The 72,089-nt window shown below is 39.9% G+C and overlaps 1 protein-coding gene, 1 non-coding gene and 1 pseudogene across 4 annotated transcripts; 2 read left to right on the top strand and 1 right to left on the bottom strand.

The window, feature by feature from the left end:
- Nucleotides 1–21,436: 21,436 nt before the first annotated feature.
- LOC140849806 (U4 spliceosomal RNA) lies at nucleotides 21,437–21,518 on the bottom strand (annotated as a pseudogene).
- Nucleotides 21,519–40,469: 18,951 nt separating this feature from the next.
- Nucleotides 40,470–40,603, top strand: LOC118969289 (U4 spliceosomal RNA). Its single transcript, XR_005057248.1, has one exon. It is a non-coding gene; the product is annotated as a U4 spliceosomal RNA (small nuclear RNA).
- A 910-nt stretch (nucleotides 40,604–41,513) lies between these two features.
- On the top strand, nucleotides 41,514–50,276 carry CCNG2 (cyclin G2). Of its 3 annotated transcripts, XM_037003328.2 has the most exons (9): nucleotides 41,532–42,016; nucleotides 42,580–42,887; nucleotides 42,979–43,116; nucleotides 43,750–43,887; nucleotides 44,929–45,179; nucleotides 45,371–45,449; nucleotides 45,534–45,632; nucleotides 47,528–47,733; nucleotides 48,846–50,276. In XM_037003328.2, exons 3-9 carry the CDS (start codon nucleotides 42,979–42,981, stop codon nucleotides 48,967–48,969), a joined length of 1,035 nt encoding a protein of 344 aa, XP_036859223.2. In that variant the 5' UTR covers nucleotides 41,532–42,016; nucleotides 42,580–42,887; the 3' UTR covers nucleotides 48,970–50,276. The 3 variants fall into 3 exon arrangements, with proteins under 3 accessions (XP_036859224.2, XP_036859223.2, XP_017525461.3); XM_037003329.2 differs by lacking the exons at nucleotides 42,580–42,887; nucleotides 47,528–47,733 and adding an exon at nucleotides 47,797–47,854 and having other exon boundaries at nucleotides 41,514–42,016; XM_017669972.3 differs by lacking the exon at nucleotides 42,580–42,887 and having other exon boundaries at nucleotides 41,535–42,016.
- The last annotated feature ends 21,813 nt before the right edge of the window (nucleotides 50,277–72,089 follow it).

The following is a 72,089-nucleotide window of genomic DNA, read 5'->3' as shown; positions in this document are numbered from 1 at the left end:
TCTTTTTCCAGTTTCAGTAATTGTGACTTTAGACTATTCATTTGGGATTGTTCTTCTTTAAATAGGCCTTGATTACTGTATACTTTCCTCTTAGAACTGCCTTCACTGCATCCCACAGACGTTGGGGCATTGTGCTGTTGTTGTCATTTGTCTCCATGTATTGCTTGATCTCTGTTTTAATTTGGTCATTGATCCATTGATTATTTAGGGGCATGTTGTTAAGCCCCCGTGTGTTTGTGAGCCTTTTTGTTTTCTTTGTACAATTTATTTCTAGGTTTATACCTTTGTGATCTGAGAAGTTGGTTGTAGAATTTCAAACTTTTTAAAATTTACTGAGGCTCTTTTTGTGGCCTTGTATGTGGTCTATTCTGGAAAATGTTCCATGTGCACTTGAGAAGAATGTGTATCCTGCTGCTTTTGGGTGTAGAGTTCTGTTGATGTCTGTTTGGTCCATCTGTTCTATTGTGTTGTTCAGTGCCTCTGTGTCCTTACTTATTTTCTGTCTGGTGGATCTGTCCTTTGGAGTGAGTGGTGTGTTGAAGTCTCCTAAAATTAATGCATTGCATTCTATTTCCTCCTTTAATTCTGTTAGTGTTTTTTTCAGATATGTCAGTGCTCCTGTGGTGAGTGCATATGTATTTGTAATGGTTATATCCTGTTGTTGGACTGACCCCTTTATCATTATGTAATGTCCTTCTTTATCTCTTGTGACTGTCTTTGGTTTGAAGTCTATTTTCTCTCATACAAGTACTGCAACACCTACTTTTTTCCCCTATTGTTTGCATGAAATATTTTTTTTCCATCCCTTCACTTTTAGTCTGTGTATGTCTTTGGGTTTGAGGTGAGTCTCTTGTAAGCAGCATATACATGGGTCTTGTTTTTTTATCCATTCTATTACTCTGTGTCTTTTGATTGGTGCATTCTGTCCATTTACATTTAAGATGATTATTGATAGATATGTGCTTATTGCCATTGCAGGCTTTGGATTTTTGGTTAGCAAATGTTCAAGGGTGGCTTCTTTACTATCCAACTGTCTAACTTTAACTTTCTCATTATGCTATTTTAAACACAGTCTGATAATTCTTTATTTCTCTCCCTTCATATTCTTCTTCCTCCACTCTTTATATGTTAGGTGTTTTATTCTGTACTCTTTTGTGTTTCCTTTGACTGCTTTTGTGGATAACTTATTTTGTTTTCTGCCTTTAGTTAATATTTGGTTCGTTTGCTTTCTTTGATGTGATTTTATTTTCTCTGGTGACATCTATTTAGCCTTAGGAAAACTTCCATCTAGCAATCCCTTTAAAATACCCTGTAGAGGTAGTCTGTGGGTGCTAAATTCCCTCAACTTTTGCTTATCTCGAAATTGTTTAATCCCTCCTTCACATTTAAATGATAATCTTGCTGGATACAGTATCCTTGGTTCAAGGCCCTTCTTTTTCATTGCATTAAATATATCATGCCATTCTCTTCTGGCCTGTAAGGTTTCTGCTGAGAAGTCTGATGATAGCCTCATGGTTTTTCCTTTGTAGATGATATTTTTTCTCTCTCTGGCTGCCTTTAATACCCTGTCCTTGTCTTTCATCTTTGTCATTTTAATTATTATATCTTGGTGTTGTTCTCCTTGGGTCCCTTGTGTTGGGAGATCTCTTGGCTTCCATGGTCTGAGAGACTATTTCCTTCACCAGCTTGGAGACGTTTTCAGCAATTATTTCTTCAAAGACACTTTCTATCCCCTTTTCTCTCTCTTCTTCTTCTGGTACCCCTATTATGTGAATATTGTTCCATTTGGATTGGTCACACAGTTCTCTTAATATTCTTTCATTCCTAGAGATCCATTCATCTCTCTCTGCCTCAGCTTCTCTGTATTCCTTTTCTCTGATTTCTGTTCCATTAACAGTCTCTTGCACCTTGTCCAGTCTGATCTTAAGTCCTATTGATTGTTTCATTTCTGTTATCTTCTCTAGACTTCATCCCTTAGCTTTTGCATATTTCTCTGCAGGTCCATCAGCATGATTATGACTTTTATTTTGAATTCTTTTTCAGGAATATTGGTTATATCTATCTCATCAGGCCCTCTCTCCTGCATTGTTTGAGTGATTTTTGACTGGACCAGGTTCTTCTGCCTTTTCATTGCAATAGAAGTGATCACTGGCAGGTGGCACATGTGCCAGCTGGGAGAACAAAGTTCCTTCCTGCTTGCTGGTTGCCTTGCCCTTCTCCACTGCCTGTGCCAGTTACCTGCACACAAGGTGCAGTCTCTGGGTTAATTCCCTGAGCTGCCATGGGTGGGGTATCCCTCAGGATAGCGTAGGGCTCTGCCAGGTGTCACAGGCTTGCCGGGTGTGTTCTCCTGCTTCATGCCTTCCAGACTTTGTGCCAGCTTCTTCTGTGTGTGCTGGGCAGCTGTGTGCTCATGGCAGCCTCTGGGTCTGGCCTGGTTAGCTGTGCACCTGGAGAAGACTCTATGTGGTTGCTGTGGGCGGGGCTGCTCCCCAGCTGTTCTGCAGAAGTGGCAGGTCAGCTGGTTTGCTTGCAGCACTGGAGAGGGGAAATGAATGGCAGGCTGCTTATTGCTCTAAGGGGTTTTGGAGCTGTGTCGCCACCCAGAAGGTTAAGGCGCCTGAAGTTCCTTAAGATTTCCAGCCTGCTGGGCTGAGTATGCCAGGACGATTTTGCCCACCTGTTATACACTTTTCCTTTTAAGATGTTAAAGCACCTGCTTTTCTTTCGTCCCAGGGGAACCGGCTGTGGGGACCCACTCGCAGTCGCTGTCTCAGATTTTACTTTTCCCTTTCTCTAATATCCAGTACACCGTGCAATGTGTGTCTGCGCTCCCGGTGCAGATTACTAGGGCTGGTTATTTAGCAGTCCTGTGCTTCCACTCCCTCCCCACTCTGATTCTTTTCCTCCTGCTAGTGAGCTGGGGTTGGGGGAGTGATCAGGTCCCTCTGGGTCGCGGCTTTGTATCTTTCTCTTTTTGTGAGATGCTGAGTTCTCACAGATGTAGATGTAGCCTGGCTGTTGTACAGTATCTTCTGGTCTCTTTTAGGAATAGTTGTATTTGCTGTATTTTCAAAAATATATATGGTTTTGGGAGGATATTTCCGCCACCCTACCCACTCCACCATCTTGAGTGCCTGTCCTCAACTTGTTTAAGGTATCTCTATACCCATTCCTCAGGATTATCCCTGAAAGTAACATATCTAAGATGGGTTAGAGGCTGAGAAAAGAGAGGATTTAGATAGTGGGTGTGATAAATGGAAGGGTACTAAATTTTTCAATGAGTAAGATTCCCATGCTTGAGAAGGGAGAATCCAGTAGGAATCAATTTTCCTTTCCCCAAACCTGTTTGCCATCTGGCCTTGCTATGGTATGATAGATGGGGTAGTAGAGTTTTCCCTCTGACCCTGCCACTGTATAATGATGGGGACTGTTCAGTTTCACCCATGAGCATCGATTTCTAAAAATGAGAATCTGATTTCTACCTCGTCTTTGAGGTGAGAATAGATAGCAATGCAGGACTTTTTTGAAATGCTTAAGATTTTTTCCTTAGAGGTCTATGAACATTGTTTCCTTTCTTCCAAAGTAACCTATGCCTCTTTATCTCTGACTCCTCCACCCTAGCCCTCTGTAACTCAGGGGTGATGGAGGGAGGCAGAATATTTTCCCAGCCTGGGGCAAAATACCTTTGAAATTGATATCAGTCAAAGGGAGAAATAAAGTGGGAGAAATGCTTTTATTGCTTACAAGCAGTCAGTCCACTTCTGCTCGACCATGTTTCTTGTTACCTGGCTGCAAAAAGAGACCCCACTAAACCTCTCCAGTCCAGATATGCACTCGAGTCTCCCCCTGGTAATTACCTATTGATATGGAGATGGACTACTTCTCTCCACCCCTTGGAAACACCTATTGATATGGAGATGCACTAAGGCCAAGTGAGAGATTCTGGAAATACTGCAATTTTATCCCCACCCTCTCTCCCACTTCACGCATTTATTTACACTCACAGTGAAGACATACACACATGTAGAGTAAGCTTCAGAAATTCCCTGAATCGGTTTCCAAAGCTTCTCTTCTTCCCCTCTCATGTCCAACTTTCCTCAGCTTTGGTGGGACCAGATCATTCATTATTCATGAGGTAAATACCAGGTATAATTTGTGGTTATAAAAGCCTTTATTAATTCATAATTTAATCTAGATGTAATTTATGAGTAAACATTTTGTTTAGGCTATTAATTCCATTATAGTATTTGAATTTCTGTATCATATGCAGTAAGATCTTTGCACTCTCCTCATTCCCCAATTTTCTATGAATTAATGTGTTCAGTCCCATAGTTTCAATACCATGAGGTTTTGGACAACCTATCTCCAGCCCTTCAAAAACTGAGGACTTTCTTGGACATCATTCAGTCCCCACTCTGTAGGCATGCATGACTAGATGACTGTAGACAGGGAGAAAGTGGTCACCAGGCAGTTCCTCTAGGTCTCAGAGGAGGTTGGATGTGTTAAAGAGGCATTCCCAAGAGGCCTGGGGCCCTTGCTATTGAGGGAGCAATATCCTTTTGGTAGCGCCCTCATCATATTCCACAGCTCAGATCCTTCTCTGCCTGTCCTCTCTGTATACACATGCAAATGAGGCCCTTTTGTGCATGTGCATTAAGGTAGATGAGCAAAGATGAGCTCACCTTAGCTTTTCCCTATCCACAGCAGAGTGTGCAAGCCAATTCTGAGGTTCCAGGAATGTGCTCTCTAAACATCAGAACTCTGAGACTCCTATCTCTAGCAGGAAAATGCTTTAGATGGTTCATATTCACAGTGTTTAACATAAATGGTTTAACATAAAAAGTATGAATGATGTAACTAATCTGAAGTAAAACACACCGTTTAAGGGATTTATTCTTCTTCTTTCCCAAAACTGGAGGCTTTGAGAGGTTCAGTGACTTCACTTGGGTATCCAATATGAGAGGTAAGGCTAGGACCTCTTGAGTTCTCAAGCTACTTTCTAACCGCCAGACCACACTTCCTTCCTCTCTTATTGATAACGCAGAGAAAAATATAAAATGTAAGTGCTTGGGGTTATGACAAGGGCATGAGGGAAAACACAAATGTTACTTAGCAAGAGTGCCAAGTAAAAATCTGAATTTAAATGGACCTTTTAAGAAATTGTTTTGTATATTCAATAGGAGGCTCTCAGTATGTAACTTAAATGAATGAAACAGTTTATTAAAAACCTACCATATGCTAGGCACTGTGATGAGTACTGGGATATAAAGCATGCACAAAATGATGTTCTTACTGTTATGTGTTAAAATCATTACTAAAGAAAATGAAGAGTGGTGTGGTGGCCACTGTTGTCCAGCCCAGACCCCCTTTTTGGGCTGGGGCAGACATCCTTCAGCTGCTGTGAGCACTTTGGCTAACAGCTTACAGCTGTGACTCTCATCAGAGACTTGACCTTGGCTAAGTGGAGCTACTTTACTGTAGACTCCTGAGAGGTGATACCCCTCCCTTCTCCAAGGGTTCCTGAGCCAAATCCCACTACACTGATATCAGTCACAAGCCCCAGGCTGTTACCTGTACTTCTGACCTACTGGCTACAGATTGGAGGTCCCAATGAACTCCCCATTAGGTTCAATAAATTTGCTAGAGCAGCTCACACAACTCAGGAAAACCCTTATGTTTACCAGTTTAATAAAGGATACCATAAAGGACACAAGTTAACAACCAGATGAAGAGATACAAAGGGTGGGGTCCCAAATAAAGGAGCTTCTATCCTCATGGAACTTGGGACCTGGCCAGGTGGCACTTGGAAGCATCTGGTTCCCCAAGCGTGGAAGCTCTTTCTCAGACAGGAAAGCAGGATGGAATACAGAGAGAAGGAGAAATGTTCTTCTCTTGGGTTTTTTGTGAGGGCTTCATTATACAGTCATTATTGACTAAATCATTGGCCTTTGGCTGATTCAACATCCAGCCCTTTCACCCTCTCCCCTCCCAGGGGTTGGGAGTTGGGGGCTGAGAGGGCCCACCTTTTAATCACCTGGTCAGTCCCCCTGGCAACCAGCCCCTGCCTTTGGGTGGAGTCCAAGTCTCTCATTCACAAAACAAGACACTCAGCTCACCTTTATGGCTCTGAAGTGTTTTTCAGGAATGAAGACCAAATGTATCTGAGAAACATATTTTGACCATCTAGATGACCAAACATATATTTCTTATAGCTCCTTATATCACAAAGGGTAACCAAGAACTGACTCATTCCTACTTTTTCCTTTTTTTTCCCCAGACTTTACCTGGGACTGTATCCTTGATCAGCTCTTTCCTATCCAGCTTCTTCCCCTCCTTACATGTTTTTCGTAAAGAGCAGTCACCCAAAATATATACATTAGAACCCTTTTCTCAGTTTTTTTAACCCTTTTCTGCTTCTTCAAAACCCAACCTAAGACAACAGGTGTGGCTCTAAGTTGCTGAATAGTTTCCTAGATGAATTGTCTAGGGTAGAATTAGTAATGTTATGTAAGTCTGTAAAAGTTTTAATAGAGATGCTAACATTTTCTACTATTCATAGGATATTTAACATGCTACCCTATTATTTCCCCTATTGACTAAAGGATTTAAACTTAGGAAGTCTAGTTAAGAGTCTGTTTTCTAGCTACTAAGACATACTGTCTCTTTGAGGGGGAGGGGAGTTTGGAGAACCAAAGCCTAAGATCTGGGTATAGATTTTATAGCTGACAGAGTGAGCTGGAAGCTCTTGACAGAATAATTTATTATCTCATCTCATTGGGTACTGCACCATACTTACAGACAGAATTTTAGATTAAGTAGGTCAGTTTCTAAAGTGAATTGCAGCATCTTAAATTAAAAGGAAGCTGAAAGCATGGGTAATACTTATTAAAATTTATGTAAACACCAATATTACCTTTTAAAAAACAGTTCTTACTGGATATTTGTATATTTGCATTTCAAGGGGACAGAAACTGCAGATTTTAGAACACTCTCATCTTTGAAAAGTCTCTTAGGGTTCATTAAAAACTGAATTTTTTGGATCTTTAGGGTGTTAGAAGGTATTGTACAAATGCAGACTCCTTAGGATTTTGCATTTAGTGTCCTTGTTTTAGAATGTTATTTAGCAGCAAAGAACACAGTATGATAGCTACCAAATGAAAACACAGAGCCAGCAGTTACAAATTAGGTTTGGAAAACAAGATTGCCAGTTTGGAATGGAAACAGAAGGAAAGGTCAAGTACCACATTTTAAGAGAAATAGGTTATATTATAAGGAGTACCTTAATGACCTCTTTTCTTAATGTATTTTTTTTCAAATTGGTGAACAAGGTTGTTGCTATCATCAGAACCACTTCTTTAGAATAAGAAATTGTATCTAATAAGCATTTCTCTTCTGCGGAAAGGTTAACAGTACTAGACTATTAAAGCTCTAACACAGATTACTTTTCTAGCTGTTATAATGGAGCAAAAGACTGCAGTGTAAAACAGCTATTACTTGAGTAAAAGAATAGGAAAAGAAAAGGTCTGGAATGTTGGGTATTGCATGAGGGATGGCTGGTTCAGGTTGGGTGACAAAGTGGGCTCTGGGAAGCATAAGGGCACATGGTAGGGGGAAATCCACAAAGGAAGAGAGTTCTCAAAACATATTTTGACATTATTTCCCAGGGGTCAGCAAGCTTTCTCTTTTTAGGGTGGTGGATTTGAAATGTCCTTTCCAAGGTCATGAGATGGAGCTTCATCCATTTGGGATCACTTAAGAGGTGTTTACATGTAAAGCTGAAAGCTTTCTCTCTAAGATCAGGGACAAGGATGCCCAGTCTCCCCACTTTTATTCAACATAGTCCTGGAGGTCCTAGACACAGCAATCATACAACACAGAGAAATAGAAGGCATCCAGATTGGTAGGGAAGTTAAACTGTCACTGTTTGCAGATGACATGATATGTATGTAAATCCCTAAAGAATCCACTCTAAAACTACTAGAACTAATACCTGAATTCAGCAAAGTTGCAGGATATAAAATTAATACACAGAAGTCTGTTGCATTCCTATACACTAATGATGAACTAGCAGAAAGAGAAATCAGGAACACAATTCCATTCACAATTGCATCAAAAATAATAAAATACCTAGGAATAAACCTAACCAAGGAAGCGAAAGACCTATACTCTGAAAACTACAAGACACTCATGAGAGAAATTAAAGAGGACACTAATAAATGGAAATTGATCCCGTGCTCTTGAATAGGAAGATTTAATATTGTCAAAACGGCCATCTTGCCTAAAGCAATCTACAGATTCAATGCAATCACTATCAAAATACTGACAGCATTCTTCAATGAACTGGAACAAATAGTTCTAAAATTCATATGGAGCCACAAAAGACCCTGAATAGCCAAAGCAATTTTGAGAAGGAAGAGTAAAGCAGAGGGGATTACACTTCCCAACTTCAAGCTCTACTACAAAGCCACAGAAATCAAGACAATTTGGTAGTGACACAAGAACAGACCCATAGATCAATGGAACAAAATAGAGAGCCCAGATATAAACCCACACATATATGGCCAATTAATATATGATAAAGGAGCCATGGATATACAATGGGAAAATGATAGCCTCTTCAACAGCTGGTGTTGGCAACACTGGACAGCTACATGTAAGAGAATGAAACTTGATCACTGTCTAACCCCATACACAAAAGTAAACTCAAAATGGATCAAAGATATGAATGTAAGTCATGAAACCATGAAACTCTTAGAAAAAAACATAGGCGGAAATCTCTTGAATATAAACATGAGCAACTTTTTCCTGAACCTCAGGCAAGGGCAACAAAAGCAAAAATGAACAAGTGGAACTATATCAAACTAAAAGATTCTGTACAGCAAAGGACACCATCAGTAGAACAAAAAGGCATCCTACAGTATGTGCGAATATATTTATAAATGACATATCCGATAAGGGTTGACATCCAAAATATATAAAGAGCTCATGTGCCTCAACAACCAAAAAGCAAATAAGCCAATTTAGACATGGGCAGAAGATCTGAACAGACACCTCTCCAAAGAAGAAATTCAGATGGCCAACAGGCACATGTAAAGATGCTCCACATCACTAATCATCAGAGAAATGCAAATTAAATCCACAGTGAGATGACACCTCACACCAGTTAGTATGACGAACATTCAAAAGACAAACAACAACAAATGCTGGCAAGTATGTGGAGAAAGGGGAACCCTCCTACACTGCTGGTAGGAATGTAAATTAGTTCAACCATTGTGGAAAGCAATATGGAGGTTCCTCAAATAGAAATACCATTTGACCCAGGAATTCCACTCCTAGGAATTTACCCTAAGAATACAGAATCCCAGATTAAAAAAGACATATACACCCCTATGTTTATTGCAGCATTTTTCACGTAAAGGATAAAGAAGAGGTGGTACATATACACAATGGAATATTATTCAGCCATAAGAAGAAGACAAATCCTACCATTTGCAACAACATGGATGGAGCTAGAGGGTATTATGCTCAGTGAAATAAGCCAGGCAGAGAAAGACAAGTACCAGCTGATTTCAGTCAGCTATGGAGTATAACAACAAAGCAAAATCTGAAAGAACAAAACAGCAGCAGATTCACAGAACCCAAGAATGAACTAACAGTTACCAAAGGTAAAGGGACTGGGGAGGGTGGATGGGAATGGAGGGAGAAGGGGATTAAGGGGCATTATGATCAGCACACATAATGTAGTGGGGCATGGAGAAGGAAGTATAGCACAGAGAAGCTTACTATGCTGATGGACAGTGACTGTAATGGGGTATATGGTGCAGACTTGATAATAAGGGGAATGTAGTTACCACAATGTTGCTCATGTGAAATCTGAGTATAAGACTGTATATCAATGATACCTTAAAAAAAAAAAGATGTTTGCTAAATTGGTGGAGATACATAGTTCAGTCTTTTTTTATTTGAAGTGTAGTTGATACACAATATTATATTGGTTTCAAGTATACAACACAGTGGTTGAACAGTTACACACATTATTAAATCCTCACCCCCAACTTGTGCAGTTACTGTCAACATAGAAAGACATTACAGAAGCACTGGCTAAGTTCTGCATACTGCACTTCCATCCCTGTGACCGAGTTATATTACGATATAGTTCATATTTTGTAGTAGATATCTTCTGAAATCAGCCAACTAATAATAAACACCCATGTCTCCACTTACTGTTCCAATTTGGTAATCCATAGTGCTAAGACCAACCACTCCCCAATCCCGACATCACTCCACCATCCATTTTTATGTTGTATAAAGTGAATCCTTGACTCTGCCTCTCAGCTGCAATATTTGACCCAAGAATGGACCAATGAGAGCACTTTCTCAATGAATTTGAATTGAAGTGGAGGAGGAGAGGGAAGGGAGAAGGGAAGGCAGCAGGAGATTGATTCAGTTTCCCCATGAGGTAAACTAGTAACTTGAAAACTCAGAAGTTATGGGCAGCCTTACTCTGCCAGACCAACAGGGAAACAGAAAGCCAAAGGGCATGGATAGAAGAACACAGCTGTTAGACAGAGAGAAGCAGGGAGATAGAAGAAATCCACGTGTGGGCTTTCTGAGATTGAGCCTCCCTTGATGCTTCTATGAGATATCCCTGTAGTCTTACAGGAAATTATTATCTCCTTGTTTGCATAGTTTAATTCAACTGGACTTTTTCTTTTTTGTAACTGAAAGAATCCCAACTGGATACACTCTTTTCTCTTATAACCCTAATTTAATTGTTTTTGAAGCCGGGAGGATAAAGCAACATTGTTCAACTTCACAATTCCCTCTGGCTTGTGGCTTCTGTGTTTTAAATATTTTATGGCTTATGGTACATGAAAATTACAATGAATTCCCATACCACCTCATATGTAGGAGCATTGTTTGTACATATGCTCAAATTGAGAAATAAAGTTTAAAATTGAGATAAAGTCAAGGTGTCTAGCATGATGCCTTCCCCAGTAGTTAGTAGTTCATTGGGCTCCATTGGATACAAGGAACAGAGTTTTGTTTTGTTTTGTTTTGTTTTGTTTTTGTGGGGTTTTGGGAAGATATACATAGACAAAATGATTCTCAACTAAGAGCTGAGGTCTGACATGGCAACTCTAAGACCTGGGTTTTCTAGTTAGCCTTTCACTCACCATTCACTAGTAGGAGTTTGTTGACCCTCCATCATCAACGGTGACTTGGCTCCTCTTTGTCTCTGCTTTCTTTGCTTCTGCTTCTAGTGACCATGCTGTGCACTCTGTCTTTAGCCCCCTTTCTCTACCTCATTGTTTTCCTCACTCATTGTGTCTCCTTTGTTATAGCTTCAGCTTATTATAACTTTTGAAGGCCTTTGACCCATTATAGCCCTGACTATTCCATTTCCTATCTGGATGTTTTTCTCTCTCCCAACTTCTGTGCCACCTACATGTGGCTGGTTTGTTTTTTTAATTCACCTTTTAAATTTTAGATAGAAGGCAGCTGATTTCTCTAGTTAATCTCTCTTTCAGAGAAGCTCACACATTAATGTCCTCACAATATCCTGGTCTCCGTGAACCTCCATGGATGTCCTCAGTCCAAAGTCAGAGCTGGGTGGTAGCAGGGATGATGGGTGTCATGACATGAAAGGGCTGTACGGGCTCATGGTAAATCACAGCAGCCTGGAACTACCTCCTCAGGAGGGACTGTGGACATAATTCACATGTTAAATTGAACTTCATTAAGTCTTCTCTTTCTTCCTTTTCTTTCTTTTCTTCCAGCATCATGACCTGGGGAAACATCTTTCCAAAAATGTTTGGTCTCTCTCATTTGTATGATATATATATATATATATATGCAAATTTTCAAGAAGATGACTGTAGCTAGATATTTTTTTCATTTGTCCTGTGCAGCACTTTTCAAAAGGTAATCAGTGGTCTCCTCTCTGGAGTCTTGTGAGGTCAAAATTATTTTTATTATAACACTAAGATGGTATAATCTTCTATACTCCTTCTCTGTGTTGACATGCACACTAATGGCATAAAGCAATGGCAGTTAAAACTGCTGGCATCTCAGTATGACTCAAGGCAGTAGCACCAAATTATACTAGGAGTAATTGTATTTTCTCGCCATCTTGCACTTGTAGTAAAAACCAAACCACACACACACACACACATAGCCAGTTTCCCTTAAGAATGTCCTTGATGGAGCAGTAAATTATTGATTTATTAAATCTTGACACTTGGTTATATGTTTTTTAATATTCTCAGTAAATATGGGAAATATGCATAAAGCACTTCTGCTGAATACCAACAAGCACGATGTTGTCTTGAGTAAAAGCGCCTGTACCATTGCCTTTGCTTGAGATACAAGCTGAACTAGCTGCTTTCCATTTTTACTTGAAGAAATGGCTGACAGAAAATAATAATTCAGACTTGGGCATTTGGCAGACATTTTATAAAAAATGCATGAAGTGGACCTGCCACTAAAAGGAAAATAACCGATAGTTTTTGGCCCATGAGAAAAATTGGTGTAAAAATTAGAATTTTAGGAAGCTTGTATCCACCATAGTGAGCTTGATAGTTTCCCAATACTTAAAAAGATTTTACTGATGAGATTGTTGGTGGTATGAGTGAATATAATTTTTGACATTATATCATGAAATATGTCAACATTTGGAAGATCTGCATAATTCAGTGAAGCAATTCCTTCCTAATGACCAATGTTTTGTTACAAAATCATGCAGGGTAAAAGGTCTACTTAAAATACAAGATAGACCTATGGATTTTATTTTACGACCAAGAGAGCTTAAAAGTTGAACAGTTTCAGATTCTACATTGTAACTAACCTTTAATAAACTGCTACTTTTTGAGTTTTGATGTAGTGTCAAAGAATATCTGCAATTATCTGAAATGGCTATTAAAATAAGCACACTTCCCTTTTCTAATAATATATCTGTGTGAGCCATATTTTCTTCATATACTTAATCAAAACAACATATCCCAACAGAATGAATGTAGGAGATAGGAGAATCTGGTTGTCTTCTCATAATCCAAACATTAAGAGATTTGTCAAAACTTAAAACAATGCTTCCTTTCTCACTAATAGTTTTTGTTTTGGAAAACACAGTTAATGTTTTATTAAAATATTTTTGCTAACAAGTAGTGAGGTTTTTATTGGAATTTTCAGTAGAACTAATAAATGAAACATCTAAAGATTTCTCAGTTCTAATTCCTAATGCTATAAATGTTTACAGATATAATCCACATAAACTAAAATTCTTGAAAGGCCTCAATAATATTTCAGAGGTAAGGCAATGATTTGTTGCAGCTGGCTGGCCCTGGCTCACAAGAGCCAATTGTATGGATTTCTTTCCAGCTCTGTGTTCAATGTCATCATGCTCATGGCTTGAAATTGGCCATGGAGGAAATGTTTCCAAGACAAAAACCAGCAAATTCTACACATCAGAGCCTGTTTGAAAAAGCTGTTTATTAAACATTTATTAGTATATTGCTCTGTGAGGGAATTCTGGGATCAAAATATGGGTGAACCACTGGTCTAGTGGCTGCCTCTGTCTCCTCATGGTCAGCCTCCCATGGGGAAACTTTCCAGAATTATTAATTTATTCGTTCAATTAATGTTCACTGAATGTATCTATTTTCCAGGCACTATAATGGGAAATGGAGATGTCAAGATAAATAATTTAGAAATTTAGAGTTCCCCGTTTAGCAGGGACAGAAGACAGACAAGACAGACAATCACAACAGTCACAAAATTAATGTGATAATTGTTGTGCTAGGGAGGGATGTTTCCAACCTAGAGTAGGGGGTGGGAACAGCTGGGAAAATCCTGGGAAGATGTCGGTATCAGTCAGCATCCAGTCAGGAGATAGAAAACACTCACTAAAATTTAACACCGGGAGTTGTAAACCAGAGTTGTTAACTAGGCAATTGCAGGAAGCAGCTACCATTCCAAGGCTGGTGGAATGAAGAGAAGAGGTTGGAATTATTAAAACTTAGAAGCTTGCCACGGAGAAGACAAATAATGACTCTATAGCATCTTACTATGCTGATGGACGGTGACTACAGTGGGGGGTGGGTGGGGGCTTGATAATATGCGTGAATGTTGAAACCACAACGTTGTTCATGTGAAATCTTCATAAGATTGTATGTATATCATTGATACTTTAATTAAACAAACAAAACCAAAACTTGGAAGCTTGGTTGGGGCTGCATGGAGCTGAAACTCACGTACCAGGCCCTGAGGTAGGTATGCTTGGTTGGTGCTGGTGTCTCTAAGTTTGGAAGAGGAGCCCTTTGAGCTGGGAGCCAGATAGCTGAGGAAAATCAGAGGTGTCTGCTCACTGGTGCTGTTGTCTCTGAAGTGAGGCAAAACGAGGGTGGTTCTACAAGTACAGGAATCACTACAAACTGGGTTAAGCCGCTGCTATGGGAAGAAAACAATGGTGCTGCTAGGGAAGAAATGATGCTAGGGTAGTGCTCACAGGTACAGAAGGAAAACATGCAGCAATCCCTTCATCCTCCTCCAGCCTTGGAGTATCCTTCTAGAACACCCTATCAGCAGTGCCTAACTGGAAACCAGCTGGCAAAACATAAAGGTAAGAGTTCCTGTATCAACATCATCAAGCAGAGTATAGAGGGGTGCGTTTGCCGCTGAGAGATAATAGCTGAGTGATTGACCCAATTTCCCCCTTGGCTACTCAGAGTCCATACTTACTTTGCTATACATATCCAATCTTCTCACTGAAAACAAAGAACTCTATATTTCCACCCCGCAAGATTCAACTACCCTTTGTATAAATGAAGACATTTTTACCTTGTCAAAATGAGGAGACACAAAGTGCTAATAATCATTGAATCAGTTTCTGGGAGTCACTCACACTAACCATCTCTGGACCATGTCAATTATTCCTCAAATTCAGTCACTGCCTCATCTGAATATTCTACTAAAGACTAAAATTATAAAGTTAACCTCCAGCCAAACGTGTATGTAAAATAATGGAAGAAGGAGAGAGGAGAGAATATTTGACTTTTTCTCTCTGAATATACACACAAACACACATATATAATAAGCATGGAAGAAAATATACAAAGCTGCTACAGTCTTTATAATGGATCATGAGACCATAGTTGATATTTATAACTTCTTTCTTCCTTCCTATTTTTTCATTTGTCCTCAGGTAGGACCTCAGCTGATAGGGATTCTTTGCCTGGTAGAGTAATCTAAACTTTTAATATCGAAGCATCTGAGTATTCAGTTGTCCTGACTTTTTTTATGACTGTAGTTTTCCATGAAATTTCATTATCATAGATGGCAGTCCTGAGAGGTTCCTCTGAGAACCCACTGGGTTCCACACATAGTTGTCTCTGCCTCCACTGTGTAGCAGCAACTGAATTTTACCTCAGTAATCTGGATCTATCATTCCAGTAGTATAAAGTAAACATTCACCCAGTGGTATAAAGAGCCCCGAAGTGGCAGGTGTCAGTCTCAGCTTCCAACTCCGTGGAGCCATTGTTGTATCTCCTGCCCTTGGGAACCAAAAATCTCCAAATCAGCAGAACTAAAAATTGCAAGAATGAGAGGCAAAAATTCTGGGAGTGGTCATTAAGTGTAATACTGAGAGTGCCATTCTCACTTTCCCCTTGATTCCCAAACCCACATATTTTGGGTATAGAAGATAGCACCACATATTAGTTGCTGATTCCACAAGTGTCTTCATCTTTTATGCCTGAACCCTTTCTCCTCCATTAATAGGCATTGCGAGTGAGTTTAGGAGGCTGTTTCACCTTTCTATTAATTCAGCTGCTTCTGGGTGATGGTTTATGTGGTAAGACCAGCAAATTTAAATGGCAAGAGTCCATTGCTGTGCATCTTTGTCTATGAGATGCATTCTTGGACCAGGAGCAATGTTATGCAGAATGCCATGGTGGTGCATAAAGCTTTCTGAGAGTTCATGAGTGATGATGCTTGCAAGAGCATTACAACCAGTGAGGCAAATCTGCATCCAAAATACACATCTATTTCAGTGAGGACAGATCTCTGCCTCCTCCATAATGTAGGTGTCCACTGTAATCAGTGTGTACCTGGTAGCTGGCTGGTCCTCTGTGGAAGGGTGTTGTATTGGGGACTCTGTGTTGGTCTATGCTGTTGGCCAGTTAGGCACTAGTCTGTAACAACTAGGTCAGTCCATGTTGTTAAGTCCATGAGTAACCTCCATTCTTGCCACTATGACCACTTTATACATAGGTGCATTGAGCAAGCCCTACAGTGGCTGGTGAAAGAAGCTGAGTCACATAACAGACTATGTCATTTTTTTCTATATATGGGACTACTGAAGGCCTCCTCTGCAATGGATGCTATTTGGAGGGTATTCACGAATACCTTCACGTTCTGTGCCCATTATGAGAGATCTATCCATGTATCTTTTCCCAGATGCGTTCTCATCAGCATTCCAATCCTGTTTTACCAATTCCCTGAACATCAGGCCAAGCACCTAAGCACCATGATCAGGGTAAGTCCATACCTCTGGCCCTCTGTCAGTATAGAAAAAGTGGGTAACCAACTCTGTTCCTTAAAGTTCTGTCTTCAGTGTGTATTTTCCTTTACCACTGTCCAGAGACACTCCTCTGTAATGCTGCAGCTATCTATTCCAGTTTGTCCCAGCATATTGTTTTACTATCTGTAAATCAGGACTGAGCCTCTTCCTCCTCATTCAACTGGTAATAAGAAACTCCCTGATGGGGCTATAGATATGGGTTGAAGGAGAGCCAGGAGTTGATATTGAAAGAGTATGAACCACCTGCTTGTACTTAGTTGTGCCTCTGGACCTGCTTGAGCTTCATCTCTTATATACCATTTCCACTTGATGATAGATTATTGCCTCTGTGCCTTATGGCTAGGAAGTTCACCTCGTTCATGATGGAAACGTGTAAGGATTTCAGTACTACTATCATTCTAGAAACTGTTTCTGAAAAGGAGAATTGTTATTTGTAGAAGAGGCATGGATTTGCTTCAAAACACTGAATTCTACATTTGATTCTCCAACTGTTGCTTGCCAAAGACTTCAGGCAGCCTCCTATTTACCACAAGTAAGTATCAAGTACCATTGGGTCAGCTGGGTCACAAAGAAAAGCTGCTTGCACTTCAACCCACACTTGCGTTGCCCCCCCCCCAAAACTGGCAGCTTTGTAGACTATTTGTAAGTGGAATCTAAGCAGTACACTCAAATGCGGTATATTTAACTTCTAAAGTACAAAGAAGTCCACCTGGTGCCTCTTCTTTAGTGGTAGACCATGCAAGGTGTTGCAATTTATCTTTCACTTTGGAGGAGATAGCTTGAGGTGTTCCATGCCATTTGATTCCAGGAACTTCACACCATAATGAGCCCCTCAATTTCCATGGGTTTTGTCTCCTATCCTCTGTTCCACATATGTCTTACTAAATCATAGAAAATAGTTGCTACTTCCTGATCGGATTCAATCAATATAATGTCATCAATGCGACGGATCAATGTGATTTTATGTGGGCTTTGGAAATGATCATAATCTCTGCAGACTATAGGATGGAGAACAGGAGAGTTGACACAGTACTGAGGCTACATCAGGTGAAAGCAAGCAGTTTCTGATGGCTCTCAAAAACTGGTAAGGAAAAAGAAGAATTTTCAGATCAATAACCACACATCACATGCCAGAGACTCTTGATTTGCTCCAGAAAGAGACTATATCTAAATAGCTGCTGCAATTACAGGCACCTGGTTAGGTCTGCCATGCTACACAGTCAATCTCCAAGATCTAACCAACTTCCCTTTAGGCCAAACAGGCAAAGTGAATAATTGAGATGTGACAGATACCACTACCCCTGCTTTTTGTCTAATCTTTCATGGTAATGCTAATCTCTGAAGTACCATTAGGGAGGAGGTATTGCTTTTGGATTACAATTCCAGGAAGTACAGGTGTTTCCAGGTCCTTCGACTTGACCCATTTTTGCCATAACAGTCCTCAATGGGCAGAGATTCAACGGGACCATTGCAGAACATACAAAAGAACTATCCTACCTCAGAGTTCTCCCACCTAAGTTAGGGGAGAGCTGGGTCTATCCCCTAATATGATCATTGGCTGAGGGCTCTCCTCACATATAAGCAGAGCAGACTCTGGTGGCCAGAGAAAATGAACAGGGCAAAGGTATTTGAATGGGAAAGTTTCTGGCTTCTGTTTTGAACATGTTGATAAGTTAATGAAACCCAGTAAGCTGTTGGATTAGTGAGTCTGCAATTCAGGAAAGAATATTTTAGCTCCTCTTCCATTACCTCCATGGCCCTGTGCTCACCTCTATTTGCTATGTTTGGTTTGCATGACCTTTTTATGTGCCTGCCTTTTGACCAAACTGTGAAGGGCTATGTCTATTCTTTTTTCAGTGCCCATGATAGGACGTGGCACACAGTAGTTGCTCATTAGGTGTTCATTGAACCAAAGTGAATGTTTTTCTCCTCATCAATAGTTTTTGTGTTATTTTAGGAAACTTCCAGAAGTGGCATGTGACAACTGACATATAACCAAGAGAATATCAACTGCATTGTGGATACTGGCACTGTGCCTGGCCAGTCCCACTCAAGCTCTCTTTGGGCAGTGAGGAGAGCCTTCTTCTGAGGGAGACTGGAGTGGTTAGTCTATAGTTAACTTATAGTGTGTATGCTAATAGTACATTTCCAGTATTAGGATGTGATGTGATATAAATGCATTTAATTGATTGTCTTCCATCCAAAAGGAATGTTGTCATTTACTGACATAATATACAAACCCTAAAACTCAAAAATGGGCTGATACTATTCATACAGAATTTAGATTGTTTCTTAGGAACAAAAACAATGAATTACCCCGAGTGAGGTAAAGTGTATGAATCATACTGGTGTTTTCAAATAGTAAATTGATTATCACAACAAACTCATATATGAAAGGAAATAAATAGTTTCATCTGAAACAGAATGCAAGTGTATATTTTAGAGTCAGTGAAACCCAATGATCCAGTTTCCTCAGTTGCATTAACAAACAGGTGTTTGATTCCTAGTACTTGTATTACTGGTTGGGATAAGATCAGAAGTTACCCTGATTCAGTGGCTTCTGGGAACACACAGTGCTATATGCTTATGGGGATTAAAACAATAATGACTTGGCTTACATCACTATTGTTTCACATGCCACATGCTACAGTACACCAGAAATGTTATACTTTTTAATTGCATGTCACTTTTTTTTTTAATGGAATCATGTAAAGGGTTAGTATCATTTGGAGCCAGAATTGTCCCAAACAGCTGCCTGGTTTCCCTGGCATGTTGCTGATCTGAATTTGGGTCATAAACATCTTAGAGATATCTGACCTCAAGGGCTGTAGGGGAAAATGAATTAAGCCTGTGAGGGATTATAATGGCTTTTCGCCATGGTGACCCACTTTCTCCACCTCTCAGGAAAACATGGAAAAAATGACAGCTGGGTGGAGACAGCCAAAGCGGTCTGGTTGGTGAAATGCGCAATAAGGAAGGACAGAGTACAGATTTGTACTCTGAATAAGAAATAAATGAGTCGTGATGGGAGTCTCCTTGTGTGAAATAAACAAGCAATATTAATTCTTATCCAAACATTGCATGAGTATAATATTTACCAAGTTATACAGGTGCTATCCTTGGGCTTTGCAACAATATTCTTGGCATGTGAAATTTGTTTATATAGTCTGTGTCCAGGTTGGTTCACCCAGTTACCTAATAAGGACAAGGTTAAGTTTTCATATTGGCCAGTTAGCTCTCTACAGAGAAAAGATCCATTCCTTGGCTGTAAGCTCCGCACTAATTCAGGTCTCCTGAACACAGGTTATTGATCATGTGGATAGTTCAGTATTATCTATTAAGACTATTGGAAGAATGACTCAAAGCAATTTTTCTCCTGACATGGGAAATCAGATAAGTAACAATAAGAAATAATAGTTACCCTTGCTAAGCCCTTACTCTATGCTTAAGCTCTCTATATGTATTGTCTCATTTAATTCTCCTAAAATTGCCATTTTCAGGAAACAAGTAGGCTTTAAAAATGTAAGTAGATTGCCATATAAGTCAAACAAATATTAAGCAATAAAGTTGGAATTTGAGCCCCAAATACTACTACTACTACTACTACTACTAACAATAATTTACATTTGTTTAGCATTTTTTGGTTTACTAGTGGCATTTACATACATTCTTTCACTTATTCTTCCCAGTCTGTCTTGTGAGATAGTTAGGAGTTATCATACTATTTTTATAGATGTGGGAATGGTCATTCAGCTTGTAGGTGTCACAGAACATATTCAAAGCTAAGCGCTGGCTCCAGGTTTCAGGACATTTCAACTATAGACCAGCTGAAGCCAGGCATGTGTATTTATTGTAAAGTTAAAGTCTGTACAGTACAAAATGAAATGTGGATTTCATAAATATCTACATTACTCAGGCCTATAGGGCCCAGATGCTTCACTTTTGCTTAATGAAATTAAAACATGAATGTAATGTTATAAAAAAATAGCATATATAAATTTTTTTATTAAGGTATCATTGATATACACTCTTCTGAAGATTTCACAAGAAAAACAATGTGGTTATTACTTTCACTCTTATTATCAAATCCCCCTCCATACCCCTTTGCACTCCCTGTCCATCAGTGTAGTAAGATGCCACAGTCACCACTTGTCTTCTCTGTGCTACACTGTCCTCCCTGTGACCCCACACACACCATGTGCACTAATCACGATACCCCACAATCCCCTTCTCTGTCCCTCCACAGCTGCCCTCCCCCACACCTCCCTTTTGGTAACCACTAGTCCCTTCCTGGAGTCTGTGAGTTTGCTGCTGTTTTGTTCCTTCAGTTTTGCTTCGCTGTTATGCTCCACAAATGAGGGAAATCATTTGGTATTTGTCTTTCTCTGCCAGACTTATTTCACTGAGCATAATGCCCTCTAGCTCCCTCCATGTTGTTGCAAATGGTAGGATTTGTTTCTTTCATATGGCTGAATAGTATTCCATTGTGCATATGTACCACCTCTTCTTTCCATTCATCTACTGATGGACACTTAGGTTGCTTCCATATCTTGGCTATTGTAAATAGTGCTGTGATAAACATAGGGGTGCATATGTCTTTCTGAATCTGAGAAATTATATTCTTTGGGTAAATTCCTAGGAGTGGAACTCTGGGGTCAAATGGTATTTCTATTTTTAGTTTTTTGAGGAACCTCCATATTGCTTTCTGCAATGATTGAATGAGCTTACATTACCACCAGCAGTGTAGGAGGGTTCCCCTTTATCCACATCCTTGCCAACATTTGTTGTTCTTAGTCTTTTTGATACTGGCCACCCTAACTGGTGTGAGGTGATATCTCATTGTGTATTTTTTTTTTTTTTTTTTTTTTTTTTTTTCAATTAGCAATAATCGCGCCTCGGATAAACCTCATTGGCTACGATACTGCCACTGCGCAAAGCTCATTGTGTATTTTTATTTGCATTTCCCTGATAATTAGTGACCCACTGATTAATTACCATGTGTCTGTTGGCTATCTGAATTTCTTCTTTGGAGAAGTGTCTGTTCATATCCTCCGCCCACTGGAGAAGTGTAGGATTAGCATTCATATCCTCTGCCCATTTTTAAATCAGGTTATTTGCTTTTTGTGTGTTGAGGTGTGTGAGTTCTTTATATATTTTGGATGTTAACCCCTTGTTGGATATGTCATTTACAAATATATTCTCCCATACTGTATGATGCCTTTTTGTTCTGTTGACGGCGTCCTTTGCTGTACAGAAGCTTTTAAGTTTGATGTAGTCCCATGTGTTCATTTTTGCTTTTGTTTCCCTTGCTCGAGGAGATGCATTCAGAAAAAAGTTGGTCATATTTATATTCAGGAGATTTTGCCTATGTTGTCTTCTAAGAGTTTTATGGTTTCATGATTTACATTCAGGTCTTTGATCCATTTCAAGTTTACTTTGGTGTATGGTGTTAAGCAATGATCCAATATCATTCTCTTGCGTGTAGCTGTCCAGTTTTGCCAACACCAGTTGTTGAAGAGGCTGTCATTTACCTCTTGTATGTCCATGGCTCCTTTATCATGTATTAATTGACCATATATGCTTGGGTTTATGCTGGGGCTCTCTAGTGTGTTCCATTGGTCTATGGGTCTGTTCTTGTGCCAGTACCAAATTGTCTTGGTTACTGTGGGTTTGTAGTAGAGCTTGAAGTTGAGAAGCGTAATCCCCCCAGCTTTATTCTTCCTTTTCAGGAATTCTTTGGTTATTCGGGGTCTTTTGTGGTTCCATATGAATTTTAGAACTATTTGTTCCAGTTCATTGAAGAATGCTGTCAGTATTTTGATAGGGATTACATTGAATCTGTATATTGCTTTAGGCAAGATGGCCTTTTTTTTTTTTTTTTTTGAGAGGGCATCTCTCATATTTATTGATCAAATGGTTGTTAACAACAATAAAATTCAGTATAGGGGGGTCAATGCTCAATGTACAATCATTAATCCATCTCAAGCCTAATTCTCGTCAGTCTCCAATCTTCTGAAGCATAACGAACAAGTTCTTACATGGTGAACGAATTCTTACAGAGTGAATAAATTCTTACATGGTGAACAGTACAAGGGCAGTCATCACAGAAACTTTCGGTTTTGATCATGCAATATGACCTATAAACCATCAGGTCAAATATGAATATTCATTTGATTTTTGTACTTGATTTATATGTTGATCCCACATTTCTCCTATTATTATTATTATTTTTATTTTTAATAAAATGCTGAAGTGGTAGGTAGATGCAAGATAAAGGTAGAAAACATAGTTTAGTGCTGTAAGAAGGCAAATGTAGATGATCAGATGATCAGGTGTGTGCCTATGGACTAAGTATTAATCCAGGCTAGACAAGGGCAGCAAGACATCCACGGATGCAGAAGATTTCTCTCAAAGCAGGGGGGGTGAGGTTCTGAGCCTCACCTCTGTTGATCCCCAAGTTCTCACCTGATGGCCCCCCTGCGACTGTGCCTGTCTTAGGTTGTTCCTCCCTTGAGGAATCTTACCCGTCTCTGGCTAACCAGTCATCTTCCGGGGCCATACAGGGAAATGTAAAGTTGGTAAGTGAGAGAGAAGCCATATTGTTTGCAAAGGTTAGCTTTTTACTTCTTTGCAGATTTATGCCCTGTGGCTTCTATGCCCAGCACTTGTCTCGAGGTATCTTTACCACCTGGAGGAATTATGATACTCGGTAAATTCGATATGAGGCACGAATTCTATTTAAAGTTTGTAATTAGGAAGGAAGAAGAAAAGCTATAGATGTAGCATATGAAGGAAACTTGGGAGGATTGATTATTTCTTTGACATATCTTCTTGTATAGTACCTTAAGTATGTATAGGTTTTAAACTACTAACTAATTTGCACACACATATTGACATAATAGGAATACGGTGACATAAACAAAGCAAATCTATAATTACCAGCCATCTCCAGTGAAGCCAAGAAAACTATTTAGGCACCCTAGGCATTTGTGAAAATTTATCTATGATATGATGGATATTTTCCAACTGTACTTGAACCATCAGACAAATTAAAGCAGCCCATTTCTGGGATCTGTTCACATCCCATATGTTCTTTTAACCATAGATAGTCTATAGTCATGAGATTTTGGGGTGCTACAACTTGCACCCCTCCCAACTCCTGGTTGAGTTCCAACAGTACAGATCCAGTCAAATTCGTTGTCTCACTGTATGCACATGCCAGCCTAGACATCTCCCTCCTCCTTCTTATGGCAAGTCCAGGAGATGGTGGGCTGGATGCAGCCACAACCGCAGCATCATCCGGATCCCTGTGGAGGCTTTTTGATGATCATCCCCCGGCACGAGTCCTCCAGAGAGTGCTGATGCCGGAAGCTCCTCCTCATATCGTATCTTAGTTCATTTTCTGGGTATCCAAGCTAGGCCTTGATCTTCTGCGTAGAAACAAACAGACCCTTTGCCCACACTTTGACATGCCCTCTATACCACTATGCAGAACTCATTGGAGGTCAGCACACAGTAACTGCTTTTTTTTTTTTTTTTTTAATTAAGAGAAAGGAATATTATCAGAAAAGAGTACCTCCATAGCTGATCATCTGACACCCTTTAAGTGATCAACATTAAGGATATTTAAAGCATGCGTTGATCTTTGATTTACCAATAGTTTTATCCTGTTAAGGAGTAATCCCCCTTTTCTTTCTTTCTTTCTTTTTTTTTTTTTAAATTTTTAATCTACACTTACCTGAAGAATACTATGTTTACTATGCTCTCCCCTATATCAGGTCCCCCCTAACAACCACATTACGGTTACTGTCCATCAGCTTAGCAAAATGTTGTAGAGTCACTACTTGTCCTCTCTGTGTTGTGCAGTCCACCCTCCCCTTTCTCCCTCCCCCCCATGCATGCTAATCTTAATACCCCCCTTCTTCTTCCCCCCCCTTATCCCTCCCTGCCCACCCATCCTCCCCAGTTCCTTTCCCTTTGGTACCTGTTAGTCCATTTTTGGGTTCTGTAATTCTGCTGCTGTTTTGTTCCTTCAGTTTTTCCTTTGTTACTATACTCCTCAGATGAGTGAAATCATTTGGTATTTCTCTTTCTCCGCTTGGCTTATTTCACTGAGCATAATACTCTCCAGCTCCATCCATGTTGCTGCAAATGGTTGGATTTTTCCACTTCTTATGGCTGAGTAGTATTCCATTGTGTATATGTACCACATCTTCTTTATCCATTCATCTACAGATGGACATTTAGGTTGCTTCCAATTCTTGGCTATTGTAAATAGTGCTGCGATAAACATAGGAGTGCATCTGTCTTTCTCAAACTTGATTGCTGCGTTCTTAGGGTAAATTCCTAGGAGTGGAATTCCTGGGTCAAATGGTAGGTCTGTTTTGAGCATTTTGATGCACCTCCATACTGCTTTCCACAATGGTTGAACTAATTTACATTCCCACCAGCAGTGTAGGAGGGTTCCCCTTTCTCCACAGCCTCGCCAACATTTGTTGTTGTTTGTCTTTTGGATGGCAGCTAAGATGGCCTTTTTGACAATATTAATTCTTCCTATCCATGAGCATGGGATGTGTTTCCATTTATTGGTATCTTCTTTAATTTCTCTCATGAGTGTCTTGTAGTTTTCAGAGTATAGGTCTTTCACCTCCTTGGTTAGGTTTATTCCTAGGTATTTTATTCTTTTTGATGCGATTGTGAATGGAATTGTTTTCCTGATTTCTCTTTCTGCTAGTTCATCATTAGTGTATAGGAATGCAACAGATTTCTGTGTATAAATTTTGTATCCTGCAACTTTGCTGAATTCAGATATTAGTTCTAGTAGTTTTGGAGTGGATTCTTTAGGGTTTTTTTATGTACAATATCATGTCATCTGCAACAAGGACAGTTTAACTTTTTCCTTGCCAATCTGGATGCCTTTTATTTCTTTGTGTTGTCTGATTGTCATGGCTAGGGCCTTTAGGACTGTGTTGAATAAAAGTGGGGAGAGTAGGTATCCTTGTCTTGTTCCCTGTCTTAAAGGAAAAGCTTTCAGCTTCTTTCTGTTAAGTATGATGTTGGCTGTGGGTTTGTCATATATGGCTTTTATTATGTTGAGGTACTTGCCCTCTATACCCATTTTGTTGAGAGTTTTTATCATGAATGGGTGTTGAATTTTTTGAAATCCTTTTTCCACATCTGTGAAGATGATCATGTAGTTTTTGTCCTTCTTTTTGTTGATGTGGTGGATGATATTGATGGATTTTCAAATGTTGTACCATCTTTGTATCCCTGGAATAAATCCTACTTGATCATGAAGGATGATCTTTCTGATGTATTTTTTATTTGAATTTGCTAATATTTTGTTGAGCGTTTTTGCATTTATGTTCATCAGGGATGTTTGTAGTTTTCTTTTTTTGTGGTGTCTGCCTGGTTTTTATATTAGAATCATGCTGGCCTTGTAGAATGTGTTTGGGAGTATTCCATCCTCTTCTACTTTTAGGAAAACTTTAAGAAGGATGGGTATTAGTTCTTTACTAAGTGTTTGATAAAATTCAGCAGTGAAACTATCTGGTACAGGCATTTTGTTCTTAGGTAGTTTTTGATTACCAATTCAATTTCCTTGCTGGAAATTGGTCTATTCAGATTTTCTGTTTTTTCCTGGATCAAGCCATTATATTCTTCTAGAAAGTTGACCATTTCTTCTAGGTTATCTAGTTTGTTAGCATATAATTTTTCATGGTATTCTCTCATAATTCTTTATATTTCTGTGGTGACTGTTAGTGATTTTTCCTTTCTTATTTTGATTCTATTTATGTTTGTAGACTCTCTTTTTTTTTTGATAAGTCTGGCTAGGGGTTTATCTATTTTGTTTATTTTCTCATACAACCAGCTTCTGCTTTCATTGATTCTTTCAATTGTTTTATTCTTCTTGATTTTATTTATTTCTTCAGTGAGCTTTATTATGCCCCTGCTTCTACTGACTTTGGACCTCTTTTGTTCTTCTTTTTATAGTTTCATGAATTGTGAATTTAGACTGCTCATACAGAGTTGTTCTTCTTTCCTGAGGTAGGCCTGTATTGCAATATACTTCCCTTTTAGCACAACCTTCTCTGCATCCCACAGATTTTGTGGTGTTGAATTATTGTTGTCATTTGTCTCCATATATTGCTTGATCTTTGTTTTTGTTTAGACATTGATCCATTGTCATTTGAGAAGAATGTATATCCTGTTGCTTTTGGATGGAGTGTTCTGTAGATATCTGTTAGGTCCATCTGTTCTAATGTGTTGTTCAGTGCCTCTGTATCCTTACTTATTTTCTGTTTGGTTGATCTGTCCTGAGGAGTGAGTGGTGTGTTAAAGTCTCCTAAAATGAATGCATTGCATTCTATTTCTCCCTTTAATTATGTTAGTATTTGTTTCACATATGTAGGTGCTCTCATGTTGGGTGCATAAGTATTTATAATAGTTATATCGTCTTGTTGGACTGACCCTTTTATCTTTATGTAATATCCTCCTTTGTCTCTCGTTACTTTCTTTGTTTTGAAGTCTAATATGTCTAATGTAACTCCTGCTTTTCTCACTCTATTTGTTGCATGAAATATCTTTTTCCATCCCTTTACTTAGTCTGTGTATGTCTTTGGGTTTGAAGTGAGCCTCTTGTAGGCAGCATATAGATTGGTCTTGTTTTTTAATCTATTCAGTGGCTCTATGTCTTTTTTTTTTTGAGAGGGTATCTCTCATATTTATTGATCAAATGGTTGTTAACAACAATAAAATTCCGTATAGGGGACTCAATGCACAATCATTAATCAACCCCAAGCCTAATTCTCAACAGTCTCCAATCTTCTAAAGGATAATGAACAAGTTCTTACATGGTGAACAAGGTCTTACATAGTGAATAAGTTCTTACATGGTGAACAGTGCAAGGGCAGTCACATCACAGAAACTTTCGGTTTTGATCACGCATCATTAACTATAAACAATCAAGTCAGATATGATTATTTGATTTTTATACTTGATTTATATGTGAATCCCACATTTCTCCCTTATTATTATTATTATTTTTTTAAATAAAATGCTGAAGTGGTAGGTAGATGCAAGATGAAGGTAGAAAACATAATTTAGTGCTGTAAGAGGGCAAATGTAGATGATCAGGTCTGTGCCTATAGACTAAGTATTAATCCAAGCTAGACAAGGGCAACAAAACATCCACGGATGCAGAAGATTTCTCTCAAAACAGGGGGGGGGTGAGGTTCTAAGCCTCACCTCTGTTGATCCCCAATTTCTCACCTGATGGCCCCCCTGCGACTGTGCCTGTCTTTGACTCTATGTCTTTTGATTGGTGCATTCAGACCATTTACATTTAGGGTGATTATTGATAGGTGTGTACTTTTTGCTATTGCAGGCTTTTTCTTTTTTTTTTGGGTGCATAGATATTTATAATGTTTATATCCTCCTGTTGGATTGACCTGTTTATCATTATGTAATGTCCTTTGACTCTTGTGACTTTCTTTCTTTTGAAGTCTATTTTATCTGATACAAGTAGTGCAACTCCTGCTTTTTTCTCCCTGTTAGTTGCATGTAATTCTTTTCGATCCCTTCACTTTTAGTCTGTGTATGTCCTTGGGTTTGAAATGAGTCTCTTGTAGGCAGCATATAGATGGGTCTTGTTTTTTAATCCATTCAGTGACTCTATGTCTTTTGATTGGTGCATTCAGACCACTTACATTTAGGGTAATTATCGATAGGTATGTACTTATTGCCATTGCAAGCTTTAGATTCATTACCAAAGGTTCAAGGGTAATTCCCTTACTATCTAACAGTTTAACTCACTTAGGATGCTATTACAAACACATTCTAAAATTCTTTTTTTTCCTCCTTTTTATTTCTTCTCCATTCATTATATGTTAGGTATCATATTCTGTACTCTTTGTCTATCCCTTGACTCACTTTGGGGGTTGCTGATTTGATTTTGCATCTGCTTAGCAATTAATTGTTCTACTTTCTTTACTGTGGTTTTATTTCATCTGGCAAGAGCTATTTAGCCTTAGGAACACTTCCATCAATAGCAGTCCCTCCAAAATGCACTGTAGAGGTGGTTTGTGGGAGTTAAATTCTCTCAGCTTTTGCTTATCTGGAAATTGTTTAATCCCTCCTTCAAATTTAAATGATAATCTTGCCGGGTAGAGTATTCTTGGTTTGAGGCCCTTCTGCTTCATTGCATTAAATATATCATTCCATTCCCTTCTGGCCTGTAAGGTTTCTGTTGAGATGTCTGATGATAGCCTGATGGGCTTTCCTTTGTATGTTATCTTTTTTCTCTCTTGAGCTGCTTTTAAAAGTCTGTCCTTATCCTTGATCTTTGCCATCTTACTTATTATATGTCTTGGTGTTGTCTTCCTTGGGTCCCTTGTGTTGGGAGATCTGTGCACCTCCATGGCCTGAGAGACTGTCTCCTACCCCAGATTGGGCAAGTTTATATCACTTACCTCCTCAAAGACACTTTCTATCCCTTTTTCTCTCTCTTCTTCTGGTACCCCTTTAATGTGAATATTGCTCTGTTTGGATTGGTCACACAGTTCTCTCAATATTCTTTCATTCCTAGAGATCCTTTCTTCTCTCTGTGCCTCAGCTTCTTTGTATTCCTCTTCTCTAGTTTCTATTCCATCTACCATCTCTTCTACTATATCTAATCTGCTTTTATAGCCCTCCATTGTATGTTTCATTTCAGATATGGAATTTCTTAATGATTGAATCTTCTTCCTAAATTTGTCCTTGAGTTCTTGAATATTTTTCTGTACATCCATGAGCATATTTATGATTTTTATTTTGAACTCTCTTTCAGGAAGATTGATGAGTTCTTTTTCAGTTGGCCCTTTTTCTGGTGTTTGTGGGATTTGGGTTTGGGTTTGAAATGTCCTTTGACATTTCATATTTGTCTCTAGCTCCGTCTAGTGCCCAGAAGCTCTACTCCCTGGTGCTGCTCAGCCCCTGGAGTGATGTCGGTAGTCGCACAGGAGTGGTGCTGGTGCCTATGGGGAGGAAAGAGCTGTTTCCTGCTTCCTATAATATTTTAATATGAGATCTCAGGTATAATACTAGACAGCTTATATTACCTACTACTTATTTCATTACCTTTTCTAACTGGTGTAGCATATATTCTCTGCAATTGAAAAATCTGAAAAGAATTGTTTTCATAACAATTCTCAAAATTATTTGATAAATACATTTGGTTTATCCTTTTAAGTATTTTGTCACTTAAATTTTAGCTGAAAACCGTGTTTTTGACTAATAAGAAATGACTTTCCTTTTTAGAAGTAATAATTTGAATTATTTTATTTTGCCTATTTTGGAATACACTATTACACAAATACACTACCTTTAGCTTTAAAAGTCTTAAAGCTTGTCTTGAAATTGATTACCTTGACAGATGAATTAAAGGTTTGTGTTTTGAAATAAAACTGATTTTGGAATCCTCGTACACTGTTGGGGGGAATGTTAAGTAGTTCAGCCTTTGTGGAAAGCAATATGAAGGTTCCTCAAAAAACTATAAATAGAAATACCATTTGACCCAGGAATTCCATTCCTAGGAATTAACCCAAGGAAAACAAGATCCCAGATTCAAAAAGACAGATGCATCCCTATGTTTATCGCAGCACTATTTACAATAGCCAAGAAATGGAAGCAACCTAAGTGTCCATCAGTAGATGAATGGATAAAGAAGATGTGGCACATATACACAATGGAATATTATTCAGCCATAAAAAGAAAACAAATCCTACCATTTGCAACAGCATGGATGGAGCTTGAGGGTATTATGCTTATTGAAATTAGCCAGGTGGAGAAAGACAAGTACCAAGTGATTTCACTCATTTGTGGAGTATAACAACAAAGCAAAAACTGAAGGAACAAAGCAACAGCAGACTCATAGACTCCAAGACTGGATTAGCATTTATCAAAGGGAAAGGGGGTGAGCAGGGCAGGCAGGAAGAGAGGGAGAAGGGGATTAAGGGGTGTCATGATTAGCACACGTAGTATATGGGGGACATGGGGAAGGCAGTATAGCACAGAGAAGTAGTGACTCTATCATATCTTAGTACTTTGATGAACCATGACTGTAATGGGGTATGTGGGAGGGAATTGATAATAGGGGGAATGTAGTAACCACAGTGTTGCTCTTGTGAAACCTTCATAAGATTGTGTATCAATGATACCTTAATAAAAAGGTAAAATAAAATAAAACAAAGCTGATTTTAAGTTGGTGGGTATTGCAGGATGATAAATATCTAGTACAAGTAGAGAAAAGTTCAATTTGGAGTTTCAAGTAATTCATTGAAGCCCTATTTCTACTTAGGTATATATTTAAGCTCACTTTAAACTATGTATTTTTAATTTGATTTCTCTACAAATTGACAACTGAGAACTTATAATCAGTGATTCCGAATGATGATCTTATGAAGTGCATTACTATGTTCAAATGACAGTGTTTTAAAACACATTTTATTCACAGATGAAAATAGCTAAGGAGGTACACACACATACACACTCTTGCAGCATGCATATACATACGTGTGTGAGGTAAAAAATTTTAGGATACCTTTTTATTAGCTGAAGAAATACTATTTCCTTGCTCCAGTGTTTTGTGTTATTAAATATGCATTTTGTATTTATGTGTTTCCAACTGTGTGTGTGTGTGTCTGAATATATGTTTATGTATGGATATATTAAGAATAAAAGCAAAGTTTTCTCCTATATATGGAAATAATAATTGTATGTTTAAGTATATTATCTTGAGCTTTCTGGATTATAGTCCCCAAAGCCAAACAACCAGAGAATTGTTATTGAGCATCTGCTCAGTGTTTAGCTTTATGTAAAGAGAACAATCAGAGGTATAAGTCATCTGGCCTGTGTTTTTAAACATCATGAAAATAGGTAACACATGTTGGTGAGAATGTGCTACAATAGGAACTTTCACAGAGAGCTGATGGTAGTGGAAATTGGTTCAATTGCTCTGGAAACTCATTAACTCTACTTGATCCAGCTGAAAATGTACATGCCCTGAGACCCTGCAATTCCATTTATAGGTATACTATAGAAAAACTCTTGGATGTTTCTTGGATGCAGGGTGGGATGGGTTTGGAGGAACCTGAATTGCAGCAGTTTTTGACATAGCAATAAACCGAAATGATTTCCAAAGTCCATCCACAGCAAAATGGATAGAGTGTTCCATTTTCATACAGTGGAAAATTACATAGCAGTGAAAATTGCCATGGCTGTATGCAAACATGGACGAAGCTCACAATCATAATGCTGAGCAGGGGAGGGTGGCAAAGCTGACCGCACCTGGTTTCTCAGGTCAGGACCCCATCAGATACTCTCCCAAAAAGGAAAACCAACCATAATGTTGACCAAAAAAATCACAGAAAAATATATTTAATGTGAGTCCACTTACATACAATTCAAACATTAAACTATGTATAATCTAGGAATATAAGGAATATATATAAAGTAATCTATTTCAAAAAGGAAGGGAATGATTAACTGAAAATTTGGTATTAGAGCTACTTTTAGGGAGAGACAGTGGGAGATGTAATCTGAATAAGACATCCAGAAGTTTCAAAGGGACAGATAATGTTCTGTTTACTGGCTTAGGGGGTGGATATACAATCACTTGCTTCATCAGTGGTCTTTAAGTTTTACCTACACTATCTATACTCTCTTGTATGTGTTTTTCACAATACACTTCAAAATACATATATCTGAAAACAGACCAGAAGATTTCACATCACCATGAGAACATTACTTGTGCTAGATTGTTTGGTTTCAGAAGATTGCTTTTTCCACATTTTCTGTAAAGTGTTTTAATTATTTTCATGATTAAAATATATCAAAGTAGTCCATTCTCATGTAAATATTCTCATGTCACCTAAAATATAACTCACAAATGTACCTTGAGAGTAGTTTTAGATAGGATCATGAAGTTCACAAACAGCTGAAAAATACTGGTGTTAAAAGAACATCTTGAAGGTTCTACCAACCTGTACTCTTGAGTAGCTCAGATGCTGTTAATCTTAGGGCAGAAGTTCTTCAACATTTAAAAATGAATATAACATTCCGAGTTGAAGGGACACAGTCATGCAGTAAAAGCAACTTTTTTAGAAGGCACCAAGGATCACTTCCTCTGTACAGATTTGGCTAATCTCTCTCTCCCTTCTGAAATAACTATTCTCTCCCAGTCTTGCTGCTATACTTTGTACACAATCTTATGGTTACCCAGATCACATAATAATATTGGTATGTGTAGACTCTGTTCACCCCAAATGGGCTTCCTATGGCCAGGGTCTAACTATAATTATTTTGTGTCTCCTATGTCCACCACTGAGATTTGAATAAAATAGCTGCCCAGTTAATGTTTACTAAACTGAAAGTAGCGAAGATTTTTAAATGCACCGTGGGCTCCATTTATAAAACACGTGGCTGAATGTTCTGAAACACAAACCTGAATGTTCTTGGAAGCCAATCTTCATGTGCAAAGAGTCAGTAGGTTTCTATAATGTTTAAATATAAGATCAGAGATAACATTATTATATCCATCATAAAAACTTACAAACATTTATAACATGATAAACTGGTAACTTCTGGGTACATGCCAAGAGAGGCATCTTCACATATTGTATTTATGCCACCCCTCTCCATCTGCATCCTCATTCTATTCAGTACAGGTTATACAGTTCAAAGTTGCTATTTTTAGCAGTGAGCAGAGGGCCTTGACTTCTTATAATAATGGCATGCAGGCTCTGAGAATAAGAGAGCAGAACCTGCCATGGTAGGGCAATCAGAATATTTGCCTATTACAACCTTCTGTTATAAAGACAAAAAATGCTCCCATGTCATAAGATGGAAAATAGCCCAAATGTATGCAAAATAGCCTTTATTAGAACCAACAGGAACACAGCAGCCATTTCCCATGGTCCCTAAACATTTGCTAACTACCAGTGCGACAAACTCACATGTTTCAAAAGTCTTTAGACAGCTCCCTGTGATGTCTAGAGAAAGGCAGAAAAGAAAGAGCCTCTTTTTTTCTTCCTCTACTGGCTGGAGTAGTTGGACAGAAACAATCAGTCTGCTTTGCTAGAAACGTTAATCCAAAACTCTAGAGTGAAGGCAGTTAATGCTGGCAGACCTGGTCTCTATCTGGACATTTTTCTTTTTTTCAGATTAGTTTGGTAGAGAAAAATAATATTTCTCATAGTATATTCACTTCTTATTAAGAAAAAACAAAGGAGAAAATAATACACTAAAGCATGCAGGTGAATACTTCATTGATTAAATTTCCTAATAAAACATCCAAATCCAAATTCTTTGGTTTAGGCTAACCTAAACTACTGATGCAACTATTTTGCACAGAATTTAATAAAAACAGCCAAACAGATCAAGCTTCTGTCTGATTTGGAGTTTCATTCTCCTTCTTCCTGAATACCAGAATCATTGTGTAAAATAGTGGTTGAAAGTGTGGATCCTAGAGTCAGATTATCTGCTAGTGACTACCGATTTCAGCTCTGGCTGGCTGTGGGATCAAGTTAGTTAAACTCTCCGGACTTCTCTTTCTTCCATGTGTGTTATAGGCATTAAAATTGTGTCGATACATATAAAAATCACTTGGTCATCAATAATTAACTGTCAGGCACTGTACTAAGAGTGCATCTATTGTGAAGCTAATGAAATTTGGTTTCAGGGCCTTTCCCTTGCACAGGCTCCTTCCAAGGTCTCAAGATGAGCCCTAACAGAGTGCTCACATACAGTTTTTTTTTGAGTTCTCCAAATTAAGACATTTAAACTGCAGTCAGTTAAGGCCTTTATCTCTGTCCATATCAAATTGCACTGTACCATTTTCCCTCATGTTTGCAGGTGCTTGAATTTCCACCATTATTTTGGCATCTGGGTAAGGGGAAGCTGAGCAGGGACATATCATACCATTTTAATTGAAATTTGGAAACACATTTTAAGATGTTTCAATAAAACAACTAAGAAATTACAAACTCCTAATCTGAAAGAAAGGTGCCTTCTTTTGTCACCTATAAATGCTTTTTTTAAAGAACTAAGAGAAAATTCTGATAACAAATTAATGAGATATAAAATAAAAGTGATAAAAATGTGTGAGGAAATCAATGGAATGTGCTTAGACATAAAGAAAACATTGTAACAGATTATTTTTTTCAGATTATTCCAAAAGCAGTATTTCCTTAAAAGGAAGATAGAAATTTTTAGTAGAAGTAATAGATAGGCTCTTGGATTGTTTGATACTCTAATTAATGAGGAGGAAGGAATCATAATATCATTTTGAAAAAAACTGACATTTCTTGATTTGAAACAAAATATTGATATTGACAAAGATAGCAATTAATAAACTCAAAATATGCTTCTGCAATAAGGAAACAGATAACAAGCTAATTAATGAGTATGGCCAGCTTTCACTGATGCCCTGAATTTTTACAGCTCACACATGAAAAAATTTTGATAGTTTTTCTCAAATCAGACATCAGTCCTAAAAGAGAATATGATATTAACAAGGAGTTATAAAACTGGAATATTTTAGATATCAACAATTTAAAATAATTATCCATGCTGGAATAAAGACTAAAAAATATTTTTCTCTATAGAAAATTATATTACAATATTATACAACATTATAAAGTATTATAAAGAAGTGTTCAGAGACTTTGCAGCCAAAAAAATTGGCAAAAAGTTTTATAGCCATGTATCAGGCAATTTATTAATAAAAATTATGGCATTACTCAGATTTTTTATGTTTGTGAGTGTGGAAGATTTTATTTTCCAGAGATGATCCCCACATCTCCAATCCTACATGCTCTTCTTACAAGATAATTGACATTCCTTTCATCACAAGGTGGGGTCTGTTTCCCTCCCCTTGAATTTTGAACAGAGCAGATATGTCACTGTGGCTGAAGGAATGCTGAATAAGGCAAAATAACAGCCCCACAAAGATGTCCATATCCTGATGCCCAGAACCTGTGACTATGTCATGTTACATGGCAAGGGGGAACTAAGGTTGCAAATGAATTAAGGTTGCTGATTAATTGACCTAGAGATGGAGAGATTATCCTGGATAATCAGGTGAGCCCAGTATAATAACAAGGATCTTCGTAGGTGGAAAAGAAGGGCAGAAGAGTCAGAGTTGAGGAATTTGAAGGTATTATGATGTAGGCTTTGAAGGTGAAGGAAGAGACCATGAACCAAGAGATGCGGTAGTTCCTAGAAGCTGAAAGAGGAAATGTATCTTCCACAGAGCCCAGAAGGAACACAGCCCTGCCAACTCTGTGAGTTCAATCTAGTGAGATCTATCCAAATTTCTGACTTGCGGAACTATCAGATAATAAATTTGTGTTGTTATAAGATACTAAATTTGTATTAATTTGTTATAGTAACAATATGAAACTAGCATAGAAGCTATGTGACTGCCAAGGCAAATTCATAAAAGGAGATACAGTGATCACCTGCTTGTCTTCCAGCCTTGTCACCATGCCATAAGGAAGTAGAAAGGCCACATGGAGAGGCTACAAACATAGGCAAGGTGGCCACCAGCCTCAGCTGAGTTATCAGCCCATGGTGAGCACCAACTCCAGACACACGAGTGAACCATGAGATGACTCCAGCCCAGCCACCATCTGAATGTAACCTCATGACAGACCCTGAGCAAGGACTGCCTAGCTGAGCTCAGCCAACCCCAGAACTATGAGTAGTGATAATAAAATTATTAGTGTTTTAAGTCACTAAGTTTTAGGGTAATTAAAACTTCTTAAAATTGACAATTTTTTTCTTGACTTGTCTCATTTTAAATACTCACTTTCACATCTAATACTGTATTTGGAAATTCTACTCTTTTTCTTAGAGATAACCTCTCCAAACTATAAAGTTTCAACCCCTCCTAAAAAAATTGGTTCTGCTCCTGAATGTAGCCAGAATGTGGTTGAAAAACATAATAATATGTAATTTAAACAAATCTGAGGATCTTTGAAATAAAGCAATCTTTCTTTTCAGAAAAAAAAATCCTTCATTTCAGACACTTTAAAGTGTTAACAAAGCAAAATTTAAGCTTATTTACTTATTCATATCACCTTAAATGTCAAATGCCTGTTTATTTGAGATCAAAGTAAGAGATAATTACTTTCACAGAAAATAAAAACTTCCTTTAAGAATAAGATGATATATTCAACAGATGTCTCCTACATGATTCTTTGCTGACAGTGTCAACTTCCCATAACATTGTGATGTCAAAAAAGACAGGAAATATCTGGCTTAAGCTATGGTTCTTGAAACATAAAAGAAGAATGTGCTATGTAAATAATAATGCACAATGTCCCAGAATGCAGTCTGGATCACTCAAAATATATTTGGTTTGGGATAGACCCACCATTTTGATTAAATCAGCTCTGATATCCAGAATCACCATGTTCTCAGTTGCGTTCTGCATTGAGAGTCTTTCCGCGCCATGGCAAAGCTACTTCATTTATTTCAGTTAACTTTTAGCATAACAGAAAGAGCTCTGGGTACTAAAGTAATGCGTGGGTCACAGAGTCAAATGTGCATTGAGTTCTCAGGTTTCACAAGATAGTTTGTACGAGGCTAACTCACTTGCAAGCTAGCAGAACTGGAACAGCCTAACCTGACTGTCTGGGAAAACTCTTGCTGTGGTCATTTACAAGGTCTCTACAGTGTGGGTAATATCCACAGTTCCAAAGCTGAGCACATTAATATCTGGGAATTAACAGCTGTGTATATCCCTAACCCTTGCATAGATAAACAAACAAGATACAACATGCTTCTATGCTTAACAACAATAGCAATAAAATATCTATATGGTAAATACATTGTAAAATGTTGGATATGCTAATTTCAGGTTTGAGGTCTTGTCCTTGAGAAAGTCAGAAAGCAAAATATATGAGATGTTCACTGATTTATTCTATTGATTGCTTGAAGAAAGGGATTAATTGCTTATAAATCATGTCATTCTTTCAAGTTCAGATGAAACAGTGAGCTCTCATTGAAAAATCAGAATCACTTCAAGATGTCACCTCAGGCTGCCTTACTATGTATGCCCTCCCTGTTCTCCTTCCCTGGGACAAGCATTCCCGGCTCCTTAGCGCCATTTCACTAGCTAGGTTAATCTAAGCAGAAAGTTTGGGACCTCAAACTGCCCTTAATGACAGAAAACAGCTGAGCCATGGAGCCAGAAATAGTAAGAGGGGGAGGTGGAGTGTGGCTTTGTGTCAGCTTCACCAGTCCTGATCCTGAGCTGCTTTCCTTTCAGCGCTTTCCACCAGATTCTTTTGATGAAGAGAGGGATGATATCTTATTTTCCTTCATGAAGTCACAGTATTGTGTAAGTCCCAACTGCCTAGGTATGCATATAATACAAGTGCTTTTGCAGATGTTTGTATCTAATCTTTACGCATAGTCTAAACAACTACCCCTTAGTGATGTTTTGCCCTTAATTTGTTTTTCAGATTAGAAAACTGAGGCTCAGGACAACTGGGATTATTCAAGGTAGTATGTGTAGTGAGTGGAATTTGGGACTCAAAGTCAGACATTCTGATTCCTTGGCTAAAGCTTTTGCTTTATACCTCCAAAAGTACCAGGGAATATTCTAGGACTTTTATTTATCTATTTTGGTATCCCTGAGGCCTAGTATCATGTCTGGCTTCTAGTGCATATTCATTAAATGTCTGCTGAATAAAAAGTTAGGATTTATTGTCCAACACTATCACTTGTGAGGAGAAAGATAGTATCTGGAAAGTTGTGAGGGAATTTTGATACCTTACAAAGTCCAGTGAAGTCCTAGCATGAAGTGTACTGCAGCCACTCGGCAACAGCCCTATTTTCTTTTCAAGATGGAAGCTCAAGTAAGAGTAGGTTTGAAGGACACTCCTCACCAGTCAAGGATTCACTGAATGAAGAAAGGCATTGCTTCTGGGTGGGTGAGCTGCTGCTCATTTCCCGCTTTGTGCCCACCTTCTAGTTTCACAGCCTCAGATGTCCTTGAGGACAAGTTTCCTGTCAGGCCTTCATGGGGTAAATGGGGACCAAGTATCACCTGACCCCACTGAAACCCCATCACTGTGCTGTAGAAGACTAAGTGTCTTATGATGAAAGAAATCCCCTCAAAGTCCTTCGGGACTGCCAGATTTCTGATTCCCCATTTGTATGTGTGCACAATGCACAGGAGTCTCCCTCAAAAAATCTTAGGAAAGGATTAGAAGTAGCTGAGAGGTAAGACTGAATAGCCTAGAGAAGAATGTCTTTATAAACAAGACCTACAGCTACAGCAAACTAAGCCAAAAGACAGACAAATAGAGCCTGGAGAAAGGCTGTCATTAAAAAAATAAAAAAATTTTAAGAATTAAAAAGAGGGGATACATTAACAACCAACCAAAAAAATCAGCAGAGTAAAAAGGGAAAATTTACATCATTTTCTCCCCTGGAATATCATCATTATTAAAAAAAGGTGTTTTGAAAAGACAGTGATGTAATAACATGACCAGTACTTTTTAATGATTGCTTTCCTTGATCTGAAGTAGATAAAGGGCTCTATATTAGACAGCTTGATCAGTCTTTACTCCAGTATTGAACAGGGTTTGCCAAGAGAAGGAACTTCAGCTCCACTTGCAAGTAGGCTTGCTTGTTTTACCTTTAGAGAACTTCTCATCATTCAAGAGGCTGCCTGTTATCTGTGGCATCTTGCTGCACTGATGGACAGTGACTGCATTGGGGTATGGGTGGGGACTTGATAATATGGGTAAATGTAGTAACCACATTGTTTTTTCATGGGAAATCTTCGTAAGAGTGTATATCAATCATATCTTAATAAAAATTTTTTTAAATTAATTAATTAAAAAAGGCTGCCTGTTAACAGGTACATAAAATACCAGTTATGAAATTGCATATAGTATACATTTTGTATAACTTTACAACAGTGGTCTAAACAAAAGGCAATTTCTCAATCCATTTCTTTCTTTTGTCTTACACTTTCTCTATTATTTAAAAATCTTCTACAACATAATTTTACATTTCCTCTTTCACATCACTTATTTTATATTTTATGTTCCTTTTCTACCTTTGCCCTCCTATCTCCAATCTCCTTCATGTTTTGGCTACAAACTCTCCTTTTTCTCATGGTGGTGTTTTCTGTCCAGTTGTTTCTCTCTCTGGACTCTGCTGAGCCTCTTTATGCACTGTACAATGCGCTGTTATCTATGTAATTCTAATCTCAACTGTATTTTCCATGTTACTTGCATGCCCTTATGTTTTTCATCATAGATTTCCAGCAAGTTTATGTCAAATAATAGTTTTCATAATGTTTAAAGACTCAAACAAGCATTGAATAAAGTTATGCAACCTGTAAATCACTTAAAAGTAGCCTATTCATTTACTTTCCAAACCCCTAACAAGGCCACATCTCTGAAATACAAGGATTGGTAGTTTGAGCTCCACTCCTCTGGGTTGCTCTGTGCTCCAGACTTAATGTCTCTAGCTGCAGTTAATATGCAAAGGGATCTATTTCTAAAATTCCTTAGCTGCTTTGGAAAGAAGAAAAAGCTGCTGCTAAAGCTGTTATGTGCCTTCTCATATTTTACAAAACAATTCAAAGAAAACAAGCTGAAGAACGGAAAAGAGATACCTATTTCTAGGGGCTAATTATTTAGATTATAACTCGAGAATATGTTATTTACTGATTTGTGTGTTGGGAATTTAGGGAGAAAATAAAGTAGCCATAAATGTTGGAGGGGAATTTCTTAAATCTTCCAAAGATTTTCCTTGTGAAAGTTTCTCCAGCCTAAGTGTCACCTTTTAATAACAATACTAATCATAAAAGACAATAAACGACAAATGGAGCTTTGTACAGTGGCAGTATCGTAACCAATGAGGTTTATCCGAGGCGCGATTATTGCTAATTGAAAACTTTTCCCAATACCCCGCCATGACGTAAATAATGAATGAACGAATGAATGAATGAATGAAACAAATGATAAATGGGAGACCAAGGACCAGGAGGCCTCTTGGAGTCTTTATTAAAACAGCACAGTTACAACCTCTGGAATTATGCTACTATAATTACTAGATATTTATGTATCCTCTTCAGTGTGCACAGGTAATTTTTTACAAGCCCCTTCAATGAACAAACTATTTTTATTAGGGAAAAATTTCAAGGTACCCAAAAGTAGAAAGAATAGTATAACGAACCCTCTTGTACTTATCACCCAGCTTCAGCAACTCAATTTTTTTGCCCATCTTGTTTCACCTCTCCATTTTTTCCTCTTAGTCAGAAAAACTTTTAAGGCAAATAATAAAGGTGACAGTATTTTACTCCGTAAGTATTCCGTAATCACCCGAACACTGGATGACTTGGTTACTGAAAAATGGACCCACAGGGCAAAATGAATAACGCACAGATTTCTCCGGTGGTGATGGAAGAATTGTCACAAAGGTTATTTATGTGTTCCGGCTCATTGTGGGTGAGCACCGAGCTGTGGCCTTCCCCTGGGACCCGCGGAGGTGGCGGGCGAGCAGGCGCATACCCCAGGGCCAAGCCAAAAAATTCCATCTCAGCGGCAGCAGGCGTACATGCGCGATCCGAACCCGGCGTTGCTAGGGCCCCAAGGAAGAGAGAGAGAGACCGGATACGGCACAAACCAATCAGAGAGCTCAAAAGAGTAATCAGCTAGCCAATCCGATTTCGAGAATGAATCAGAGTCTCAGCATTCCGCTCGTGCCCCCAGGATCCAATTGGAGAGCCGGCTACTTTGGGCGGACTTTTCAAAACAGCGAAAACAAAACACATCAAGGACCTTTAAAAGATGCAGTGCTACCAGAAACAATCTCCTTCCGCCTTCAATCCTGTCGCTCCCTTTCCTCCCCGCTCCGGATCAATCGCAGAATTACAGCCAACGCCCAGGTTCCACCCTCCGCCCAGGAACCGAGAGGGAGGAGCGGCTCGGTAAAGCAAAGGCGAGCTGAAGATTCCACAGAACCGCCCGGGCACAGTGATTTCGGGGAGGAACTCTTTTTCAAAGACTTTTGCGGAGGCAGAGGATCCATCCGCGGGAAGTCACGTGCCCCCCCTGGGGGCGTCGCAAACTCAAAAACAGAAACAAGCGGTTTGCTTGGGTCAGCGCTTTCCCGGCGGCACTCCGGGCTGAGGAGCAAGGCTTGAGGGGCCGGCGCTGCGCTGCAGCCAAACGTGGGTGCGCGGGGAGCGGGATGAGGCAGCGACCGTGAGGCTAAGGCGGCGGCGGCAGGGCAGCAGGTTCGGATGGCGGCCCGGGGGCACCGCTGAGGCGGCGGGTTCCCGACCGTGGGGGCAGGTCCGGACGCCTGTGCAGCGCCCAGCGCCCTCCGGGCCGCGGCACCGCGGGCCAGTGGAGGCGTGCATCCCTCACGGTGAGGGGGCTTCTTCGGCTTCGCGGGGTTCTTTGTTCGCGGTCGGACTCGGGGGAAGGGTGTCAGTGCCCGCCCCTCAGCCCCGGGAGCGACCCCGGTCCTGTCCTCAACTCCAACTCGGAGGAGTGGGACCCCGGAGGGGGAAACGATGGAGAGTCACGGAGGCTAAAAACAGCGCTCTGGTCCCCACCCCCGTTTTGTCGCGGCGGCTGGCCGGGGTGGTGCTTTTCGCATCTCCAGCCCCGGAGCTCCGCACAGTTGCGGAAACGGGCCGTCAGGAGACGGACGGGTGTTGTCCGGGCATGGGGCGAGCTGGATTTTTGTCCACCGGCGGGGGGGGAGTGGGGGGAGCGCCGCCCCACCGCTCCTGTGGGCCGGGGCTCTGTCCATCGGGTGTATCCGGAGTTGGCGCTGCCGTAGCGGATGGGGAAGGCTTGGGGGCTGGACTCCGGAGAGGGGCTTCTGGAGCTGGGCTCCCTGGAGGGGCGGGGCTCGGGAGTCTCCTCCCTCCTGTTCTTTGTTCAGTCGCGAGACTTTTCTCCCCTTCCCCCTATTGTGTAAAGCGCCCACTCGCAGAACCTGCTGCAGTAGCTGCCCCCGGTGCGTTCCGCGGTAGCAGAGGCCCCTCCCCCATGGCTTCAGGTGGGGCCGACCGTCCGGACCCAGCCGCCCCGGGACAGTTTCCTGTTTGTGAAACCGCCGGAGGCTGGGGCTGGCCGGTCTGACCCAGCCGTGGCCGGTGGACGTGCCTACGGCCCCTCCTCCTGCCACACCTCCTTGGCGGTCGAGAATTGCGTTGGGGTTCTGGAGGACGTGACTGAACCCCTCACCCGCTCGTCGCCGGGGTGTGCTGGGGCGCCTCTCGCTGGAGGTATTGGCATCGGCTCTTTTCTGCTCCCCCTTATCCCCTCCCCCCTCTCCCCAGGATACACTCGTAACTGTGTGTAGTATCTTTGTTGCAGATGAAGAATTTGAGGGCAGAGTACTTGGCAGGTCATGAAGGGGTCCAGCTCTTCGGATTGCTAAACCTCTACCTACAGCAGGAACAGAAATTCCAACCTCGAGAAAAAGGGCTAAGCGTGATCGAGGCAACCCCGGAGGTAAGTTACCAGGAAAGGTTAACTTGCTTAAGCAGCTGATAGAGCTGGAGACGATAACTTTTTAAGTTGAGTCAGGACTAAAGGCTGCAGAGTTTCTTAAGACCAAAATCGGTCTTCCTGGAGGACTAACAAATCTTAATATACAGGGTCATGCCTTTGTTTCTTAGCAAGTTAGCAAGAGTTAGCGGTACTAACTCTGGGGAGGTGTTTCATCAAATGTGTCGTCATCAGCCTGCAGCTTCTGGGTGGGAGACTCCCTCGGAGTTCAGCAGTTCATTTGTGGAAATGCCTTCTGCCTATGAAAGAACTTTATAGTAAACTCTTAAATGAATAAAAAACAAAAAAGAAACCAAAGCATTCCATCCATTACAAGGGAATTATATTTGCTATAAAATCCCTTGGAATTGTGGGAACAGTTCACTGTATATTCAGCTGTTGAAACTCATGCAAATTTTTTAAAAGCGCGAACATATATAAATTTTGTATTTGGAAAACTATAGCTTTACTTAAGTGGTACTACTCTTTTGCCCCATATTCCTGAAGATAAAGGGGGAAAAATTGCCTTTTTGTATTGTGTGTATTACCATGTAATTCTCAGAAAATCATAACTTTGGCTCTTGGTTTTTATTGTAGAATGATAACACTTTGTGTTCAAGATTGAGAAATGCCAAAGTAGAAGATTTAAGGAGTTTAACCAACTTTTTTGGATCTTGCACTGAAACTTTTGTCCTGGCTGTCAATATTTTGGACAGATTCTTGGCTCTTATGAAGGTATTTAACAAACTTTATAAATACACCTTCATTTTTCTGTGCCTGGTGCCTTGCACAATACCTTGCACACAAGGATTCAATAAATATTTGACAAATGAATGTAATTATGTGTCATCAGGTGAACATTTCGATAAAGAGACTACAAAATTGTGTTCGATTTTAAGTTAGGTTTTGCTATACCTGTTAATAGAGCTTCTCTTTGTGGATGTGACATAACTAAGACTACTGTTTTTAGGTATTCTTTCTGTATGTGTATGCAGTCCTTCAAAATGAGGTGTTTATATTTTTTCCATCATGTTTCTGTTGGAGCCTAAGTGTTTTTCATACTGAAACATGACAAAGGGAAATACAGCAGTGTGTTAAAGGTGACCTACTGCCTTCCCCATGAGAAGTCTTTTCAGAGCAGGGGAGCCATGGTCTTAGTAACAATTACCAGCAACTGTTAGAAAAATGAGGCATTCTTCCGCCAATAGGATTGCTCTCAGCTGCTGGGTCAGTTTTCAGTGCACTGAAAAGGAAAGGGCAGCCATCTGTCCATGGCAGCTTTTATATATGCTCCAATCTGTACAACTGATGGAATATTTTTTGGGGCAAATTTGCATTGACGTGTATGGGATGATTCTTAAAGATAGGTAAATAAGAACATAAAAAGATAGACTGTATTATTTTTATGTCCAAAGAAGTAGTATATTATTTTGGTGTTGAAAAGCTTAATTTATTTTGGGGGAGAGTATACTGTTGCAAATTTTGTAAGCTTAAAATGCAGTATGTAATTGTGTTAGAAACCTGGCTTTTGAACTTGCACTACGTTTTTTACCTGCAGTTATTTAATTAAATGCTCAAAAGAGCTTTTTCTTTTTTTTTAAAGGCAGTTTAAAATGTAAAAATAATTTAAATTGTGGGTGAGAGTAAGTTTAGGGAAACAGCTTAATGTAGTTGTGTTTTTTCTTAAGGGGCATCATTACAACATGACTTTAAATGTCTGCTTTGCTGAATCAGAGTTTCAGCTGTTAGAAGAAGCTTTTGTTCTTTGTTTTCCAGGTGAAACCTAAACATCTCTCTTGCATTGGAGTCTGTTGTTTTTTGCTGGCTGCTAGAATAGTTGAAGAAGAATGCAACATTCCATCCACTCATGATGTAATCCGGATTAGTCAATGTAAATGTACTGCTTCTGATCTAAAACGGATGGAAAAAATAATTTCAGAAAAATTGCACTATGAATTAGAAGCTACTACTGCCTTAAACTTTTTGCACTTATACCATACAATTATACTTTGTCATACTTCAGAAAGGTCAGTGGGATCAAAAATTAAAATTTTGTACTTCAGTATTGCTATAGTTAATAGTAAAGAATTAGTGCCAATGAAATTTATATTTTTACCCCTGCCAAACTTTGAAATAGCACTTCTAGTGGCAAGTCCTTAAAATCATTTAAATCTTTAGAAGCTTAATAAATATTTTGTCCTTTATTTTCATTATGTAGGAAAGAAATACTGAGCCTTGATAAACTAGAAGCTCAGCTGAAAGCTTGCAACTGCCGACTGACCTTTTCAAAAGCAAAAGTAAGTTGATTTCTTGCTTACGTATGTCTCACAGTTTCTATTTTGAATTTTTAAAAAATATTTTTCTTTTTTTTTTTCTTGTAGCCATCTGTATTAGCTTTGTGCCTTCTCAATTTGGAAGTAGAAACTTTGAAATCCATTGAATTACTGGAAATTCTCTTGATAGTTAAAAAACATTCCAAGGTAAATATATCTTCAGTTCTTACCCTTCAAAGCATGTTTCTTTTGTAACGTTTCTTTTTTTATACCCCCTGTGGTGACTTAAACACGAAGTAAAACTTTATGGGGCTCTTAACTTTTATACTCATTATCTCAAGTGTTGAAATTCTCACAATACAGGTTTGACAGTATTACGCTGAAAGGGAACCAGGTCACTTAGCCTTAGCTTCTTCCTGCATTGAGATGTTCCCAGTTCTTACCAGCTGATTCTACATTGCCTCATGCACATTGTTCTAAAATGCATAATAGGAGGTAGACTTGGTGAATACACTAATGGCATCCCAGTACATCTGTATGGCTGAATTGAATCATCCCGTTTAGTAGCATTGCCAAAAGGACATCATCTATGCTTTTCTTTTTAACTCCTCTAGGCCAGCCCAGTGAGTTTTTCAGTCATCAGGATGTATAATACAAAAAAAATAGTCCTTTTTCATAAACTAATAATCTAGTCGGAGATACTTGGAACTTAACATGAGGTGGTATGTGTTGTCATTTTTTATTGTGTGTCTCAGTGTCGGATAATACTGAATATAGGTTTTGTTGGCAGAGAAGTAGGCCAGACCATAAGAGGCACCGTGACTGGGAGCCTGCTTAAACTGAAAGAATCTTAGTGAAAGTTTGGGCAGCAAAGGCTCAAAGGCTGATGGTAACAAAGTCGGTGAACTAGAAAGGCTTGGGAAGCATTTGGGGGTAGGCTTTGTAGATAGACTATCTAGGGGATAGTCCCAAGCAGGAGTAAGGATACCCAACACAAATAGTGGTTTTTGGAAGCCAAACATGGAAATGAGGCAAAGAGTCATAAATGACCAAGATTTGGATCTAATGATGAAGAGAATATTGTCATCATTGAGGTAAATTTTAGAGAAGTTTATTCAGGTAGGTAGGTATCTAGCAGATACTTGAGTCTGGAATAAAAACTGAGAACTTAAATCATAGTTGGAGGTTGAGATTTGAAATTTTTCATGAGGATGTAATAGTTGAAACCATAAGAAACTTGTGGGAGTCTTCTGTGCAGGCGTTTGTTGAAACTCTGGGTTTTCAGCATTGGCAGTTTCTGCATTAGGAGCCAGTGAGGAAAGTTTGCTGGTAAGACAAGAGCACTTTCGGGTGAGAGAGGTTTTCAAGAAGGAGTTGGTCAAGAGTATTGAATTTGATGAGAGGCCCAGTATGAGAGTTGGGAGGTGGTTATTTGATTCCGAGGAGGCAATGGCAGTAGAATGAGAAGGGAGTGATAAAAGCCAGATTGCAAGGGGGTTAAGAATATGGCTGAAATTATGTGGAAATGGAGCCCAAGATGATACAAAATTCTCTCTCATTTGTGGTAAAAATATTTGTGAATCATTTTGTTTTTAACATAACTTCTAGCTTTTGTGTTAATCAAAACAATTATATATGCTTGCTAATTGACTTACTAATAGACGTATTTTTAGGTCAGTGTGTTTTCTTAAAATAGGCAAAGCTTTCTGTGTACTGACTGCTATGTAAATTGTTTATTGTGCTCCCCCTTAAACTAGTGGTTACCAAATTTTTGTAGTCATAAAGAGATCTAAAACAAAAGTACAGTTTTATTAATAAAAATTCTAAGGTAAATATGTTCAGTTTTTACTCTGTAAGTTTCATTCCTAATGTTTCATTTTCCCTGTGGTGACTTAAATACTGAGTAATACTTTTGACTGCAGGTAGAATCACCTGGGAGCTTTAAAAAATAATGTGCCCAGATCACACCCTGTATCAATTACATATGAACATCTGGGGGTGGAAGCCAGGCACCAGTGTTTTTTAAGGTTCACAGGGTGGTTCCAAGGTGCCCTAAGGTTTAGGAACATTGTTGTAACCTCTTCATTAAAATATTTTTCCAGGTTAATGACACAGAGTTCATTTATTGGAGGGAGTTAGTTTCTAAATGCCTAGCTGAATATGCTTCTCCTGAATGCTGCAAACCAGATCTTAAGAAATTGGTTTGGATTGTTTCAAGGCGCACAGCCCAGAACCTCCACAACAGCTATTATAGTGTTCCTGAGCTGCCTACGATTCCAGAGGGGGGTTGTTTTGATGAAAGTGAAAGGTAAGTAGATACCTTGACAAACCTTCCTCAGACTGAATATTACTGATTTTATACTCAAAACAGAAACCAGGAATATTACAAGACATCAAAGAAAACTCCTACTCTAATAATTTTTCTTCAGGTGAGAAAACAAACCAGAAGTGGTTTTCTTAAAACAGGCAATAATTTAGAAGTGTACCCCTCACCCCTTTTCTTCTTTACTAAAACAAAACACTGTTGTACAATATATGCCCAGGACTTAACACCTGGTAATTTGTACCTGTTCACTGCTCTTGTCTCCACTGCCACTAATCTGCTCTTTGCATCTTTAAATTTTGGTTACTTTGTTTTTAGATTCCACATGTGAGATCATTCGATATTTTTGTCCTTCCTCTGACATAATTTTATTCCTCCCCCTTTTAAAAACCGGTTCTCATCTCCCTTGTTCTTTGAAATACAGTTTTAGTTAAAAAACAGTAACAACAAAAAACTGAAACAGCATTCCAGGCTTTTCAATGTTAGCATGAATTCTTAATGAAAACATGCGAAGAGGCTGTAGGTTAAATGATTGTAAAATTAGGGAACTACCATCACAAATGTGACAGACGTGAATGTTTTTACAGTTTTGGCAAATGCCATTGTCTTATTTAGACTTAACTTTTGTTTGTAAAATGAATTACTTAATTTCATTAAATTTTATTGTTCTATGCTATAGGATAAAGGACCAGAAGTTTCATTTTCATAGTCTATTGGTGTCTTTGTTTGGTATCTGAGAATATGGGTGATAGAATTATTGGCCCAAGGAAGACATCAGAACATGTTAGGAGATAACGTTCTTAGTCTACATTTATTGGATCTTAAATATTTATATTACTTGCTGATAGTTATTAATTGCATAAGAATAACAGTTTGGCAGATAATAATTTGTTTAAACCTCTTAAGAAAGTATTTTCTGAGTAGATTACAATGGACTTCACTTTAGGAAGTTCTTAAAGGTTTTGTCTCTGTAAAGCCTAAATTTTGAATGTTAAAATCCTGAGAGTAGAGATACTCGTTTAGCAGGTTCATTTTACCTTAAAACATTTCAGTGTATTCTGAATAATGGAATCTTGTTTGCCTCTCTTTTCCTCCAGTGAGGACTCTTGTGAAGATATGAGTTGTGGAGAAGAGAGTGTCAGCAGCTCTCCTCCCAGGGATCAAGAGTGCACTTTCTTTTTCAACTTCAGAGTGGCACAGACACTGTGCTTTCCCTCTTAGACATCTTGCTGTTCTGTGTCAGGATTTAAAATGTTTGTATAGGTCTCAAAGCAATAAATGGGGGGAGTAGGTAGTTTCCTGGTCCAGCCCCCATTCTGGCAGGAATTGTGTGGACTGGAATACCTACCTTCTATTTATTATTCAGATCAGATCTGGCCTATTTTCATATTTAGTCCTAAGCCATCAAATGGGTTAGTTAGTGCCTCTTAAATAATTAACAATACTTTAGACATTGGCACTTTATTTTTCTCATTGATCTTTAGCTATTTGGGGGAGGAGGGAAAGTGCTAATACCTTCAATTTCCTACTTCCCAAGAAGATTTTTAAAGATGAATAATGTAGCTTAAACTTTCTGTAAAGCCTTCAGTTGTCTTTATTTAAACCAATAGGGAGTGTTCAAGTGCTTCCTTAGGGACAGTGATAACCCTGTATTGGTTTATATTAGGTCTCCCTTCCCTCATTTTCAGAACAGAGAATATACTCTTAAATGTCAAACACCCTTTTTTAGTGTTTTTTTTTCCTTACGGTTTTTAAATGATCATTACTATCTGATGCAGACTTTTTAAGCTTGGGAATTATAATACTGACATTTCTGTGAATTTTAATACGTAGTCTTGAGGTATCTGCTAAAGCAGGAATAACCAATAGAGTAGGTTTGTTAGATAGTTGCATTTCTAATACCTAAGTATTGTCACACTGTAGTATTATTTTAATAATAAATCCATAATCTGCTAGTTTTGCATGTACCTGTGTGAAAGCAGTTCAGGAAGTTGCACAGAACTAGGTAGCTATGGAATTAAGTATTGATCTAGTAGCACATTTTATCTCATTTTCTTATATTAAAAAGTCTGCATGATTATATTTTATTTCCTTTGTAGTTCACATTTCATAAATAATGGTATTAGTATATGGGTGCCAAGATTGAATATGAAGTAAAAAATCCCCCAAACATTGTAGTATTACAGTTTTAAGTGTATCTGTGTGGTAGTATAGCCATAAGAATATAGGGGTTTATAAACTCTGTACACATGAAATTTTGTACAGAGAATTTTCTTAACTTTTACAAATTGTATATGAAAATGTAAATCTTAAAAAAATTGTACATAAAAATACTGTATTTTTTTACTTTGTGTGGTAGTTTAGTCCTTGCATGTAAATATAATTTATTGTATTCTGTATTACAAATCATATACATTGGTGACAACTTTTTTTAACAGTAAGTCAGCATCCATTGGATGTTCCATGAAGTGGATCTTTTTGAAGTAATAATAGATTACAACTCAAAATAAAAACATTAGTGAATTGTGTACTTGTTTGCAATTACATCTTATTTTTCTGGTAAAAAAGAAACAAAGTGCTTGCTGTGTATCAGTGGGAATGCTTGAAGTGAGGCTAGACTATCTCCGGAAGAAGCCCTCTGTTTGGTCACCAGAAGTCCTCTAGGTAATACTTCAACACAGTTTGGCCCTTAGTTTGGAGAATACTGAAAGCAAATCTGTTACTTGAGAATTGACCTCTCTCTGGGGTGGACTCATATAAAGAGTGGTGTATTAACCTCAATGCCTATTAATTTATAGTGAAAGGCAACAGATTTTAAATTCAAGTATACCAGAATACTCAGGTTGGCAGATAGGACAATTTCTGCAGACAAGCCAAAGTCTAATCAGAAGGGTTGCTTGGCAGGTCAGCACTTAAAAGAGGTGTTAGCACCAGGCAACCTCTGGTGCTTTGGACCTCTTGCCAAGCTTTAGGCTTACATTGCAAGTCACAGTCTTTTTTTTTTTGCATAGGGTCTCTAGTTTGACTTTGTAGACCTTTGATTTCTCTAATTGGCTAGAAAAAGATACTGAATTTGTTTAATACCTCTTCTCCATTGGAGATGTGGGCATGTTTTCCTGCTCTTACTGGAGAGTATCTGCTTGAGGATGACCTCCCCCATCTTAAAATTTTTGATGAATAGTAGATAATACATTCTGCTTTCAGATTTTTGATGAGATGTGAAAGTATTTGTGACTCCAAATCTTGAAACCTTTAGTTCCTCCAGGAGTTTACTGCTTGCTAGATGGTCCTTCTGTGTGAACCTGTCCACTCATAGCTTCATCTGTTCCTCTTTCTGGTTTTCAGTGTATTTAGTCTAGTCCTCTTTACTGTGCTCCCAACTTGTTTAACAACTGGCCATCCTACCTGGAAGTTTCTGTTAACTCCCAAATTGCTCTTGCTGTATACCTTATCTTGGTGGGTAGGTTTTCTAGCTACTCATGTTAGAAATTCAAAATGATTGCATCATCTGCACCATTCGTTTCTTAATTTGCTTCTGCTATACTGTATAGCTCTACTCTGTCCCTTCTGTCACTGCCTTGGTTCAGACCTGCATTCTGTCAGCAGGGTTACTATAATACCTTGCTCATATCCTAGGATGTGTTGTGCACACAGCTGCTTTTGCCCTTGTGCATTCTGAAATATCACTGCCCAGTCCCTGGGTCTCCACCCATTTGACCCTCAGGAAGTGAGATTGGACAAATAACATGTTTAATCATGTGTTACACTCATACTCAGGCCCACTATAGAAACATGAGTTGCAGAACACTTCTCATGACAATTCTAACCATTTTCTATGTCTAAGATCTGACTTCAACTCCTTTCATTTTAACTGGATTCTAACATAATTCTCCCCTCTACCTCCACTCCCCCAGCCTTGGTCTTACATCCCTTGTGCAGTGTCACCTTATTTAGGGTATCCATTTATCAGATTCTTACAGGGACAAAGACCAGGTACTTTGCAGTTGTCATTTCTGAACTGAATTATTAGTGTCTTTGTTCAGCAAATCAGATTGTGTAGTACCCAAGGCCAATGATTCCTCCATCCCTGTGCATTCACACTGCTCTCCCCATCAAGAGGCAGAGTCTGTTTCTCTTGAATTTCAGCTGGCCTTGTGCCTAGCTTTGCCTACTAATGTGCAGTGGAAGTTGTGTGTCTGAGCCTAGGCATTAAGAAAACAGCCGGCGTCCCTTTTATTGTCTTGGAGGCCAGCCGCCGTGCTACAGAGAAGTTTGGGTTACTGAAGGAGGAGAGGCCACGGTGAATGCTCCACCCTCAGCTAAGCTACCAGCTGAGTGCAGCTTGCACAAGTATCCTCAGCTACACCCCGCAGAAGAGGAACCACCCAGCTGATCCTAGTCAACCCCCAGATGCATGAAATAATAAATCATTGTTTCAGACCACTGGGTTTTAGGGTGGTTTGTTAGATGGAAATAGCTGACATAGGTTGCTTGTTATAGTCAAAATGGTAGTTATCTCTGAGTGATGGGACTACAGATGACTTTTTCTAATAATGCATATATGTAGTTTACCTTTTACTCCCACAAAATGGATTTGAATTGTTAGTATATTAACAGAATAAGGAATGAACTTAAATGCACACTATTCCTTTCTTTGATTCGAACCCTTAATGGCTTCCCATCGCTCCTTATCATCAAGTTCTTAACATGGCTAACAAGACCCTGCTTGATTTGATCCCTGTTCCCTTCTCAGCTTCATTTCTTGGCGTCCACACACATACTTTCAGCATAATTGCATTTCAGCTCATCCTGCTTTTGCTTGCTTCACTGACTTCCTGCACACTCCATCTGCCTGAAACCCCTTTTCTCTCCTTATCTGGCAAACTACTTTTCATCCTAGGAGTCACTTTACTCATTCATTCACTCACTAGATACTTGAATGCCTTTTATGCACTAGGCACCACTATAAGAAATTGACAGATAAAACATATGCAGCGCATGATATCCTGCCCTCATGCAACTTATATTCTAGGAGAGGAATCAAAAGTCACAGCAAAGAACAGAATTTTTAAAGGTTGTGATGATGTCTTCTTCAAAGAAATCTTTCTGGAACTCCGCTTGCCTCTCCTTGTCAGTGCTACAGTTTCCATGAAACTTTTTCTCATTCTAACGGTTAATACCTTGCTTGTCTGTCTCCTTTGACTGCTTAGTTTATCTGCCTAACCTGGGAAGGCAGGGGCTTTGTCTTTCTCGTTCATTGTTGAGTCCCCAGCACCCAGCATAATTTCTGGCCCAAACTCCTCTTCCTTTGGCTGTTGGCACCATACATTAACTATTTAATCCACACTGCAGTGCTGCTGGACAAATACTGCTACTGGTCCCATTTTATATATGACGAAACTAAGGATTAGAGAAGTACTTTGACAAGGATTTGGTAAGTAGCAGAGCTTTGATTCTAACCAAGTCTGTCTGCCAAACCCTGTGTTTTGAACCACAATGCTAAACCACCAACCAAACATTGATGGTACTCATTAAACAGTTGTTGAACAAATGAAATAATGAAAATTTGTATAAAGAAAATCCTATTCCTAATACCAGTAAAATAAACCACAGTATTCTGTTCATTTTTGAAGTGCTGTCACCAATATAAAAGATAAGTGGCTAAGATTTAGAGAAAATGTCTTTGATCACCCGGCAGCCACATGCAGTAATGTAAAAATTCAAGGCAGTATAGTGGTAGTAAAGGTGGAGCCTCATCACACAAGCTGGGGATATTTGCCCTGTAAACATTTGTACTCAGGTCACTGGGCCTCTCCCAACCCCTATTGTTCTAGTTCCTTTTACACTTAGGTTGTAGTTTGTAAGGTTATTGTTTGCAATTTATTACCATCTTAGGTTCCAAGGCCCATAGTCATTCAGTGTTAATGGGGTTTGAACTTTGCAATAATGGCGGATTGTCTTGTTAAAAGTTTGCTTACCCATTGCCTGTTTTACTGTTACCCAACATAGCAATCATTTCCCACTTACATATTGCTACGGGATTTTTCCCATAATTATTTCATGTGTCTGTCGTTTATCCTTTTGCATAAACTCTTAGCTTCTCCTGAGAAGAGACCATGTATTCTGATTCCTTTATATTCTTCAAGGTGCCTGATTCTACATGTATCACACCTGACTGTGTCTTTTCCCTTCCTGATTGCAGTGATTCATAGTTTGTAAAGCTGAACTTCCATGCATGCAATGATGAATTCACCCTCTCCAAAGATAAAATTTCAAATAATTGCTAGGAGGCCATAGCCCACTGCTACGATTATGTGCATCTTATTCAAGAGAGAGATGTAGTCATCAGGAACAGGCCTTCTAACCAGACCCTCAGGGTTTGATCCTGGTTTAGCCACTTACTAGGTGACCTGACTGGCTGTTAACTGAAGTGCCTCTGTTTCTTCATCGGTATAAAGGGGTCAATAACATTAGCTACCTCAATGGACACAGAAATGTGCTGCCTAGGTGCCCCAGCAGCTGGAAGTGCTGGTAGCACAAACTCTCAGCTAACAGCCCCTTTGGGGCTGCCGCCCAAAGAGCAGCCTCACCAAAGGTCACACACTGTTCCAGAGCACCCACATCTAATGACTGAGGTGGAGGTGTGAAGGCTTGCTCACTGGGGTCCAACACAGGACAGTCCACATGGATCATTTTGAGTTGCCTGTGAGGTTGGCAGATGCTGCTGTGGGGCCTGCATTGTGCCTCGTTTTCCTCCACCCAACCTTGCTTCTCTCCCCTGCCATGGGTATTGATTCCTGGGTGCTTCCTAATGTATATCCTGTGCCCTAAGCTTTGTCTTCATATCTGCTTCCTGGATGACACCACCTGCAACACATGGACACACATGCCAAAGAACTTGGAACAGCCTGACAGACACTAAGTAAATATTGGCTATAATAATTATTATACCCCACTTCTGCCTTACCCTTGTACTTACCTGCTAAGATAAGACTCAATTATTTATTCAACTATTACTGAGCTTTTTGATGTACTGGGTTTTGTGCTAGGCACTGAGAATGCAGAAAGGAATCAAAACACAAGTCTTAACCATTGAGGAGCTCATCCTCTAAAGGTAGAGGCAAACATACCAATTACCGTGCAATGTAAGAAACCTGCTAATAGAAATATGTCCAAGGCATGGTGTTAGCATCCTGGCCTTGCCTCTGTATGGATTCTTTAATATTCTGGATGGAACTAAGAGACCATTTGGTGTGATTTCAGTCGTTTCAGGGAGGTCCTGATGGTCCGATCTCTTTTCAGTGCCCCTCATGTCCCTGTTCCCATCTAGTGCATTCTGTCATTCCCACTTGTAAGTCCTTCCTTTAGCTAAAGGTTTTGAGTCCAGTTAAAATGCAAATTTCTCCAACAGGGTTTATGCCTTAATGGAATTCAGAAACTATGGTTTGAGTACCTATTTGTATGAATGTAGTTTTGGACAAGATAATATGAAGTTTGGGTACCTCAGGAAGCAGATACTGAGATGAAGTCAGAATGCCATAAATTTGTTGGTGGTGGGGTGCCTGTGAACGAGAAAGTGGGGGAAGGCGGCTTGGGCAGAGAGAGCATGAGACTGATGCAGGCCTGACAAAGACTCAGCCAACTTGGGACTTCAGAGCACAAATTGCCCATTAGAAGAAGAGCCCCATGTTGGGTGGAAATGGCCAGGGGTGCACCCCAGTGCTCCACTGCTGGTGAGGACTTTTCAAGAAGAGTGTGGCTCCAGCTTGAATGCCCAGGGGGCTCTTAAAGAGGCTGCAGCTGGAGGCTGTTGGCTGCTGTCATTGGAGTGGACTGGCAGGTTTTTTCTGGAGGAGATCCATGTGGTGTGAGTCCCAGGTGCCACACATGTAACTTCTCTGAGAAACAGTTTTTAATCTGAAAAAGGTAGAATCTGAGAAAGTCTTGGCAAGACCACTCCATTCAAAGCCCCTGCACTGAGAGACTTGCCCAAACTTCAACAGGCTGCTAGCAGCCTAGGGCTATGTCCCTGGGACAACCCAGCCCTGTTTTGAGGTCCTGTGTGGAAAAGCTCAGGGCTGTCAAAAGAATTTACTGTTTGTTCTAGCCAACACCTGACTTCCCTTTCCTAGAGCATTTACTAAAAGGGCCTTACAATTGTGCATCTCTTTTCTGTCCCTTTGAGATGTTCATGTAATCTCCTGGCAACTTCTGAAAGCCATTCCTTTGAAATGTAAAAATCAGGAAGGATAAGGCCTCTGTCTCCCATTGTCTATGGGAGAACAAAATTGTAGCTTCATTAATGACCAGGTAGGAGACACAGCTGCCCTAATCACAGTTATTTCTCACTAAGTCTAATTTTTCCTTGAGCCTCCATATGCTTCCCTTCCCTACATTCTCATTCTCCCTTTAAAATGCCTAGTCACTTTGGCATTAATCAGAATGGAGCTCAGCTCTTACTCCTGGTGTCTGTTTTCACTGTTTTAGCTAATGTCTGGCTTTGCTTATCTTTTGACAATACTAAGATCTGCCTTTCCTACCTCACAGGGCTATGAGGACTGAATAAGTTAATGGAAAATATGAAAGTATTTTATAAACCTTGAAGCTGGTATTTACAAATACCAGCAGTTGTCAATATGAAGGCATTGCATATATTTCCCTGTTTGAAAAAAATACAAGGTGTTTTTTCTAAGACATCTTTCTAAAATTGTAGACAATATAGAGTGGTTAATGGACTACCATGCTAGCCCTCACAGATACTGTCAACAGAATAGTGTTTATCACTTCATTCATTTTATGCAAGTATAACTAAACTTTTTCTTTTTACCGAAGTGGGATCCTATTGTATTTATATATACTCATTTTTAATCTACTTCTCACTTAACAATATATCAGGGCATATTGCATTGTTAATTGATATGGATCTTCCTTATTTTTAATGGCTGCAGTATTTCATTGTATGCTTAATGTGATAATTTATTTAAGATCCCCTTCTAATGGATGCTTACATTGTTTCCAATTGTTCAGTATTTTTAATCAGCAGCAATGAACATTCTTGCACATACATTTCTCCTCATCTATGTAATTATTTCTTTAGGATAAATTCTAGAAGTGAATTTCCTGGGTCTATTCTAAGGGAATCAAAATTAAAATGTATGTATTGGCCTGCTCTCCTGAAAGGTTATATGGATTTACTCTTCAGTAATGCTCATCAAAGAGTTTCCTTACTTCTGTACCAGAGGATTTTGATGGGAATTGGGGAGAGCTGAGAAAAAGTGAATGAGATCATTAGATTGCTAAAGGGCTCAGAGGAACATGTCACTAAAAGAGATGGGTGGTGGGTAATCATAGATCCCTGAGGGTGGGCTCAGAAAGTAAACTGCTGCCTGCTGTCTATTTGGGCCCAGGTTGCAGCTTGCCTGACACTGGACAACATGCATGCTAAGCCACCAGAACTTCAGAGTCCTTTGCATTGGATGGGACAGGCAAGCAACTGCAGCAGCTCCCGCTGGGCCTGGACAGGCAAAAGCCTTTCTGTATAGTACTGGAGAAAGCCCTGCCGGGAGCTATGCCTGCCTGGCCTGAGCTCTTGTCCCATCTTGTACGTTAACGAGGAGCAAGGTTGGCATGTCCCATGAAGGAACAACGATCAAAAAGCAAGACAAGCTGCCAACTCTCAGAAGTGGTGCTGTGCCTGAACTTGAGGTCCTGCTCCAGGAGCAGACATTTATCTTGGTTGCTTCAGGGAAGCCTTTCATGCTATTTTTGGGTGGGGCACTGCGGTGGGGAAAGCAGGTGAGGGTGCCAAGGACACATTCTTACCTGCCCCCCTGCCTATGTAGTACCAGTTGCCAAGGTTCTTCTTTTTCCCTCTCCCCGCCGCCCCCCCCCCCCCATTATTTTTTCTTAAATTGGAAAGATTTGAGTGCATACTTCTATGGGAAAAAGCCTTAAAATAAAAACGTTGTCATGGGGGTTAGTATTTTTCACATAGCTTCAGAGAGCCGGTCTCTTTTCCTTTGCATCTTACACTAAGCAGTTCTAGGCACAATGGCACAGCTGACTTAGCAGCTGTTGCCTGGACTTCAAGCAGGAGCCCTGTTTGAGGTTCAGTGACATAGTTCTTCTATGCAATTTCCAGGGCTCTGAGCTCCAGGAACAAATGAGGGCTGCTCAAGCGAGAAGTGAAATGGCTTACAAGAGGCCCTTCTCCTTTGTCTGGGAGAGAACTGTGTGTGTGCTTACCCAGGGCCAGCCCCAGAAGGTTCTTGGGACTGCTTTGCCTTCCTTTCCAGATGCTATTAGAAGAACATGAAAAAAGATGGCACTGCACGAAGCAGACCTAATTACTTCCTCAAATCATTAGGACCCACAACTCCTGGTTTGTTTAAATCAATGAGAATTCATTTGTGAAGGGCAAATAACCTAGCGTAGTCGAAGCCATGCAGTTAGGCTCAAGATATTTGTTACCATATCAACTTGGCAGAAGCTAGAGAGGACCCTAAAATTCTAAAGAGGGAAGCTGGCTAGACATCTGGTCAGGGCTCATGGTGATAGCACTTTGGGGGGCTCACTGAGCTCAGACCAGAGCCGAGCCCTGCTGGCCCAACCTTGGAGTCTAACATGGAGTGGAGCAGCCTTGTAGTAAAAGAATGGGGGTACTAACTAATTAATTTGTATTAGAGGATTTCCCTTCCTTGGATCTAGAATGTTCATGTCTGCCATCAAAAACACACCCTTCTTTCTAGAGAAAAATGGGAAACTAATTGTAATCAGAGTGTATGCTTGGAAAGCATGGATGGAGAAAAAACAGAGGACTTTGTTCTGCACATCATGCCGTGTAGACCTGATGAAACATGGTGCATGAGCTCCACCCCAGGCACCCTTCTCTTGTTAATGTGATGGGTCTTAGTGTCCATGGGTCATTGTTTTTTACTTTCCTCAGTCATTCATTTCCATTGATACTACAGAGAGTTACTATCATCCATTACATTTTTTTATCCTCTCATTGTTTTTTTTTATTTTAATTTTTATTGAAGTATTGTTAATATACAATCTTATGCTGGTTTCAAATGTACATCACAGTGGTTCACCAGTCCCTGTGATCAACTTATGTAGTGAATGCAAATTATTGTGCCTTTTTATCCCCTTCCCCTCCTCCCCATCCCAGCACCTGCCCTAACCCCTCCTCCTTGGTAACTACTAGTCACTTCTCAGTGTCTTTGAGTCTATTACTGTTTTGTTCCTTCTGTTTTGCTTTGTTTTTATATTCTACAAATAAGTGAAATCATATGGTATTTGTTATTCTCTGCCTTGCTTATTTCACTGAGCATAATACTCTCTAGATCTATCCATGTTGTTGCAAATGATAGGATTTGTTTTCTTTTAATGGCTGAATAATATTCCATTTTGCATATGTACCACATCTTTATGTGGGGGCCCGGCCTACGGCCGAGGCTGAGCCCCACTCTAGCTGGACAACGCCCTAAAGATGGCGCCTGCTCACCACCCTTTCCCCTCTTCCCTGTTGGGGATTGGCCCAGCAGACTTCCGTACCCGTGCACAGCTCGTGCTGCCCGCTTAGAGTGGCGCGTGACACCTATCCGCTTAAAGGTCACGCATGATACTGTCCTGGATTGGTTGGGTGACTGAATATAAGGGAGCCCGCCAGGAGGGAGAGGAGCTGCCCGACAACTGCTGTAACCACCACGAGAGATTAGACAATAAAGCCTAGAGAAGAATCAAGACCTTGGGCGTGTTGCTTCGGTCCCTGAAGGGTCGCGACAAGTGGTGCCGAACCCCGGGAATCGTTAAACCTCATCGTGACCTGATCCGCTGACCCTGGTGCCTGCCGATGAAGTAGAGCTTGTAACTCTTCAGGAACGTCGCTGGACGCCGTTCGGTCGGCTGGCCAGACCGGGAGAGGGAACTGAGGAGGGTGAGTGGATCGGCGAGTAAACTGAAAGTATACGTGGCAGGGCAGACGGCAGGCAGTTGCGGTGGGTGTTTATGTGTAGTGTGTGTGTCCTGTTAGTGTTTGTGACATTGTTTATTATAATATATGGAATGAGGAGGCGCCAGTGAAGGTTCGCAGAGCAGCGACTAAATCAAAAGGTTCGCAGAGTGGCGACGAAATCAAAAGGTTCCCAGAATTAGCGACGTAGTCCATCTAAATCATACCTAGGATAATTGCCCCTTTAGAGAGAGGCTTATATGGGGGTGTATTACTGGTATTCCTTTTCATAATTATTCTAAAGCTGCCAACTTGTCCAGACAGTTAGGCAAGATGTTAAACGCCACCAAAGCCTGGTCAGGTGTAGGTGTCATAGGAATATTGCTAATTGTGGGCTTCTCCTGCTTGGGAGGAAAGTCTGTTACAAAAACAGCAACGGGGAGAATGGAAGGTCCTGTTGCAGGCCATGGCAGTGCTAGAGGAAGGCATCTCCCCTAGAGTATGGCTTATAAAACAATAAAGGGGGAGATGTGGGGGCCCGGCCTACGGCCGAGGCTGAGCCCCACTCTAGCTGGACAACGCCCTAAAGATGGCGCCTGCTCACCACCCTTTCCCCTCTTCCCTGTTGGGGATTGGCCCAGCAGACTTCCGTACCCGTGCACAGCTCGTGCTGCCCCTTAGAGTGGCGCGTGACACATATCCGCTTAAAGGTCACGCATGATACTGTCCCGGATTGGTTGGGTGACTGAATATAAGGGAGCCCGCCGGGAGGGAGAGGAGCTGCCCGACAACTGCTGTAACCATCATGAGAGATTAGACAATAAAGCCTAGAGAAGAATCAAGACCTTGTGCATGTTGCTTTGGTTCCTGAAGGGTCGCGACACTTTATCCATTCATCTACTGATGGACACTTAGGTTGCTTCCATATCTTGTCTATTGCAAACAGTGCTGCAATAAACATAGGGGTGCATATATCTTTTTGAATCATGGATTTTGTCTTCTTTGGGTAAATTCCTAGGAGTGGAAATCCTGGATAAAATGGTATTTCTATTGTTAGTTTTCTGAGGAACATACACACTGCTTTCCACAGCGGTTGCACCAATTTTCAGTCCCATCAACAGTGTAGGAGGGTTCCCATTTCTCCGCATCCTCAACAGCATTTGTTGTTTCTTGTCTTTTGGATAGTGACCATTCTAACTGGTATGAGGTGATATCTCATTGTGGTTTTAATTTGCATTTCCCTGGTAATTAGTGATGTGGAGCATCTTTTCATGTGCTTGTTGGCCTTTGTATTTCTTCTTTGTAGAAGTGTCTGTTCAGGTCCTCCACCTGTTTTTTGATCAGGTTTTTGTTTTTTGGATGTTGAGGTATATGAGTTCTTTATATATTTTGGATGTTAACTCCTTATCAGATGAGTCAGTTACAAATATATTCTCCCATACTGTAGGATGCCTTTTTGTTCTGTCATCCATTACATTTTGATCTGATCATATTATAGATTATAATTGCCCTCTAGGAACTCTATCTTTTCTTGAAGTCCTGAGGGCCCCTAATAACAATCATTTCAGAACCTATTCTGCCATCCCAGAAGTGCTTTAGTACTAAGTCTTTGGTAGTGGTTTTTTTCCAGTAGACTTTACAATTATATTTGTAGAATTTTAATTTTAAAGATTTTAAAATTAAGCTTTTCTTTTTTAAAAAACACTAACTGTAGAAGATACAAAGCTTTTTTTTTTTTAAGTACTAAATGTAGGAGATACAAAGATAGACATGCATACTGGTTTTTTTTCTTGGCTGTGGTAAAGACAGAAAAAACTAAGGGTTCAGGAGGAGAGAACACATGGGACTGAAAAGAATGTCAGAAATCCTATGGAGGGAGAAGCAAGGGGGAAGGAAAGGAAGGTGCAGATGACAAAAGATGAAAGAAATGGGGTGTGGGGGGGCATTACAATATAGAGGGAGAAGAATTTGCTGTGGAAGTCAGTGAAACCAGGCAAACTCAGTGTGGGACAGCTATTGGAAGAAGTCTGGACTAGGAGTGAGGAGTCCCAGGTTTTAGTCCCATATCCATCAAAGCTGCCTGAGCTAATAAGCAAGTTCCTCCTCTGCAGCAAGCTTTCTTCTTTACAAAATGAGGGGATTGGGTTGAATGACTTTTTGAGGTCTCCTGTAGCTTTGCCCTTCTCATTCCAAAACTTAGAAGAAAATGTAAGTCAAGACTCTTGTCTTCTGGGAAAATACTTCTTAAATCCTGGAGTAGAGGACTGGCATTATTTCTAGTTGTAATCTTTTTATAAGATTATATCCAGTCTGTGATCCAGTTAAGTCTGTTCAAGCTTTCGATTACATCCAGTAAAGTCTGTCTTGAACTTTGTTAATTTTTACTTAGAAGGATAGAACTGATAATGTGATTGTATTGATAATTATGGTGGAAAAGTGGAGTGATAAGCATTCATAAACGGGACAGAGCACACTTGACGCACATACAATCTGAAACCAAGAGAAGGATAAAGACTCTAATACATGCTTGGGAATGTGCTGCGAATGTCTGATGCAGAAACAGTCACCATTTGGGCAACTCCAGTGCTTTTCGAGCCCTGCTGAGAGAGAAGCCACCCCAGGCAGGCAGCTGTCAGCAGACAGGATCCGACAGTGGCACCAGGCAGTGACCAGCAGTGTAGGTTGGCAAAAAATAAGCCACATCCTTATTTAATATCCAGTGCTTGCACAGAGGCTGCCATCTGAAAATCTCTGAGGCTGTATCTTATGGTGGATGGAAAGCTTAAAATATCTAGGTTGCAGAAAGCTCTGATGAGTGATTTTCACTCTTCTCTTGGCTTATATCTCACCACTTCTGATATTTCTCTAGCTTTCTTTAACTTCAAAACAGCTCCCCTGAGCTTCCTGGAAGAGTGCTTTTATCTTCTTCATTGTTGCTTGCCCAGTACTTTAGAGTGCCTGCCACCTAGTAGCTGCTTAATTAGCAAAGGTTAGATGAACACATAAACAAATGAAGCTATTTAGGGGTTCTTCAGAGGCATCTGTGCTCTAGAACTGAGGCTATTTTAAAGGCCTACAGCAGGACTCTATAAAAATAAAAGGGAGTGTCAGTGAGACCTCTTCAGAACACTGAGAATCAAAGTTGTAAAGTCAACACATAGTGGAAGAGAACAGATATTCTCCTTAAAGCAAAAACAAAGCAAGAAAACAAATGAGAAAAAAGGAAACCAAATGTCTTCTGGGCCCTAAGGTGGGGAAAACAGGGTTTGGCTATAGCATTCTATATTGAAATTAATATAGCTAAGAAAGTATAAGCCAACAGACTGGAGATGATTTGAATGGAAACAGCAAAACAGGAATCAGAGAATCAAAGATCAATTTTGCCAGTGTTCACCAGTTTAGGCTGGGGGCATGGGTGTCTTATCTGAAATCAGAGAGAAGAGTACCCACATTAGGAATATCCTCATAGTGAAAATGGGTTAGTCAGAGTCTCCTAGCTTGTTCTGATCCTGTATTCTCTTAGCACAAATATTATTTGATTTCCATGGAGATTTTCTCATAGGGAACAGCTATGCTGACATAACCCTTTGCTGTCAGTTTAGCTCCTCCAGGAAGCTGATTGCTGAAGTTACGAGTACAGAGGTGTACTGGGGTGAAATGGCTGTGAAAAAGAAAAGGGGAGGAAAGAGGATTGGGTAAGGAGAGTCTTTGGATCACAGTGCAGACGTGACTCCTGTGAAGGGAAAAGGGAGGGAAGCAGAATTAGGGGGGAAAGCTTCAGACTGTGATGTGGATGGGAATGAGTCACTACCAACTCAGTAGGGAGCTCTGGAACAAAGACTTGAAGAGACCTGCAGAGGGTAGGCACAGCAGGACGCCAGGACTCCCACTGGGACAGAATTGGCAGGGGGCTGCCTGGGAAGAGCATGGCCTTGGCTCCTACACGTGGTGTAGCCTGAAGGCACTGCCCCTAGAAGCTCTCAGTCGCTGCCCTTCTGGAAGCTGAAAGGCAAGTCTCCTGAAGGGAGATCTGTGTGGCACACCTCCACAGCGGCCACACTATCCAAGACATTTCCAAATCTCTAATTCATGCTGACTCTCACTATAGACCAGAGGCTGAGAGTTAGATGCCTGCTTTTCCAGCCTCCCTGACAAGTAGAATGACCATGTGACCCTGTTCTGGCCATGGGGCTTCTGGGAAGCTTAAGTGGTAGAAAGACAAAGCCTAATGGAAAGAAAGCATTGCTCCTTTCCCCCAACCAGCTATTTGTTTTATGATTTTGAAAGCGGTGTTGGTGTCTGGGGTGGCAGCTATCTTGTAACCGTAAGGCCATGCACGAAAGTGCTGAAGGTTATATATAATTCCTTGGTGACACTGATGAAACTTCTATATTCTTGCTGAATGAACAATCCATATTGTTCTTATGGTTTAATCTGCTCGGTTTTTTGGCTGTTGTTACTTGAAGCTAACTGATACACGTATTGCCTGGTTCCCATAACTTACAGCATGTATATTAATTTCTCATATAATAGAAGTTATTATAAATAAGTAAGTTGGCATTCTGCTTTACATATCAATTTCTTATTGCTTTAGTTAGAGTGAACCAGTTCTTGTGAAATCAGTATTCACTAAGTACACTGAGAAAGTAGTTTTGAGGCCTGAAAACCTAGAGACAAAACCTGGACAAGGGTGACAGTGTGTATTCACTTGGTGTCTTTTCTCAGCTTGTGCTTTCCAGTTTCTGCAAGGGGTTTTGCATTTATTCATCCCCAAGGTAAACTAATGTTATATGTCCGAGTCAGCAACAATTTTTGAAACATTGACAGTCCAAAATCTGTAACGTATTGGTTAGTTTTCTTCTGTAGTGAAGAATTAAAGCAGAGCCAGCACTTCTTAGGTGAATCTTCAGGTTTGATTATAGTCTATGGAACAACAGTGGAATATAAACTGTCTAGGAAGATGATTGGTGGGTGCAATTATTTTAAAGAAAATGATTACACACACTGTGTCAGCCTTCTTCCATTAATGTACTACACCCATGAGCAAATTCACCAATTGTCACATTGTAAGACAGAGTCATGGAAAAGGATAAAGAATAATTAAGTTCTTTTTTTATTATAGTTGATATGCAGTCTTATGTTGGTTTCATATATACAACACAGTGGTTCAACAGCTACCCATATTATTAAATCCTCAACCCTTCTAGTGTGGTTACTATCTATCAATGTAGTAAAATGTAGTAAGATGTCACAGAATCATTGGTTATATTCTCCATTCTGTACATCCCTGTGGTCAACTTGTATTGTGATTTTGAATTATTGTGTCCTTTTATCCCATTCATCCCCCCACATCAGCCCCTTCCCCTTGGTAACCACTAGTCCCTTCTTGGTGTCCATGAGTCTACTACTATTTTGTTCCTTCTGTTTTGCTTTGTTTTTATACTCCACAAATAAGTGAAATCATATGGTATTTGTCTTTCTGAGCCTGGCTTATTTCACTGAGCTTAATACCCTCTAGTTCCATCCATGTTGTTGCAAATGGCAGGATTTTTCTTTTCATGACTGAATAATATTCCTTTGTGTATATGTACCACATCTTCTTTATCCATTAATCTGTTGATGAACACTTAGGTTGCTTCTATATCTTGTCTATTGCAAACAGTGCTGTGATAAACATAGGGGTGCAAATATCTTTTTGAATCATGGATTTTGTTTTCTTCAGGTAAATGTCTAGGAGTGGAATTACTGGGTAAAATGGTATTTCTACTTTTAGTTTTCTGAGGAACCTCCACACTGCTTTCCACAGCAGTTGCACCAATTTGCAGTCCCACCAAGAGCGTAGGAGGGCTCCTATTTCTTTGCATCCTTCCAGCATTTGTTATTTCTTGTTTTTGGATGTTGGCCATCCTTACTGGTATGAGGTGATATCTCATTGTGGTTTTAATTTGCATTTATCTGATGACTGGCAATGTGGAGCATCTTTTCATGTGCCTCTTTGCCATTTGTATTTCTTCTTTGGAGAAGTGTCTGTTCAGGTCCTCTGCCTATTTTTTGATCAGGTTATTTGTTTTTTGGGTGTTGAGGTGTATGAGTTCTTTGTATATTTTGAATGTTAATCCCTTATCAGATGAGTCATTTACAAATATATTCTCCCATCATCATTCTTAAACTTCTTAACCTTTAAATGTAATCAGTGATTCTTTTCTTGGAGAGAAACGGTGTTGGGTGTTTTCCATTTGCTCTCTCGGATCTCCTGCTGAACCTCTCCCTAGCCTGCTCTCTGGTTTGGGAGGCTGACCCATTGTGACTGTATCATTGGCTCACTTGTCTTCTGACTTTGGCTGACATAACCAGTGAGAGGCATTAGCAGGAGGCTGGAGGAGGGGAAGAGAGTGAGTTCAGGGCATTTCTTCCCTCCGCTCCTGCCATGCCAGCTTACTGTGGGTCGGATGCGTTCTGTACTGAAAGCCAGACCTCCTGTTGGTTGGTCCTTCCTTGCAGTGATGCTAGGTTCTGACAACTACTCCTCCACCTTCCTAGGCCTGGTGGTCTAAGCTCCTGCTGTAGCTGGCTGTAGGGGTGCATCATTTTACTCTTAAAGGTTTCCTTTACCTTGTTACATTTTAAAAAATATCCTTTTTATTAAAAACAAAGCAAAACTGAAGGAACAAAACAGCTCTGAAAAGGGACTAGTGGTTACCAAAGGGGAGGGTTGGGGAAGGTGGGTGGGGAGGGAGAAGGGGATTAAGGGGCAGTTTAATTTGCAATTATAGTATAGGTAGGTCACAAGGAAGGCAGTACAGCACGGAGAAGACAAGTAATGACTCTATAGCATCCTACTACACTGATAGTCAGTGACTGGAGTGGGGGGTGAGTGTTGAAACCACAATGTTGTTCATGTGAAACCCTCATAAGATTGTATATCAATGGTGCTTTAATAAAAAAAAACCTTTTATTAAACTCTTCCTCAGTCATACCATATGAATGTACCATTTGTTTCTAGGTAGAGCCACCAAGCCATTTATTCATCCCTTCATTCCTTCATTCCCTCCAAAATTGTGATCACATAACCATTTCTGGCCAGAAACTATGCTAGCTATTGGGACACAAAGGTGAATAAGAAGGCATAATAAGATTACTTTCTATAAGCTCAATTCTGGTGAAGAAAACAAGTGAACAGATGGTGACAATGGAATTGTAGTAGGAGGCTTGTTATCAGCCCTACTCTGAGAGGACATGAACAAGGTTCTCAGCAGGGAAATGCTTTCTGAAGAAGACAAAACTTGTGTTGACTCTAAAAGGATGGATGGGAATCAGGTGGATGGGGAGAATGAAAACAAGAGGTGGAGGTACCAGGGGAGAGAACAGCACTGGAAAAATTCTGGAAGGAAGGGGGCCCAAGTACAGATGACATGAGTGAGTGGTGGAAGACTGCACCAGTCAGTCCTCTCCCTGTCATGCTGTCTCTCCATCCATGGTAGGAATGTTAACTTTATCCTGAGCATGTTGGAAAGTGAGAGAAGGGTTTTCATTTTAGGAAGATCTGCTGGATGCAGTGTGGAGAATGGTTTAAAGAGTGGGACCCTGCAGATAGGGAAGACAGTTGGGAGAATGGAACAAAGGCATGCATGAGAAATAGGGCTTAAGCTAGGGAGGATGCAGAGTGGATGCTGAGGTGGGAAGGCTTGAAAGAGCCTGTGTGTGTGGGCTTTTTACTGGAGCGCTTGTAGCTGCTTCCTCATTTAAACAGGGCTTGGAAATATAGGCATGGAAAAGAAAGTTCTAGGTCTGTTTATATTCTAAATTAGGCTGGAACATCCTGAAGATTAATATCACATTAATGTTGTAAAAGATCGAATAAATGCTAAGATACATCCATATGTAATACCACCAAGCCCCATCCAGACAATGAGTAAGAGTAACAAATCCAAGCTTCCGAAGGACAGACTATGGACACAGCGAGTTCTCCCTCTTGTGCTGGTATGGATTGTGGCCACCTTCCCCCGCCTGTTCCCCTGGCTGCCTTTGTTCTTCAAAAAACAGGCATCAGAATGCAGTGAGAATGGCCATTAGCTCTAGTGAATAACCTATTAGAATCTTAGTCCAGTTCAGAATATGAGTTAAGAAAACAGACTGAAATTGTTCTTTGCACAAACTCTGTCTCTCCTCCCTGTTTCCTCCTCTCTTGACTCAGGTTTTGGTGGGGTGAGATGGGACAGAAAAGAAAAGGATGGGTGGGATTGGATTCTGCCAGTTTGCTTTAGTTCAAAAGTAAAGAAACTGGAGCACTTTTCCCCCACAGCTTCTCTCTGTGCCTCCATCTCTGGAGATAGATCCTGCGGCAGGCAGAGCATTTTTGTCTTTCTTGTCTTGTGAGTTTCAGGGATCTCTCACAGGGAAGAAAGGATAATGGCAACGACAAGTTGTTATCAGCCCTATACAGCCCCTCAAACACACTGTCCTCACAGCCCCACTAGCCTTCAGTGCTTAAGAGCAGGGCCTTGGAATTTGAACAACCTGGATTTAAATCTGGGCTCTGCCTCTTGCTAGTGTGAAACTTAGGAAAAGTTGCTTTGAACGTTTCTTCTCTGAACCTGAGTTTTCTTATTCATAAATGGGAATATCAACATTTATCTTGATATTGGGTCAGTGGGGATTAAGTCAGCCAAAGCATGTAGGTTACCTGGCTCAGAGGGTGATAACTTAATATTTGAACAGTAAATTGGAGATGGGGTGGGCAAAAGTAGGAGCCTTAGATGGGCCTTCACTTTTGTGGCTGCGGTCTACTTGGGTTGGGGGTGGTGGGAGACTTCAAAGACACTGCCTTAGGGCTGGGTCGGCTTTTGCCTCAGACTGATGATTAACTGTGGAATGTTGGCAATCTTCTGTACAGTGAGGATTGTCATGTGTCTAGTTTTGAACTGGACTGTCTGGTATTTGAACCTCCTGTCCAGGAAATTAACTGAGAAAACACTGGGATAAGCATGGGGAGGGAGCTTCTCTACTTTGGTAAGCTTTACTTTTACAATGTTATTACATGACCTCTAGATGAAAAGTCACTGACTTTGGGGCCTACAGAAGCAAGTGCTACCATTCCAAATGACTCATGGACATGAATTTGGCATTGCTCCCACTTCATCCCTGCATTATTTATACATTTGCAATGCCGCGGTAGGGCCGACAATATCCGTCTTACAGAAGTACCTCTTTTTTTGGACTTCCTAGCATGCCATGGTGCCTTCATCTTCCTCCCTTTCTGGTATCAGAAGAGGCAGTGCAGTGTGCTGGCCAAAAGCAAGGATTCTAGAGACAAATCACTTGGGTTTGAATTGAGTTTCATTACTTAGTCTGTGTTACCTTGGGCCAATTACTCATCCTCCTGTAGCTCAGATTCCTCATGTGGAACATAGAGACTAATAACAGGATTGTTGTGAGGATTAAATGAGTCAATATGATTGTGTGTAAAACAATCTGTGTAATAGTACGTGCTGTCTGTGTGTGCCATGAACTATTCTAGATGCTTTCCATGCATATTACCAATCAACTCTCACAACAATCTTATGAGTAAGCACTGTTTTTACCCTCATTTCAAAGATGAAGAAATTGAAGCTTAAAGAGATTAACTAGCTATTAGCTAATAAACAGCAGGGTTGAGAACCAAACCCAGGTTTGCCCATCTAATCTTAACCACAGTTTACCCTGCCTTCCATAGTAGATGTTGTGTTTTGGGTTTGGGGTTTTATTTTTTAGTTCTTTTTTTTTTTCAACACATTCTTCTCAAGGCATATTTGGCCATTTTGTTGGTGCTCTCTGTTTACCCTGTAAGAGAATCTCCTTTCTCCTTATTATAGTTATGTGAAGACTCAAGTTGAAAGTGGGCAGCCGGAATTAGTAAATTCCCAGAAAGCACTGGTAGCAATTACAGGAATAAATAGCTCAATTTTTGCCTAGGTGTCCATAGGCCTTTTGCCTAAGACTGGTAACATCCCAGCTCAATTCCAGCTGGCCTCTCAGCCTCCAGTCTTTTCCCCTTCACATCCGTCCTCCATGCAGCTATGAGATTCATCTACCTAAACAGGCTGCTTCTTAAACTTTTGCTCTAAATTACCCCTAAAAATGGGAATGTGTCTTTGGGAAGTCTAGGCAAAGAGGCATAGTTTAAAGCATTCTGCTATAAGCATAAGATTTCTTGATTTCATGTCTTAGCTTAAAGATTCATGCAAATTTTGCAATGTATTTCCTTTTCTTGATATTTTTCTTATAAATAAATGATTTAGGAATAACTTTAGATTTATAGGAAAATTATTGGTATAGTAAAATTGGTATAGTAAAAAATTATTGGTATATTCCCTTCACCCAGTGTCCCCTAATATTAACATCTTATATAAGCAAGGTGTATTTGTCAAAACTACGAGGTCAGCATTTATACATTACTATGAGCTAAATTCCAAACTTTATTTGGATTTCACAAATTTTTTCACTAGTATCTTTTTCTGTTCCAGGATCCCACACCAGATATCACACACTGCTGGCTGTCATATTTCCTTAGTCTCTTCTGGTCTGACACTTCCTCAGTCTTTCCTAATTTTTCATGACCTTGATTAACTGTTGAGTACTGATCAGGATTTTGTAGAACATTCCTTGATTTCACTATGTCTGCTGTTTTCCTCATGACTAGATCAGGCTATGGGTTTTGAGGAGGAATGCCATCAGGTGGAGTGCTCTTCTCATCACATCCTACCGGGCACACAGTAGCAACACGATGTGTCACTGGTGATGTTAACCTGATCACTTGTTTAGGGTAGTGTACACCAGGTTTCTTCACCATAAAATTGTCATTATTCCCCATTCCTACTCTGTTCCTTAGAAGTGTGGGTCACTAAGTCCAGTCCACACTCAAGGGGAAAGGAATTAAACCCCACCTCTTGGGTGAGGGTATACAGACATAAATTTTTTGAAATTCTTCTATAAGGAAGATTTGTCTTTTTTCCCTTATTTATTAGTTAATCAAATCATCTGTTTACATTCATTAGGATTGCTATTGTCTTAACACAAAACAATGCTTTTTATTCCCAAATCTACAAATGGAATTGATTTTCCAGAGACATGTGTATCCTGAGGATTCTTACACTCCCTAGCATGCAGTTTGAGAAGCACAGATAAAATCCAAACCCCACTAGGCCACTTCCTTGCCTCCTTTGAATCATAGGCTTTAATAATATTTGTTTATGAAGGAATAAATGAATGACACACAAGTGAGAGATGGAGATCATTAGCATTGTCAGAGGGTAAGGATGTTTGACTCTAATACCAGTGTCTGACTAACTTGCTACTCATATTTCTCCTTTTGAAATTCCTTAGGGCACACTAAAAATCTTTTATATTAGCCCTAAATATTAGAGGGGAAGTTGAGTTAGCCACTTTCTGAAGATGACTCTAAGCTATTCCTTCAAAATATGTCTTTAACAACTCAGTAGCCTTTATAACGTTATAAAAAGGCAGGGAGGGGGAGCAATGCCTCTTTAAAATGGGAAGCCTAAAGAGAAGGCCCTGAGGCATCCAGGCATCCAAAGGCTTATTTTCACCTGCCAGAAGTCAGGGACCAATTGTAGAGCTGAAGTAGCTCCTAGGCATCCTCATTGGTCTGTACCCAAGGAGCAGGTGGGGATTTGAGTATAAAAAAGAGGAAGCCTGCAGGAGGCTGGGGATTGCTTTGTGGCTGCTGGGTGTGGTCTGAGGTCAGGGTGTGAATGTAGTCCAAAGTTTTACAAGCATATTGGTGCTGAAAAGTTCATTAATGGCTGGGAGGGAGGGAGGGGTGGGGGAAGAACCAAACTCTTCCTAGGTCCCAAGGAAATTTTGGGTATCTTATTATAGAAGTGAAAGGTGAAGAAAAAGTGATGGAATCTAAGCAAACAGAGATTGAGGAACTTAAAAGAAGGGAAACCAGTCATTGTGTGCAAACAGAAAATACGTCTCAGGAGGCCATGGTAACTTCCGGAAGTCATTTTGTCAGGCATGTCTTCTCTTCTTTGAAGTACAGCTAGAAGAGAAATTATTCTAACTGAGGTGTCTAAAGGGAGTTAATTCTCAGATAGAATCCTGTATTTTCAGGTTTCTTTTCATGCTCAAATCTTAATTTCTGAGAGATCACCTGCTTTTTGTTCTGTTTAACCTCTAGCATAAAAGATACTCTAGGATACGAACCAAGATGGTGGAGTGAGTAGAGCAGCGGAAATCTCCTCCCAAAGCCATATATATTTTTGAAAATACAACAAATACAACTAATCCTAAAAGAGAGACCAGAAGACACAGGACAACAGCCAGTCTACATCCACACCTGCGAGAACCCAGTGCCTTGTGAAGGGGGTAAGATACAAGCTGTGGC

This window comes from Manis javanica, chromosome 5, assembly GCF_040802235.1.
Source record: "Manis javanica isolate MJ-LG chromosome 5, MJ_LKY, whole genome shotgun sequence".
NCBI lineage: Eukaryota > Metazoa > Chordata > Mammalia > Pholidota > Manidae > Manis > Manis javanica.
This window is presented reverse-complemented; position numbering and strand designations above follow the sequence as displayed.

What these genes read in the sequence shown, in the direction of transcription:
- CCNG2 (XM_037003328.2), top strand. Translation starts at nt 42,979, where the DNA reads ATGAAGAATTTGAGGGCAGAGTACTTGGCAGGTCATGAAGGGGTCCAG. An exon ending in CTTTGTCATACTTCAGAAAG is followed by an intron (nt 45,180 to 45,370) that starts GTCAGTGGGATC and finishes TTCATTATGTAG; the next exon opens with GAAAGAAATACTGAGCCTTG. An exon ending in TGTTTTGATGAAAGTGAAAG is followed by an intron (nt 47,734 to 48,845) that starts GTAAGTAGATAC and finishes CTTTTCCTCCAG; the next exon opens with TGAGGACTCTTGTGAAGATA.